At 50.5% G+C, this 60,948-nt stretch overlaps 3 protein-coding genes across 8 annotated transcripts; all 3 read left to right on the top strand.

Moving 5' to 3' along the window:
* The first annotated feature begins 504 nt into the window (after positions 1–504).
* Positions 505–6,487, top strand: ngly1 (N-glycanase 1). 2 transcript variants are annotated; one of them, XM_030121147.1, is made up of 12 exons: positions 505–692; positions 1,447–1,561; positions 1,634–1,828; positions 2,017–2,176; positions 2,254–2,473; positions 2,551–2,672; positions 2,824–2,969; positions 3,056–3,166; positions 3,277–3,462; positions 4,231–4,416; positions 4,634–4,811; positions 5,003–6,487. In XM_030121147.1, the coding sequence occupies exons 1-12, from the start codon at positions 592–594 to the stop codon at positions 5,176–5,178; spliced, it is 1,896 nt and encodes a 631-aa protein (XP_029977007.1). In that variant the 5' UTR covers positions 505–591; the 3' UTR covers positions 5,179–6,487. The 2 variants fall into 2 exon arrangements, with proteins under 2 accessions (XP_029977007.1, XP_029977006.1); XM_030121146.1 differs by having other exon boundaries at positions 2,014–2,176; positions 5,003–6,485.
* An 829-nt stretch (positions 6,488–7,316) lies between these two features.
* Positions 7,317–22,472, top strand: top2b (DNA topoisomerase II beta). 4 transcript variants are annotated; one of them, XM_030120469.1, is made up of 37 exons: positions 7,317–7,822; positions 9,600–9,764; positions 10,223–10,313; positions 10,761–10,824; positions 10,943–11,088; positions 11,169–11,266; positions 11,526–11,738; positions 11,817–11,990; positions 12,070–12,171; positions 12,247–12,384; positions 12,470–12,608; positions 12,691–12,848; positions 13,090–13,215; positions 13,304–13,414; positions 13,713–13,818; positions 13,908–14,017; positions 14,099–14,191; positions 14,268–14,382; positions 14,473–14,594; positions 14,674–14,822; positions 14,904–15,135; positions 15,274–15,408; positions 15,484–15,684; positions 15,753–15,948; positions 16,029–16,120; positions 16,447–16,602; positions 16,692–16,775; positions 17,931–18,125; positions 18,277–18,400; positions 18,474–18,632; positions 18,733–18,946; positions 19,134–19,216; positions 20,468–20,563; positions 20,666–20,791; positions 20,874–20,959; positions 21,058–21,085; positions 22,001–22,472. In XM_030120469.1, the coding sequence occupies exons 1-36, from the start codon at positions 7,781–7,783 to the stop codon at positions 21,073–21,075; spliced, it is 4,659 nt and encodes a 1,552-aa protein (XP_029976329.1). In that variant the 5' UTR covers positions 7,317–7,780; the 3' UTR covers positions 21,076–21,085; positions 22,001–22,472. The 4 variants fall into 4 exon arrangements, with proteins under 4 accessions (XP_029976329.1, XP_029976326.1, XP_029976327.1 ...); XM_030120466.1 differs by lacking the exon at positions 21,058–21,085 and having other exon boundaries at positions 9,603–9,764; XM_030120467.1 differs by lacking the exon at positions 21,058–21,085 and having other exon boundaries at positions 20,669–20,791.
* A 5,796-nt stretch (positions 22,473–28,268) lies between these two features.
* On the top strand, positions 28,269–46,182 carry sdhaf3 (succinate dehydrogenase complex assembly factor 3). 2 transcript variants are annotated; one of them, XR_003933990.1, is made up of 3 exons: positions 28,269–28,520; positions 36,502–36,778; positions 46,138–46,182. XR_003933990.1 is itself a non-coding variant. In XM_030120814.1 (2 exons), exons 1-2 carry the CDS (start codon positions 28,350–28,352, stop codon positions 36,694–36,696), a joined length of 366 nt encoding a protein of 121 aa, XP_029976674.1. In that variant the 5' UTR covers positions 28,269–28,349; the 3' UTR covers positions 36,697–37,361. The 2 variants fall into 2 exon arrangements, 1 of the variants encoding a protein (XP_029976674.1); XM_030120814.1 differs by lacking the exon at positions 46,138–46,182 and having other exon boundaries at positions 36,502–37,361.
* Positions 46,183–60,948: the final 14,766 nt, after the last annotated feature.

Here is a 60,948-nt window from a genome sequence, read left to right as displayed (position 1 = left end):
CACTTGTTGTTACTGAATGAAGTTAAGGTTTTAAAAAGATCAAGTGAGACCTCGAATTAATCTAATGAGGAACATTTCAGAGGCTTTAAATGTTACTTATTTGTAAGAGTAAAAAATGTTTTTTTTAAATATATTTTAATGAAGTGAAAGGGTAGCAGTGAGAATCAACAGTGCTTTAATAAAATGATCTGAAGTAAATTAAAAGTTTGAATTTTCCCTTAAAACGTCCATAGAGACCAATGCGAGGCGAACTTCAGCCTCATCCGTTGTATTTTGGTAGTATTAGCAACCGCCTGATCCTCGTACTTTTAAATTATCTGTTAAAACGCTGAACCAGCAACTTACGGGAAAGAAACACATCTAAAAAGACAGAAAAAATTTGGGAACAAAATAAAGAGGACAACCATATTCATGAAATCTAATTAAATTAAATATTAAAGAGGCTAAAGAACCGCATTTCTATTCAGGCAGCACACGGACAGCTTCGTGCGGGACCCCAAAGAGGAAGTCGCTGTTAGCATTAGCTTTAGCCGTCCTGTGCAAAAATAAACATTTTTCCCCTCATTTGTGCAATAAAGATAAAAACCCGACATGACTCTGTCCCCGGCGGTCTCCACGCTCTGTGAGAACCCGAACCAGGTCTTTCTGGACGTCGCCAAGCTTTTAATCACGTACGCGGACAACATTTTGAGGTAAGTTTGTGAAGCTGTCCGTGAAGGAAAGAGAAAGATCAGAAACATAAAAGTGACAGATGTGATTATAAACAGACTGCCAGCATCATTTGGGACATAAAACATATCGGAGATATTAAACAGAGTAGCGGGGGCCGCTGGAAACGATCCGCTAACGTGACTCAGGATAAAACATGAAGTTTTAGGCTGAAAGAAACTACTTTAACTCACAATCCGTGGAAACAAACTGCAGCCAGGAGTCGTTTCAACACTCAGCCTCTTAAATGTGACTTTGCTGATGGATACAAAAGACTTAAATAGACGTTCCTGTGTCAGATTTTTTTGTAGATAGATGGATTTAATCATATGCATCTTAAAAATCATGGCAGGAAGTTTGTTTTGTGCCACATCAACTTGCTTAAACACAAGCTTAATCATTGAAACCTTGCTACTTCATCAAAAGATGATGTTGGAGGCTTGGAAGGTGTAAAACTATATTTTTTGCATTTGTTCTACCCTAAAAATGTAGAGTTTTCTAAAATCTGGCTAGTTTTAAGCTGAATTTATTCCTTTCTTGATCATAATTTTGCCAGTGGAGGAGAAACAGCAGGTTGCCAGGTTTGCTCGGTGCTGTGGATGTGGAGATCTGTGACTCTGAAGGATACGCCACTGTTTTCCACCATGAAGTGCTGCGATCGGCGTCTCCTGTCTTTACATGCTGTAGATCAGTGGTCTCCAGAGTCTGGCGTTGTTCTCATATTGTTACGTTCAACAGATTCCCCAATGAGGAAAAGTACCGGTCGATCCGTATCGGTAACCCCACCTTCTCCACCAAGCTGCTGCCCATCAAAGGCGCCGTGGAGTGCCTCTTCGAGATGGGATTCCAGGAGGTAACTGATGAGGGATTCACCGGGTTGAACTCGCGTCTCGATACTCACCGGCCGGTCGTGTGACCGTTCCAGGCGGAGACTCACCTGGTCTTCCCCAAGTCTGCGTCGGTGGAGCAGCTGAAGCTCATCAGGGAATCCATCGCAGCGGAGCGAGATCAGAGGCTGGGCGGAGGACGTCCGGCCCAGCAGCCCGCCTCGGCTCCACGGCGCCCCGTCGCTACCTCAGGCACGCCCACGCCTCAGCCTGCTCAGCAGCCCTCGTCCCTGGTGAGCTGCGCCAGTTTGGACTGTGCCTGTTTCTGATATTTGTGCACCGTTAACAGCATCCGGCTGTTGTTGGAACACAGAGACTCCGGGTTGAGGTGTTGCCACATTGGGTTCAACTTAGAGTTGGAGCAAGAATTTGAGAATTCGTTGAGTTCAGTTTTGTGGGCTTTTGTTTTCTCTGCCAGGAGAGCAGCATGAGCTTCTTCGTGACTCTTCAGTCCAACTTCCAACACGTGATGCTGTACGAGAACGCCGAGCTGCAGCAGAAAGCCCGGAGCGCCATGCCCCACCAGGAGATGTCCTCGGCCGCCCAGAGCAAGCTGGAGGAGGCCAGACGGGCCGATCCAGGCGAGTGGGGATGTGAGGAAGGTTTAAAGCGGCCGGCAGCAGGCGGGTGGCTGCTGGGCTCACTGTGGTTTCCTCAGGCTGTAGAGTTGGACTGGAGGACTTCCTGGTCGTGGAGCTGCTGCGCTGGTTCAAGCAGGACTTCTTCTCCTGGGTGGACTCGCTCCCCTGCGGCCGCTGCGGAGGCCCCACCCAGAACTCCGGGTCGCTCGGTCCCACCCCCGAAGACCTCCGCTGGGGGGCCCAGCGGGTGGAGAACCACTTCTGCTCCGGCTGCCAGCTCTCCACCCGGTTCCCCAGGTATCTGAGGCCTCTTCGCACGGACGACCGCGAAAACGCAGGCCGCGTTTTCAGACTGGCCTTCCCTCTGGCTGCAGGTACAACAACCCCGAGAAGCTGCTGCAGACCAGGAGGGGGCGCTGTGGGGAGTGGGCCAACTGCTTCACCCTGTGCTGCAGAGCCGTGGGCCTGGAGGCCCGCTACGTCTGGGACAGCACGGGTAAACCGCGCTCCGGTTCCATTTCTGATTTAACATCAATTTCATTTAAAATTTGAATTGAAGTTTGACGTTCTTCCTCTGAACTGAGATAAGAGTTCCTGTTCCTGGCAGGGGCAGCAGTGTGTGTGAAGTGCGTGCGCTCTGCTTTCAGACCACGTGTGGACGGAGGTCTTCTCGCCGTCCCAGCGCCGCTGGCTGCACTGCGACTCGTGTGAGAACGCCTGCGACAAGCCGCTGCTCTACGAGCTGGGCTGGGGGAAGAAGCTGGCCTACATCCTGGCCTTCTCCAAAGACCAGGTCAGACCGGGAGCTCGCCGCCAGCTCCGCGGCTCTTTCAGCCTTCATAATAGAAGTGTGTGTGTGTGTGCGTGCGCGCGCTGCAGGTGGTGGACGTGACCTGGAGATACTCCTGCAGACACCCGGAGGTGCTGTCCAGAAGAACCAGGGTCCAGGAGGCGTGGCTGCTGGACACCATCAACAGGCTGAACGGCGTGGTGAGCCCCACACACACACACACACACACACACACACACACACACACACACACACACACACACACACACCACCGCCCCCGTCAACCCTCTGCTGTCTGTCGCTCCTGCAGAGGCAGCAGAGCCTGAGTCCCGGCAGGAGGGCGGAGCTGACGGAGCGGCTGCTGGTGGAGCTGGTGGAGTTCATCTCCCCCAAGAAGCCGCCGGCGGGGCAGCTGGGGGGGCGCAACTCCGGATCTCTGGCCTGGAGGATCGCCCGGGGGGAGGCGGGGGCGGCCGGGACGGAAGCCTCCGCTCAGGTAGCTCAGGAAGTTTCCTCTGTAGGGACCGGCCACAGCGTCAAAGTTAGAAGCTTTTATTGTGAAAATAAATGAGTCATTTCAGAGAGTCAAAGATACAAGTTGATAGATTTTATTCAGCTTTTAGCTCCTGTAGCATCTTTACAGATTTCCCTCTTTTGTTTTCATGAATTTTCTCCCTTTAGCTCTTGAATGCGTTTTAGCTTTTTTGCGTATTTTTAGTTCTGAAACAGTTTATATCCGCCCTGCTTGTCCTCATGGTTTTATCATTTAGCCAGAAAGAGAACTTCTTTCTTTTTTCTTTTAATTTTTCATTTCTCTTTTCTTTTTTGGTTTTTCTTACCTATATTTTTTTCCTGGATTAAAACTCATTTACTTCAACCATTTCACAGTTTTTTTTTTTTTTTGTTTTTTTTTTTTTTTTTTTAAGTTTTTCTATTTCAGCATTTTTAACTATCGGTGCTTTTTTTTTTGCATTCCCAGTTATTCTGTCTGTTTTTTCTCAGTGCTGAAAATCCTCCAGGAAATCAGGGAATCCAGACAGTAAAAAGCACAACTGTCCCAGTTAGAGGCATTTCATTTGTTTCCACATTATTCCAATATAATGGATTCTTTTCCCAGCATCTTAGATGATTTTTATGAATCTCTGTTAGACTTCCAGCTTGTTCAGTCCTAAAACCTGAATTGTAAAGAAACGCTGTGCAGCTGAATCGGCAGCTCTGCTGGCGGCGGCGACAGACTGTTTCTCTGCCCGCTCCTGTGTTTCAGGCGGTGGGCTTCGTCTTCTCCCCCACGGAGCAGGAGAAGCAGCAGCGGCTGCTCCACGTGCGCTACGGCGCGGCGGCCGACCAGTACTGCCGGGTGTCCAGCGGCTCGGAGCTGACGCCGGGCTGGGACCGCTGTGCGTGGAGCAAGCAGGCGGTGTTCCGCAAGCTGGAGGCCGACTGGCGGATGGTGCGTCGCTGCACGAAGCTCAGAATGTGTCCCGTTCAGTCCGTCTGCACAGTTTACCTGGGTGTTCTGAGAGACAGCCAGAGAGCCATAGGAAAGAAGGCCGAGCAGATGAAAACAATGCAACTTACAGTCCAGAAACTACTGACTTTCAAAATAAAATTGCAGAAATTGTGTCAGCCGGTCTGAAGCGGTGTCCGTCCCTCGTCTCCTCCTCCAGGTCTACCTCGCCCGGACGGAAGGCTCCGCCGTGGGGAGGCTCGGCTGGAGGTTCGACCTGGCTCCGGCCGGAATGACCATCAAGTCCGTCTCTGTGGCGGCGTCCAGCCAGACCTTCCACTCGGGGACGGTGTGCTGGACGCTGCAGTCCGACCGGCTGACCACCGAATTCTCAGGAGGTCAGGGTTCATCCCACACTGTCTTAATGTTCTGTATGTCCCAGAATGTTCCCTACGTCCCCGATTGTCCTGTATGTCCCAGAATTTCCTGTTTGTCCCCGAATGTCCTGTATGTCACAGAACGTCTCCCCTGTACCGTTTGTCCCGCCCGTCCTCTACGCCCCCCCTGTCCTCATACTTTGCGTCCGCAGACGGCAGCAGCCAGTCCTTCCCCGGCCTGAGCGGAGCCTCGGAGCTGACGGTGTGGGCGGAGCTTGGCGGGGGGGACGGCGAGGCGTCCTGGCAGCACTCCCAGCTGTTCAGACAGAGCCTGGAGGAGACGGACCTGTCCTCGTTGGAGATCATCATCCACCTGCAGGACGCCTAGCGGCGGCGGGTCGTCTCTCGTCGACACATCAGTGCAATATGGAAGCATCTGTTCCCTCCAGGACGATCAAACGTGCCTCGACCGGGCCGCCAGCGAAGCCAGACGTTACGTTTTCTGCCTGTCGTCGCATCTTAATCTTTTATTTTGAAGGGCCACCTGTGTTTTGTTGACAGTGGTACGACATGTAACGCATGAGGCTCTTCAGCCACCCGGGTGTGGTTTGTAATATGAACCAGCGGACGTTCAAAACTGGATTCCTTTTCTTATGAATTCACTTCATTAGATTCCACAACGTTATTCGCTGCTATAAATTCTGCTTTTACAAAGATGACACTACTCTGTTTTCCTTGTCATTGTTGATTCAACATCTAAGCGTCGCTAGATGTGAGAGAGAGGACGAATAAAATCACAGACCGTAAACCTCAGTTTGCGTCCAAGAAAGAAAACAAAACCCAGCAGACGTTGGAGCTGCTTCAGCTGGGATTTGTTTAGACGGTTTCTGGATTAAGAGTTTCTGGATATCAGGCATTATTTTGATCACTTTTCACTGTGAACTGCTGCTGCTGTAAAAGTCCCGAATCGTTTAAAGTCCATACCCTGTCCTGAAGGGGCAGTTTAAAGACTACCTTGTAACTGCAGTGCAGTGTCTCAGCTGTACCTCTACGCTTTCTTTCTGTGCTCATCAGTATTAACGTCAGACTCGTTTAGTTCAGTTTCACCTTCATCACTAAAATTTTAGCATCATTCCTCATAAGAACTTTTCTTCCAGCCTTTCTCCTCTTTTCTCCTGTTCAGGGCTGATTTTCAGCCGAGCGTGAACGCCACAGCCACACTGCAGACCCACGGAAACGTTGTTGGATGTAACGGAGACATTCCACACTGTGTGGGTGTGTGTGTGTGTTTTATTTGTAGTTTCCCTGAGCCTGGTGTGTAAATAACATGTTTTTTGTTAGGGAGAGGGCTGATCGTCCGAGTGTGTGTAATCAATGCATTCTGTCTGTTTTCACTGTATTTCTGGGAGAATCCAGGGCAGTTTGAAATAAATGCATTGTGTTGCAGTTTTGTGTGTTTTTGTGCTTTTCTTTGTGACTGTATATTTCTGAAGAATACAAAGCAGTGTGTAATAAATGTTTTATATGTGCTTCAATGAATGTTTGTGGGGGTTTTTTTGTGTGTTTTGGGATTATCCTGGAGAATACAGCAGTGTGAAATAAATCTATTTTCTTGTAGTTGAATGTATTTTTTTTTTGTTGTCTGTGCTTCTAGCAGAATGCTGAGTGGTGTGAAATCCATTTATTTTGTTGCAGTTTTGTATAGATTTCTGTGTGTTTTTGTGTCTGACGAGTACAGAGCGGTGTGCAATAAATGTATTTTCTTACATTTTGTGGGTTTTTTGTCAGTTTTGTGTTGTGCTTTGGGGAAATACAGAGTGTTGCAATACTCTCAGTTTTGGCTTTATTTTAGTGTTTGTGTGTCTGTTTTTGGTGTGTTTCTGGGGTATGCACAGCAGTGTGGAATTTTTTCCAGTTGTGTATGTGTTTTTGTGTTGTGTGTCTGTTTTTGGTGTATTTCTGGGGAATATACTCACAGTGATTTATTTTGGTGCTGTTTTGTGCATGTTCTAGTAATTTTTGTGTTTGTTTTTGGTGTGCTTCTGGGGAACACAGTAATAAATGTAATATTTTGTTATTTTATTTTGTGCATGTTTTTGTGAATACGTGTCTGCATTTAGTGTATTTCTGAGGCTGCGTGATTCAATTTATATTTTCATTTTAGTTATTTTGTTGCAGTTTTTGAGGTCATTTCAGTATTTGTTCTGTTTTTGGTGTTTCTGGGGAAGACAGAGCAGTGGATAATGAATGTATTATTTTTGACAGTTTTGTGTGTTTTAGTTGTTTTAGTATATTTTTGTGTGTGTTGTAGCATATTTTGTGCATGTTTTAGGATATTTTTGTGCGTGTTTGAATATATTTTTGCGTGTGTTCCGGGTCCGTTTCTGTCTCAGTGACGGTGCTCGCGCGGGTTTTTGCCGCCATCTCGTGTCGACAGAGGTGTAAATGCCCGCGTTGAGCGGAGCTCTCCCATTGGTCGAGGAGCCGGTGCCTTTGAAAAGTGGCCCCCTGATTGGTCGGTTCGTGCGCGAGGCGATTCGCCGTCTCTGTTGCAGATGGCGGAGCCGGACAGCGGGCGCTGCTGTTAGCTAGTATCTGCTCCGTGTGTCAATGAAACCTCTCTAATTCCTCTCCTCTCCGCGCGCTTCGTCCTCCGCTTCGTGGCTGTTATGCGCCTTGTCCGCGTGAGGCTGTAGGGCTGCTCTCGGCGCGCGCGTTTTGTACAGTATTTATTAGAGAGCGCGGAGCCCGGTTAGCATCTTTGTTGAAGTTTAGGCCGCTCGTCCATCTTAACAATAGCGGCCGCCGCACCGCTTCCAGCCGCTCCGCACCGAGAAGGAAGAACATGAAGCTGCCGCAGGCTGCGGCTTCCAGCGACTGAGACGTTGTGTTATGGTGACGGCCTGCTGCGGGTAGAGGAAGCGAGGACATTTTAGCGAAGCCGCATCGTTCACACACGCAGCGAGGGAGGCTCCGGACCACAAAGGAAGATGTCTAACGGGGCTGCGGGGAGCGGGGGTCTGGGCTGGCTGGTGAGTCGCTCCGCTCGTTCCCGCTTCCGTCCACGGAACCTCACTTCGGTCCGGTTATCAAACGGCGGCGGGGTGGCGCTTCTGCCGCTCGCTAGCTGTTAGCATGCACGAGCGTTTAAATCCCCCCGGTGCCCATTCATGTTGCTTTAAAGACCCGGACCGGCTCACGACCCCGGGAGAGACCCGGAACTCTTATCAGCTCTTATCTCCGCTCTGCTTCTGGGTGAACTCCTGCTGACATGAGAAGCGCTCATATAATCAGCAGAAGTTTACAAACCAGTCAGGCAGCGGTGTTTCCCCCTGATCGAAGAGACCGACAGAAAGTTCCCTGCATGCCAGCGTGTTGCTGTTTGGTCAGATGGAGTCCCTCTGACCCAGACTGTGATTAAAACAGGTCACATTTCCTCTCTTTGTTCCCACATTACATTCAATCCATGCCTGGTGGGAGCAGGACACACAACAACAACAACAACAACAACAACAAGCTTCTCTGCTTCTGTGTTATTAAAAAACACGTGTGGTGGAAGAAGAGAGAGAGAACCTAGAGGAGCAGAGACGTGATGATATAGTCCAGGGTTCTGCGACCTTCATGACCAAAAGAGACATCTCAGTGACTTTCCATCAAGTCAGCGAAGCACAAAATGAGGCCAGTGCAGCTCATGATGTTTAATATTTAGAGATTTCACCTATTTTTGTACCTGATTTAACAGTTGTGCTCCTCTTTTAAAGCATATTTTTTGACAGTTTTGAAATTTTAGTTCATTCTACCTCCTTTAAATCAGTTTTGCATCCCTTTATTCCAACCATATTCAATGTTTTTCCTTTAGAAATTCAAGACATTTCAGGTTTTTTAAGCCTTTCTATCATTTTTTTCGGTTTTATCTATTTTTCCCCAATTTTCCCTTTTTGGAATCCCTTTTGAATCAAGAGTGACCAATCATTTTGAATAGTACTATGTTGTGTTACCATAATGAAGATCATTTTAGTCATGTTTCATGTTGTGAAAGCTTGATGGAGCCACTACAGAGGTAGTGAAGAACCTCAGACCCCCGTTATAGACCTATTGATCGCTAATTATACAGTAATTAGAATATTTAGCACGCGTGGCCCACATGAGGTACAGTGTAATGTACAGACACTCCTGTGCTGAAGGCCAGACGGCTGTATGGGAGTCAGTCAGCCTCTCTCACTCCCAGGTCAACAACAGCAGATCACACACACAACACCTCATGTTACTCATTTATGTCCGTTGAAAGGGTGATGTGATGAAGTCTTGAATTTAAACTCAAGTGTGGGGTGGTTTTATTTAATCCTCATAATTTCATGGAGCAATTTTTGGCTGAAGGAGACGAGCTGAGAATAAAACAGTTAAATACCACACACAGTTTTTCGTTAGGGGAACGGGAACAGTTGGGTTTAGTGCAGATGCAGAGTGTGAGCGATGCCTCTGTTGCAGCCGGTGTGTCAGAGTGCGAGGAAACGTTTGGAAATCTGTCCGTGGACCTGCAGTTGGTATATACAGCATGTACAAGAGTTTTATAAAGCTTGTGGATCTTGGTCCGCAGAACCCGTCAGTTTCCCACATCTAATTCACTGTCTGAGTGAAATACACCGCAATGCATGCTGGGTACGTTGCATCACGCGGAGGGGGGTCTGTCTCCTGCCTCCGGAGGACCAGACTCATCCTGAAAGTCTGCGGCTCCACCTGAAGGGGGATCTTACTGTCAGTGTTTATGGAAGCAGTCGTTTGCTTCCTCACGCTTCTCCTCCGGCCCAGCAGGAGGCGGCGAACGGCAGGGGGGACGCCGGCAAGACCGAGGCGCCCAAGAAGGAGAAGGCCGGCAAGCTGTCGGTGGAGCGGGTGTACCAGAAGAAGACCCAGCTGGAGCACATCCTGCTGCGTCCCGACACCTACATCGGCTCCGTGGAGCCCATCACCCAGGTCAGCCCTCGGGATCGAACCGTCGCTCGGATCGTTAGCACACATTAGTTTAGCAAAACAAAAGAACCGTTTTCTCTCAACGGCACCATGAATGTAAATAGTACTGATTAACAGCACAGTAGTTTCAGGTGTTTCTGAAGGTATTAATACGGGATATAGTTAAAGTTTTATTTTGAAAGTGTACATTTAAATTGCCGACTTTTATGTTGGAAAACTTTTCTCTGAAGTCACCTTCTTTGCACACTTTCCGCCATGTTTCATCGGGTATAGTGGGCTCACAGCTGATCAGCCTGAGGCTCTGCGACTTTCAGAGTCCTGAGGCTGTTAACTAGTACTGGCGAGGGACAGGGAGCAGTCGCTCGTCACGTCGGACGGCGTTTTGAACCACCCTAATACTCCTGTCTCTGGACCGACTCTTGATCCGCTCTGCTGTCCGTCTTCATTTGTTCCTCTTGCAGCAAATGTGGGTGTTTGACGAGGAGGTGGGGATGAATCAGAGGGAGATCACCTACGTCCCCGGCCTCTACAAAATCTTCGACGAGATTCTGGGTGAGTGAGAGCGCTTCGTTTAAAGCTCCGTTTGTCGTCCGAGGCGCGCACGCACACACACACACACACACACACACACCCTGTGCTGCCGCTAATTGCAGACACTAGCGTGGACGGAGGGACGGTTCGGCGGGGTTTACTCTCCTCCGGTGAAGCACGGCGGCGGCGCTCTGCCAGCTGCTGCGTCTGAACGGAGGTTCATAAAGCAGAAGGTGGTTTTACTGACGGGGTTAACAGCGCCGCCGCGCCGCGGTCGACTCTGAAATGAGAGCAGTCGCTCATTTCAGCCTCAGCCTGTCTGCATATCAAGACGCTTGATTAAGGACGCCGCTGCGCCGTCTGCATGCCAGCGGAATCAGCCTGCAGGAGAACCGGGGGGGGGGGCGGCGGGGGGATCCAGATGAGCCGCCGCCGCCTCAGGTGAACTCTCCGCTCTCTTCTCGACAGTGAACGCAGCAGACAACAAGCAAAGGGACAAGAACATGACCGCCATCAAGATCACCATCGACCCGTAAGTACACCGGCCAGGGAGAGCGGCCCAGATCCCAGACCAGCCCACCGGGAGAGTCCACAGAGTCCTCAGGAGTCGAGGCTTTGAGCTGGAGCGTCTGTCAAAATGCTCTGTGCAGAGAATCCAACACCATCACCATCTGGAACAACGGCAAGGGAATCCCCGTGGTGGAGCACAAGGACGAGAAGATGTACGTCCCCGCCCTCATCTTCGGACACCTGCTGACCTCCAGCAACTACGACGACGACGAGAAGAAGGTCACAGGTGAGGGACGCCGCCCCGTCCCCCGCCCCGTCCCCGTCCCCGTCCGCCGCCGGCGTCCTGACGTCTGGCTCTGCTCTCAGGTGGACGCAACGGATACGGAGCCAAACTCTGCAACATCTTCAGCACCAAGTTCACGGTGGAGACGGCCTGCAAGGAGTACAGACACAGCTTCAAGCAGGTGAGGCAGCGTCCGGGGGCGTGGCTCCCGGCGGCGGCGTGGCCGGCGCGGCTGACCTGTGCCGGCGGTTGTGTGTTCCGTAGGGTTGTGGCTCGTGCTGGTAGCTCAGGTAAGGCTGTGTGTTCGGCGGCGGCCCGGTTTTCACACGGGGGGTGTTTGGGGCGGTGTCGGGTTTCACGGTGCTGCACCGAGTGGCGGTGAGGAGCGGCGGCGGCGGCCCGAGGCGTGCGTGTAACCGGTGTGCCGCCCTGCTCCTCAGACGTGGCAGAACAACATGACCAAGACCTCGGACCCAAAGATCAAGTTCTTCGACGGGGACGACTTCACCTGCGTGACCTTCCAGCCCGACCTGCCCAAGTTCAAGATGGACAAGCTGGACAAGGACATCGTGGCGCTTCTGACCCGCCGGGCGTACGACGTCGCCGGCTCCTGCAAGGGCGTCAAGGTCACGCTGAACGGCAAGAAGCTTCCGGTGAGTCTGTAGCTCCACCCACTGCCGTCCTGATCGACCGAGGCCAACCTGTGTGTGTGTGTGTGTCTGTGTCTGAAGGTCACCAGCTTCCGCAGCTACGTGGATCTGTACGTGAAGGACAAGCTGGACGAGACGGGCGTGGCGCTGAAGGTGGTGAACGAGACGGTGAACGAGCGCTGGGAGGTCTGCCTCACCATGAGCGAGAAGGGCTTCCAGCAGATCAGCTTCGTCAACAGCATCGCCACCACCAAGGTGAGGCGCCACCGTGCGTCTGCCGGCGCCGCGAGGGAAGAAGTGTGTGTGTCATGCCGGCAGTGTGTGTGTGTTTCAGGGAGGCAGACACATCGACTACGTGGTGGACCAGATCGTGTCCAAGCTCATCGAGGTGGTGAAGAAGAAGAACAAGGCGGGCGTGTCCGTCAAACCCTTCCAGGTAGGCGGGCGGAGACAGGGGGGGCGGTGTCGGCGTCTCCGGAAGCCGCTGACCTTCGTGTCGTCGGTTCCTCAGGTGAAGAACCACATCTGGGTGTTCGTCAACGCGCTGATCGAGAATCCCAGCTTCGACTCGCAGACCAAGGAGAACATGACGCTGCAGACCAAGAACTTCGGCTCCAAGTGCCTTCTGTCCGACAAGTTCATCCGAGCCGTAAGGACCCGCCCCCGCCCCCGTCCCCGTCCCCGTCCGGCGGGGAGGACGGACGCTGAAGGAGTTTCCTGTCTGTGCTCCGCAGGCCACCAACTGCGGCATCGTGGAGAGCATCCTGAACTGGGTCAAGTTCAAGGCCCAGACGCAGCTCAACAAGAAGTGCTCGTCCGTCAAGCACAGCAAGATCAAGGGAATCCCCAAGCTGGACGACGCCAACGACGCCGGTGCGCGAGCGAAGCGTCCCCGTCTGGACATCAGCAGGACGGAGACGGCCTCTGACTCATCTCTCCCTCGTCTCCGTCGCAGGTGGGAAACACTCGTCCGAATGCACCCTGATCCTCACCGAGGGAGACTCGGCCAAGTCCCTGGCCGTCTCCGGGCTGGGCGTCCTGGGACGGGACCGCTACGGCGTGTTTCCCCTCCGAGGAAAGATCCTCAACGTGAGGGAGGCGACGCACAAGCAGGTAGGAACCTCGATCCGGAACCGTTCTGCTCAGGAAGCCCGAAAGGCCCAGAAGGTTTTTACAGCAGCGGGTCGAGTGTCCACTTCCAGGACCAACACTTCCTGCTGTGGCGTCTGAACAACCGCTCTCCTCGTCTCGCCTCGCCGCCGCCGCTGCAGCGGCTTGGCTCACAGTTTCTTCTCAGTCTGTTGTCGTGAACCTGCTCGCCGGCGTTGCGGCCTCACTCAGTCTTTCGCCGCAGATCATGGAGAACGCCGAGATCAACAACATCATCAAGATCGTCGGGCTGCAGTACAAGAAGAGCTACGACGACGCCGAGTCGCTCAGGACGCTGCGCTACGGCAAGATCATGATCATGACCGATCAGGTGAGCTGGGCGCACCAGGGGGTGGAGTCTCTGGGGGGGAGGCGGAGTCTCAGGGGGCGGAGCCTTATCGTTTCCCATCTCCCCCCAGGATCAAGACGGCTCCCACATCAAAGGCCTGCTCATCAACTTCTTCCATCACAACTGGCCGTCCCTGCTGAAACACACATTCCTGGAGGAGTTCATCACCCCCATCGTCAAAGTACTGCAAACACGCACACACACACACACACACACACACACACACACACACACACACACACACACACACACACACACACGCACACACACACACACACACAGTCAAGGAATTCTTCTTTACGTACCTTCACCTGTTTTGTTGTTGTGACTGACGGATTATTAATGACTGTAGAAATGAAGCTGATTGATACAAAATGTAATATTTTAATTTTTCTGTGTGTGTGTGTGTGTGTGTGTGTGTGTGTGTGTGTGTGTGTGTGTGTGTGTGTGTGTGTGTGTGTGTGTGTTCGTGCGCGCAGGCGACCAAGAACAAGCAGGAGATGTCCTTCTACAGCATTCCGGAGTTTGACGAGTGGAAGAAGCAGACGGAGAATTACAAAACGTGGCACATAAAGTACTACAAAGGTTTGGTCTTCAAACGTTCCCCGTCTCCGTCAGCTCCGGCAGAACCAGCAGAACCCGCGAGGCTCAGCGTGTCGCCTCCTCTCCCGCAGGTCTGGGTACGAGTACCAGCAAAGAGGCCAAGGAGTACTTTGCGGACATGGAGAGACACCGCATCACCTTCAAGTACAGCGGCGCCGAGGACGACGCCGCCATCACTCTGGTGAGGGTTCCGCCGCCGCGGGGGGGCGGGGCCGCGGTGGGGGCGCGGAGGCTGACGGTCTGGTCTGGTCTGGCTCCGCAGGCCTTCAGCAAGAAGAAGACCGACGACAGGAAGGAGTGGCTCACCAACTTCATGGAGGACCGGCGCCAGAGGAGGATGCACGGCCTGCCGGAGGTTTGACGCTTCCTGTCGGCGGCGGCGCTCCGAGCGTCGGCGCCCCCCGGTCTCTAAACTCCGCCTCTGCTTTCAGCAATACCTGTACGGGACTCAGGCCCGCCACCTGTCCTACAACGACTTCATCAACAAGGAGCTCATCCTCTTCTCCAACTCCGACAACGAGCGGTCCATCCCCTCCCTGGTGGACGGTCGGTCGCCCCGCCGCCGCCGCCCCCGCCCCCCCTCCTGACGGCGCCGCGCGGCGTGGCGCTCCCTCTAACTCGGCCTTGTGGTTGCAGGTCTGAAGCCCGGCCAGAGGAAGGTGCTGTTCACCTGCCTGAAGAGGAACGACAAGCGGGAGGTGAAGGTGGCCCAGCTGGCGGGCTCGGTGGCGGAGATGTCGGCCTACCATCACGGAGAGGTACGCCCCGCCCGGCGCCCCCTGCTGGGAGGAAATAAGACCGTCCCTCACCCCGTCTCCCGCCCTCTGTCCGCCGCAGCAAGCCCTCATGATGACCATCGTCAACTTGGCCCAGAACTTCGTGGGCAGCAACAACCTGAACATCCTGCAGCCGCTGGGTCAGTTCGGCACCCGGATCAACGGTGGGAAGGACGCCGCCAGCCCCCGTTACATCTTCACCATGCTCAGGTGACCCCTCCGCCCCCGCCGGGCCTTCTGCGCCCGGGTGAGACGTCCTCAACCCCGCTGTCTTTTCTGTCCGTCCCGCAGCCCTCTGGCCAAGCTCCTGTTTCCCGCCGTCGACTCCAACCTGCTCAAGTTCCTGTTCGACGACAACCAGAAGGTGGAGCCGGAGTGGTACATTCCCATCATCCCCATGGTGCTGGTGAACGGCGCCGAGGGCATCGGCACGGGCTGGGCCTGCAAGATCCCCAACTACGACGTCCGCGAGATCGTCAACAACCTCATCAGGATGCTGGACCACGAGGAGCCCCTCATAATGGTACACGGTCCAATGCCCATGACACACACACACACACACACATACATACACACACACACACACACACACACCCGCAGGTGGACGCTTTAACGGCCGGGCAGCGTCGACGCTGATTCTTCTTCTTCTGTCTGCAAACAGCTTCCCAAATACAAGAACTTCAAGGGCGTGATCCACGAGCTGGGCCAGAACCAGTTCCTGGTGAGCGGAGAGGTTTCCGTCATCGACAAGAACACCGTCGAGATCACGGAGCTTCCCGTGCGGACGTGGACGCAGGTACGAGCGCAGGGCCGCCGCAGCACTGCAGCAGTTCCCACACGTGGATGTTCTGACCCGCTGTTTCTTTTCCAGGCCTATAAAGAGTCGGTCCTGGAGCCCATGCTGCAGGGCACCGACAAGACGCCGGCGCTCATCAGCGACTACAAGGAGTACCACACCGACACCACCGTCAAGTTCGTGGTGCGCATGTCGGAGGACAAGCTGGCGCAGGCCGAGGCGGTCGGCCTCCACAAAGTCTTCAAGCTGCAGTCCAGCCTCACCTGCAACTCCATGGTGCGTACCGCCGGCGCCGCGTCCGAGGCCGTCCGGCGCCGCCTTCTCAACCCGTCTCTGCTGTGCAGGTGCTGTTCGACCACATGGGCTGTCTGAAGAGGTACGACTCGGTCCAGGACATCCTCCGCGAGTTCTTCGAGCTGCGGCTGCACTACTACAAGCTGAGGAAGGACTGGCTGCTGGGCAGCCTCGGCGCCGAGGCCGCCAAGCTCTCCAACCAGGCCCGCTTCGTCCTGGAGAAGATCGAGGGGAAGATCACCATCGGTGAGAACGAGCTGCCAGCCGCCGATCCACCGGGACCCGTCCAGCGCCGCTCCAACCCGTGTTAACTTTAATTTAAACAGAGAACAAATCGAAGCGGGAGCTGATCCGCATGCTGGTCCAGAAGGGCTACGAGTCCGACCCGGTGGTGGCCTGGACCAAGGCTCAGGAGAAGGTACGGCACTCCATCTGCTTCCTGTCTTCTGACAGAAGTATCAGACTCCATACTGGCCTGTGTGTGTTTGGATCGTATTCTGAATCATGCACCCTGGGTAATTCTGATGGATATTTTATTTTTACGCTTCACAATGGTGGAGAAACTAGAATATATTGTTCTTTTTGTTTGTTCTAACTTGTGAAGAAGACACCAAGAATCATCCTGTCCTGTAAATGTACTTATTTACGCGTTGAGCCGACACTCGGGTCAGAAGCCCAGGTGCTCTGAAACCAGGAGGCAGGTCCCGGACGTCCGGGTTTTAACGTCCGCCGTTTCTCCCTCAGGCTCAGGACGAAGAGGATCGCGACGGGAACGAGAGCGACGGCTCGGTGGACTCCGGATCCTCGTCGGGGCCGAACTTCAACTACATCCTCAACATGCCGCTGTGGTGCCTGACCAAGGAGAAGGTGGAGGAGCTGCTCCGGCAGAGGGACCTCAAGGTACGCGCCTCGCCGCCGCCGCTCGCCGGGGGCCGGCGTGACGGAGGCCTTCACTGTGTGTGTGTGTGTGTGTGTGTGTGTGCGCACAGAGATCCGAGCTCAACGATCTGCAGAAGAAGTCGTCGGAGGAGCTGTGGAGGGAGGACTTGGCCGTCTTCGTGGAAGAACTGGACGTAAGTGTGCCGTGGTACCGGTCAGGGCTGTGGTCTCCTGGGGGACGTTCCTCACGCCGGGTCAGTGGAGGTCAGCGGCGCCGAGTCGGGCCGGAAATCACCCCGAACCGGCGTTTATCAGTGAACAGCCGTCGTGCACGGCGCTCTGCTTTGGAAGCGGCTCTGCCACTCCGGCCGACGGATCCGAGTCTCAGATGTGGTCCGAGATGTTCCACTGGTCGTACGGACGAAGCTGGAGAGCTCACTGGAACAAAAGGCCGTCGTAGATCTGACCTCTGACCTGTTGGGAGAAGAAGAGGAGAATATTACAGCTGACCAAGAAGTCACGCCTGTTCCCCGACCTGCCGGCGGCCGAGGCCCCTGAACATCCCGCGTGGAGTCGCTGGTCCTGCAGCGCTGACCGTCTGACCGTCGACGGGTCGCCACGGGAGCCGGAGGACGCAGGAGACCAGCTCAGTCTGGGACGTACGGCGGGCGGGAGGCGCAGGCCGACCTCTGCTTCTCATCACCTCTGAGGGGAAAGGCTTTATATTCAGGCTCTGCTGATTCCTCATGGCAATTTATTCAGGTTTTGGTTTGGTTTTTTGCTTCTTTTTTTTTTTTTTTTTTTGCATTGTTTTCACTTGAAATTGACCACTTAATTTTACATATAACACACACACACACACACACACACACACTCTATATCCTTTGCAGTTTGGCTTCATATGCTTGTACATGTTTTGCCCGTTTGTTTGCTTTAAACTGCGTTCTGTTCTGTCCGGTTTGGGTTTGCTGTCCCGGTTCTACATCCTGAGAACACGTTAGTTTGTTAATGTGAGAAGCAGCAGAGGAGGCATCAGCGAACCGAGGCAGATTTAGCTTCGGCTTCCTGCTGCTGAGCCAAATTAAGATCCGACTGTTCAACTTTCTGCCAGTTTTCCACTGATGAGCTCCTCTGGAGCTGCGGAACACGTTGAACCTTCAAATTTAGGATAAAAGCTTTTAAATTTAAAGATAAAGATAAAGACAAAGACGTTCTCTAAGCTGTTTTTAGCCCTTTCCTTTGCCCCCTGTTGTGTTGCTCTGGGTTGTGTTGAGTCAGAGGACAGTGGGCCGAAGCAGCAGTGCAAGCCGAGTGTGAGTGTGTGTGACTGGATCCTGTGTGTCCGTCAGAACGTGGAGACCATGGAGAGAGAGGAGGTGAGCTCAGGGAAGGCCATCAAGCTGGTGAAGGGCAAAGTGGGCAAGCCCAAAGTGAAGAAGCTGAACCTGGAGGAGACGCTGCCGTCCCCGTTCGGCCGCAGGGTGGAGCCGCCCAAGCAGGCCATCAAGTCCGACGCCGCCAAGAAGCTCACCAAGAAGAAGAAGGTAACCGAGGAGAACCACGGGACGCTCGCAGGACGCCTGTCCCTCCCCCGCCCGTCTCACCAGTCCGCCTTGGAGAGCTGTAGCCCCTCCGGTTCGTCCGGCTGTACTGACTGTGTGTGTGTGTGTGTGTGTGTGTGTTCTGTCCCGGCAGAGCGACTCGGACCTGGCCGTGAAGATGGAGTTCGACGAGGAGGGCGGAGGCGACGGAGCGGCGGGAGAAAACTCGGTGGTCAAAGCCAAGACTCCCCGGGTCAAGAAGGAGAAGAAGGAGCCGGGTGAGCGGCTCCGTCCTCTCTGGCGTCGTCCCCGCGGAGACCGCCGTCCGCTGACCGTCCCTCCTGCTTCCAGGCACCCCCAGAGTGAGGAAGCCCCCGGCGCCCAAGGGCAGCGCCACCAAGAAGGTGAAGAAGAGGAACCCCTGGTCCGAGGACGACTCCAAGTCCGACAGCGACGTGGAGAACAGCGAGCCCGTCATCCCCCGGGAGACCAAGTCCCAGAGGGCGTCAGGTGGGACTCTGTCTCATGTCTCTTCATCGGCTGAAGAAATCCACGCCTCCAGCAGAAGTGATTATCCAGTCGTCCAAACCTCGGTCCTGCTGTCTTCCAGCTTCCAAGCCAAAATACACCTTCGACTTCTCGGAGGAGGAGGATGAAGAGGAGGCGGAGGAGGAGGAGGAGGAGAACGGCGACGACGACGCGGCGTCCTCCCCGGTGAGGTCGCTCAAGGACGACTTCTCCTACTCCAACGCCAAGGAGCGCTTCAGCGACAAGTCGGACGAAGACGAGGACGGCTCCTTCAGCCCGGCCAAACAGAAACCCACGTAAGGCTCCGGAGCGGCGCCGGGCCAGCGAGCGCCGCCGCGGCCTGACGAGCAGAACCATGTAGCTTTCCCGCCTCCCGCTCTGTTGCACGCCGCTCACCCCCCCCAAACCATCTCTGTATCCGTCCGCCGCCTCAATAAAGAGCACCAAGCCGGCGTTGAAGGTCTTATTTCTGCTTCCCCCAAGGTCTGCACCAGCGGCTCCAAAGAAAGAGCCAGCCAGCATCTTCTCCTCTAAGTCAGCCTTCTCTGAAAAGAGCAATGACAGCGGTGAGTATCAGCTCAGCGTCTGTGTGTGTGTGTAGTCTGTAGTCTGTCAAAGAAACTAACCAGTTCCACCGCTTCACCTCCTGGATCCAAATCCTGCCTCCACAAATCTCACCTTCACCCTTTTCTCTGTCCTGAAGTGACGAGTCGGCGTTCTAACCTTCACTCCACTCTGCCTCCTCCTGCTCTTTCACTCTTCATGCTCCACACTCAACAGTTTACAGCATTTTGGAGCAAACAACAATGTAATGAGGGACCGTTTTGTAATAATCTACCAAAAGTATATGAAAAAATCAAAAATGTTATGATTGAGTTCAGATTGAAGCAGTGAAAGGAGAAGTTTTGATGTCTGCAGCCAGTAATGTAAGACATGAACAGGACGGCATGTCTGGGAAAGGAAAGGAAAAACCCTTCATCTGCAGAACAGTGGAGTGTTTCTTGATGATCCTACAAGAAGCGTGTATAATGTGAAGAGTATAGGTCCTAGGACAGAACCCTGTGGAGCTCCATGTTTAACTTCAGTCTGAGCTGAAGAGCCATCATTGACTGAAGACTCTGATTAGTGGTCTTTACATAAACGTTCTCGAAGCGGACTTCAGCAGCTTCCTGTAGGATTTTAGAAATGAAGGTTGGACGCTGGCCTGGAACTGGAGAGATCTGGTCTGAGTTTAACTGGAGCTACAAAACATGTTTAACATGTAAAATGAAACCAACTCAGCTAAAGTTTCATTGATACAGAAGTTTTGATACTTGTCCAAAAAGTGTCTCCTCTGTTGCCTTCCTGAAGTTTTAATATGGTGGTGAACATTTCATGACATTTAAATGTTGGATTTCTGACCCAGGTTCTGGCCGTCGAGAGCTTTTCACTCATTGACCATCAGACTGGATTGGATTGGATCAGCCAACATTTTCTTTCAGTTGTTGTTCTGATCAGACCTTTGTGACTCTATAAATCCAAACCTGACACTGAGAAGTATCGAAGAGTCAGATGTAACCTTTGATCCTCCTGAATCCTGGATGTTGATTGGCTGGATGAGCTCAAGCTTCGGGTTCTCAGCAGGTTCTCGCTGTCAAAAGAAGAAGAACCTCTGATGTAGAAACCACCGACAGGACCTCATTAGATCCACTCTATGTCCAGTTAAAGCCCTGGAAGCAAACAGCTGTGAAGATGTTGGGTGTAGAAACAGTCGGACTCTCATCTTGAATCTGACGAGGCTGCCGCGGGTTAACGTCTGGCTGTCCTTTCCTTTTTAGACGGGTCCAAGTCCGACAGCGACGACAACAACGGCCCGGCCTTCTCGTCCTACTCCAGCAGCTCCGCCTTCAGCAAACCCTCACCAGCAAAGAAAGGTAAGGCGTGGTAGGGCCAGCAGAGGGCGCCACAGCACCGGGCCTGGGCTGACCTGAGTCTGGAAGAGTCTCGCTGACCCGGTTCTTGTCTGTCGTGTGCAGCAGCTAAGAAGCCGTCGGACCCCAAACCCAAGAAGCCACCAGCACCAAAAGCAAAGAAACCAGACAAATCCATCTGGGACTCGGACTCCGACACCGAGGCCAAGAAGCCAGCGGCAGCTCTCAAAGGTACGGTACCCACCCAGACCCGGAGCAGTCCGGTCTGCCTGGCGACCAGCATGATGACGCCAGAGGTCACTTCCTGTTGCAGGTAAAGGCCGAGGGAGGAAGAGGAAGGGTTCGGGCTCGGAAGACGAGTACAATCCCACCAAGAAGGCCCCGAAAGCTGTCGGCAGGGTGAGTCTACTTCCTGTTTCTGAGAGAAAAGCACTGAATCCACCATGTTTGGTCACATGTCTGACGATCTGACCATTTGTCTGCTCTGTCGACACAAGGGGAAAAAACGAGCTTAAACGACTCCCGGTAAACAAATCTCCTCTTCACCCAGTTTTCTGCTCCCGCTTCCTCCTTCACTTCCTGCAGTGTTGTGGTGTTGCTCCTTACTGATGTTGGTTAGCATCTCAGCTAGCAGCTAGTATGATTCTTTGTGGCAGTGCTTCCCAACCTGTTTCCTCCGTGACCCCTGACCCCCCTCTCTTATTTTGATGACCTGAGATCCGCTAACACCTTTGACCCCTCGAACCCCAGGTTGGGAACCATTGCTCTAAGAAGCGCAGCTTAGCATAGCAGCTAAAAGGTGTGGGGATACAATAATAGTTGCTAACTAGCACTTTAGTTTAGAACCTGTGTGATAGTCAGAGACGTAGGTTAGCTATTTTGGCTAGCATCCAGTGAGTTTCAAGAACGGATGCTTGCTAGCATTATGGCTAAAAGGCGCGGGGATGCATTAGCAGATACTGTCTAGCACATTAGCTGAAAGCCTATATGAATGAGTAATGGACGTGGGTTAGCATTGAAGCTCACAGATTCAAGCTAACAGCCTTTATGTTTTCAAGAATATGGATGAGTATCAAAGCTAATGGCTTGTGTGATGTAGCATTGAATTTGGCTTAGCATCTGTGCTATACTACTGGGTGATTCAAGAAGCAGCATATATTAGCATCTTGGCTAGCAGCTGAAGTGATTTAGTATGTGCTGTGGCTAATAATGCAAATAAAACATTCATGAACATGGGCTACTATTTGTTGTGGATGTGGGTGAGTATGTTAAGCTAACAGCTTGTGTTAAGCAGCAATGTATGTATTAGCCTGTGTGGCTCAGTGAACCATGTAGGTTAGCATCTTAGCTAACAGCCTGTGTGGTTCAGTGAGCTTGTAGTTTAGCTTCAGGTGCTGCTGTGACGTTCATTCTCAGTCTCCACCTCGGCTTCTCCCCCAGAAACCTCAGAAATCTCCCTCCGATGACGACGAAGACGAAGACCTGAACAGTCGGAGCGCCAAGAGCGCCGTTTCCCACGATCGGGGGGGCCGCGCCAAGAAGGAAGTGAAATACTTCAACGAATCGGACGTGGAGGAAGACGACGACGACGACATGTTCGATTGAAGCGACTCCTCTGTGACATTCACTCACTCCACTGTATGAGACGCTCCTCCCGGTTCCCCACAAACTTTTGTACATTTCCTGTTTTTTTTTTTTCGTTACTAGTGTCGTTTAATGATTTTTATTGTGTAGGTGTTTTACACTTTTTATTGAAAACATATACAGCTTTGTTTTTTTATTCTCATTGAAATGTTCTGTATTTGTCCGAAGCGGCTTTTAGAGGTTTAGAACGCCGTGCTTTAGCACATTTTAACTGTTAAAATATGATGTAACTTTTTGAACATGAAGTTGAAAGTAAACGATGAAATGTCCCGTTTGTTTCTGCGACTCTTTACTTGCTGAACGAGGTCACCCAAAAGCAAAAATCCAAAAACACAAGAACAGTGTCTGGACGATCTGGACCAGACGGTTTCTGTCCGCTGGGGAAGGAGACGCAGAGGAAGGACAAACGGGAAGTGAGACGATGTGATGGAGACGAGTGGCAGGACACTTTTTTTTTTTTTAATTGCCTGTGGTTGGGGCTCGTAAGCGAGCGCCTGGTGGCCGGACCTTTGTCCACGGAGCCCGGCCGGGCTCAACCCGAAGGGGCGACGTGGACCTGACCTCCGGTGGCCTCACCACCCACCGAGGGAACCAAAGGGGCCAGGTGCAGTGTGGATTGGGTGGCAGCCGACGGCAGGGCGCCCGGCGACCTGATCCCCGGACACAGAGACTAGCTCAAGGGACATGGAATATGACCTCGTTGGGGGGAAGGAGCCCGAGCGTGTGAGGGAGGTTGAGAGGTACCGGCTAGATATAGTCAGACTCACCTCCACACATATTCTGGGCTCTGGAACCCAACCTCTGGAGAAGGGCTGGACTCTCCACTGCTCTGGCGTGAGAGGCGGCGGGCTGGTGTGGGTTTGCTTATAGCCCCACAGCTCAGCCGCCATATGTTGGAGTTCTCATCAGTGAACGAGAGGGTCGCATCCCTGCGCCTTCAGGTCGGAGACAGGTGCTTCACTGTGGTCTCTGAGTATGGGCCGAACAGCAGTGCAGAGCACCCGGCCTTCTTGGAGTCCCTGGGAGTGGGGCTGGACAGTGCTCCGACTGGGGACTCCATGGTTCTACTGCGGGACTTCAACGCCCACGTGGACAGAGACAGTGAGACCTGGAAGGGGATGATTGGGATGCATGGCCTCCCTGATCTGAACCTACTGGTGTTCTGTTATTGGACTTCTGTGCTAGTCACTGTTTGTCCATAACAAACACCATGTTCGAGCACAGGGGGGTCCATAAGTGCACTTGGCACCAGGACACCCTAGGTCAGAGGTCGATGATCGACTTCTGACCTCTGACCTCTGACCTTGTGTTTTGGACACTCGGGTGAAGAGAGGAGCAGAGCTGTTGACCGATCACCACCTGGTAGTGAGTTGGATTCGCTGGTGGAGGAGGAAACCGGACAGACTTGGCAGACCCAAACTTGTGAGGGTCTGCTGGGACCGTCTGGTGGAGCCCTCTGTCAGCAGGGTTTTCAACTCCCACCTCCAGGAGAGCTTTTCCCAGATCCTGAAGGAGGCTGGGGACATGGAGTCCCAGTGGACCATGTTCTCCACCTCCATTGTCGAAGCAGCTGCCCGGAGCTGTGGTCGTAAGGTCTCCGTCGCCTGTCATGTCCTTACTTCTGGTGGTGGAGACAGGAAGTAAGGGCTGCCGTCAAGCTGAAGAAGGAGTCCTATCGAGCCTTGTTGACTCATGGGACTCCAGAAGCAGCTGACAGGTACCGGCAGGCCAAGCGAACTGCAGCCCGAGTGGTTGAGGAGGCAAAAACTCGGGTCTGGAGGAGTTCGGGGAGGCCATGGAGGAGGACTATCGGTCGGCCTCGAAGAAATTCTGGCAAACCGTCCGGCGCCTCAGGAGGGGAAAGCAGGTCTCCACCAACACTGTTTACAGTGGAGGAGGAGGTGCTGACCTCAACTGAGGATACTGTTGGACGGTGGAAGGTATACTTCGAGGACCTCCTCAATCCCGTCGCCACGTCTTCTTTGGAGGAAGCAGAGGCTGAGGTCTCAGAGGTGGACTGAGGTCTCAGAGGTGGACTCGTCCATCACCCAAGCTGAAGTCACCGAGGTGGTCGGTAAGCTCGTCGGTCGCAAGGCACCTGGGGTGGACAAGATTCGCCCCGAGTACCTCAAGTCTCTGGATGTGCAGGGACTGTCTTGGTTGACACGTCTCTGCAACATCGCATGGCGGTCGGGGATAGTACCTCTGGACTGGAAGACCGGGGTGGTGGTCCCCCTGTTTAAAAAGGGGGACCGGAGGGTGTGCTCCTCCAACTACAGGGGGATCACACTCCTCAGCCTCCCCGGGAAAGTCTATTCCAGGGTACTGGAGAGGAGGATTCAACCGATAGTTGAACCTCGGATCCAGGAGGAACAATGCGGTTTTCGTCCTGGTCGCGGAACAGTGGGCCAGCTCTATACCCTCCATAGGGTGCTCGAGGGTTCGTGAGAGTTCGCCCAACCAGTCCACATGTGTTTTGTGGACTTGGAGAAGGCGTTTGACCTCGTCCCTTGTGGTGTCTTGTGGGGGGTGCTCTGGGAATACGGAGTCCGGGGCCCCTTGTTAAGGCCATCCGGTCTCTGTATGACCAAAGTAGGAGTCTGGTCCGCATTGCCGGCAGTAAGTCGGGCCTGTTCCCGGTGCATGTTGGACTCCAGCAGGGCTGCCCTTTGTCACCGGTTCTGTTTATAATCTTTATGGACAGAATTTTTCGGTGCAGCCAGGGGCAGGAGGGGGTCCGGTTTCGGGACCACAGGATTTCATCTTTGCCTTTTGCAGATGATGTTGTCCTGTTGGCTCCATCGAACCTGGACCATCATGCACTGGGGCGGTTCGCAGCCGAGTGTGAAGCGACAGGAATGAGGATCAGCACCTCCAAATCCGAGGCCATGGTCCTCGACCGGAAGAAGGTGGTCTGTCCTCTCCAGGTCGGTGGAGAGACTCTGGCCCAGGTGGAGGAGTTTCATTATCTTGGGGTCTTGTTCGCAGTGAGGGACGGATGGAGCATGAGATTGACAGGAGGATTGGTGCAGCGGCTGCAGTGATGCAGTCGTTGTATCGGTCCGTTGTGGTGAAGAAGCTGAGCCGAAAGGCGAAGCTCTCGATTTACCGGTCAATCTACGTTCCCACCCTCACCTATGGTCATGAGCTTTGGGTCATGACCGAAAGGACAAGATCTGGATACAAGCGGCTGAAATGAGCTTCCTCCGTAGGGTGGCTGGACTCCCTTAGAGATAGGGTGAGGAGCTCAGTCACCAGGGAGGAGCTGGGACTAGACTCCTCCACATCCAGAGGAGCAGCTGAGGAGGCTCGGCATCTGGTTAGGATGGCTCCTGGACGCCTCCCTGGGGAGGTGTTCCGGGCATGTCCCACTGGGAGGAGACCCCGGGGAAGACCCAGGACACGCTGGAGAGACTATGTCTCTCGGCTGGAATGGGAACGCCTTGGGATCCTCCCAGAGGAACTGGAGGAAGTGTCTGGGGACAGGGAAGTCTGGGCATCCCTGCTGAGACTGCTGCCCCCGCGACCCGGCCCCGGATAAGCGGGAGAAAATGGATGGATGGATATTTTTATTGGTAAGCAGTGCTTACTGAGCACACAAAAATTTACTGACACTTACATGGACTCAACAAAAAAATGCAATGGAAAATGTCCAAGAAAGTGTTGTATGTAGCAATAGTGACAAAATACAGTTTCACGTATTTACAATAAGCAATTGGCCAAAAATTAACCTTAAAGGAAATCAAGCCTTGTGACGTGAAAGAGAAATGGTTGCCCTTTTCGTTAGATTTATGTCTGGAGTGTCTGGTTTTTGTTTTCTACCTTTATAAATAAGATGACCTCGTCAGCCTGGGCTGGGTTGGACGGGACGTTTGGGGACTTGGGTGGAGGACAGACAGTGTCTCGCTGTCAGAGGATTGAACTCCAGAACCTCTACCTGGAGTTTTTACAGCAAACATTTCAGTCCTTGACCGTGCAATTAGATGAAAGTGGAGTCGAGTTTCTACTGTATTTGCCGCCCGATAGTAATATTGGAAGTTTGGCAGGGAAAGACAATGAAATTCACAATTCTGAAGTACTCTTAGTCTTACTCTGGGTGTTTCACCATCCCACAAAAAATGAGACATGACTGAGTGAATACTTTTGAAGAATGTTTTGGGTAGAAATACTAGCAGGCACTGAAACAAAAACAAGATTTTAGGGAGAACATTCATCTTAACCACATTTATTCTTCTGATTAAGGAGAGGGGAGAGAACTCCATCTTTGGAATTCAGCCTCAATCTCAGACAACAGGGGAGAGACATTCAGAGAGTAATGAGATTTGTAAAATGTGGCAACCTTAATTCCCAGATATTTCAATCCCGAAGAAGTCAGTTTGAACCGAATGTCAGACTGTGAAAGTTGCATTGCCTAAAAACTGACCAGAAAACATTCACTCTTCATTGACCTTATGCCCTGAAAATAAAACTGAAAGAAGGCGGGACACGCGTTAATACAATTTGTGACATAAAATAAGTCATCAGCATATTACCAAAGTTTGAACTCAGTTTGCAACCCTTTAATGCCTTTAAAAACAGAAGAAGACCTCAAATAAATGGACAAAGGCTCAACTTCCTGAGTAGTCGGTGGAGAATCGAGCCAACGAACTGTGTCCGTGTTTATAGTTGGACATTCTCAGTCCTGTAAAGATTCATACAGATCATACAGGTCAAATCTGAGGGAAGCTCAGAACTAACAGCGACTTGTGAAAGGATGAAAATACTGAATTAATGAGAGCTGGCTCTTCTACCTACACTCCTGACTTATCTTCAATCCCAGTTATTAATGGCGAAGCTCTCTGACGACGGAACAGGTGGGCCTTTAACCCTCCAGACTTTTCCCCATATTCACGATATCTAGAATCAGCTCTGTTTTTAAAGCAACACCTTCATTTAACAAGTCGGGAGAGGCGAGTCGGCCAGCCGCTGATCGACAGATTCTAGATCAGCTCCTGAATGTTTAAAAGACATAATTTTTCCTCATGTTCCGACCCTGTAAATAACCCTTTAAAGATTCCCACAGGAGCTCAGACTCAGATTGGTTCAGGGAGAGAAAAGCTTCTGTTGCGCTTTTAACAAATGTATAAACTTTACCATCAGATAGAAGTGAAATGTTGAATCTCCGCTGGGTGGAGTATTTCAGAGCTATAGGTGCATAATCTGGAACTATAACAGGGTGATATAAGATATCTGTCACTTTGGGCACCGGTCTGGGGTCAGTGAAAACATAGCCTATGGGGGAAAATGATGGAAATGTGAATAAAAAGGATGTTGCCTCCCGGTAGAATAACAGAACCTCTGGGGGTCGACATAAACATCATCTGACATAAAACTGCAGAGAACTTCAGCCATGTGTGACTGATGAAGGCCAGGTTTGGAACGGTCTAGCACAGCTCATTTCCCCACCAAAAATAAGAAACATAGAGAGGGTACATTTTCAAGTTTGTTTATGAAACTGGGATGATCAAAATTTGGTGCATAAACATTGACAATTAAAATAGGAACATGAAATATAATCTCTAAAATAGTGAAATACCCTCCATCTATATCAGACGCTGGCCGCACCAGCGGTGCCCACCATACGACCAGGTGGTCGTATTCCTGGGTTTTGGAGGCATGTCAGCGCTTATATAAGGTTAACGTAGATCAACAGTGTCCAGAAATGCTCACACAAGTTGAAAAAACACACCCTGGCATGTCTTGCTCCATTGGACACCAAACCACGCCCCCACGTATTTAAATTTTTAATTGTAATTAAATTCAAATAATGTGAACCATTTAAACACTTTTTATATTGATTTTTTTTTTAATTCAGTTATGGAGTTTTTGGTTTCAGATTATTTATAAATATGTTTAACGCCTGTCAGAGGGGCCCTTGGGGAAGTTTTCCCCTGGACCCGGAACACTAGAAACACCATTTCTCCTCAACCGCCTGTCCGCTGCAGTTCCCCTCCGGTCCGCGGGGTGGCGGTAACGCCCCCTGTGCCTCAGCCGGCTCGTGAGCCGGAAGCTGAAGAGGCTCCGGTTCCGTGGTAAACAAGGACATGTGCGGTGTTTAGTAAGTCTCCTGTCCTCCGCCAGCTCGGGGGTTTCCTCAGGTACACCGATGGCGGCTCACGTGTCCGCGGTGCGCGCGCTCTACAAGAGGATCCTGGTGCTGCACCGCTTCCTGCCCATCGACCTGAGAGCGCTGGGGGACCAGTACGTGAAGGACGAGTTCAGGAGGCACCGGGGCGCGTCCCCGGAGGAGGCGAAGGGCTTCATGACGGAGTGGCAGGTACACACACACACACACACACACACACACACACACACACACACACACACACACACACACACACACACACACACACACACACACACACACACACACACAGAGAGAGCTTTACCTGAGGAGGGGATTCAGGAGAGCAGTGCTGGTGGAATGTATTGAGGAGTTCCAGGTCAACCTCAGCTGCTCTGCCCCAGGAAGACGACATGTATAAATAAATAAATAAACAATTAACAAACAAATAAATGTGTTTCTTTGATAATCAGAGCTGAATTGCAGCGGTCGAGGCCTGACTGCTCTCTGGCCCTTCACCCATCCTCCTGAGTCAGTGCTGGGAGGAAGTAGAATTTCCCCTGTCAGCCCCTCGATCAGGGTTCTGCAACCTGTTTGACCCCAAGAACCATTTTTGCGACTTTTTTCAAGTCTGTCAAGTTTGCTTGCAGCTATCGACCTTTAAAATGCGCTGAAGCTTAGTATATAGTTTTGATTCACATATATAAAAAACTGGATCTTATAATACATTCATGAAGTTTTAACTACAGTTCAGAATACTGAACCTTTTGACACATTTAACCCATTTTTTAACCTGATTTTAACAGTTTAGCTCCTCTTTTTAAGCTTTTTTTTTGTTGACAATTTAAAAATGTTAGCTGTTTTAGGCATGCTACCTGCTTTTCATCAGGTTTGCATGTTTTTCTCTAACAATAGTAATTTTTTTCTTTTAGAAATCTAGAAATTTCCTTTTTTTAAGACACTCTATCTAGATTTTTCCCCATTTCCTGTGGTTTTAGCTATTTTTCCAAAATTTGCTTGCACCTTTTTTTGAATCTCTTAAACCAAGAGTCACGAAAACTTGTGTATACTCCTGTGGTGTGTAACCAGAATTAAAAAAAGTTCAATGTTTTTTTTCACGTTCCATGTTGTGAAGCTTCATGGAGCCGCTACAGAGGGGCTGAAGAGCCACATGTGGCTCCAGAGCCGCAGGTTGAACACCCCTGCACTACATCCTGCAGGCTGTTAGTTTCAGGAGTCCTGGTTCAATAAGCTGAACTGATTGTGTCTTTAATGTCAGATTATTCCGTGTAATTCGTCTCATTGTTAAATAATCCGCCACTGGCCGTCCCTCCTGCAGAAGAGCTGGAGTTTCTGCGTCTCCAGCCGTGATAAACGTGATGCACCTGGTGGATGAATCTCTCTCTGGGTCGACTCAGGAGCTGTCTCCTGCTGCAGTGTCCCCGTACGGCCACACGGGGGCAGAGCAGCCCCTGTTATGAGTGGCTGGAGCCTCCTGGCCTGACTGGATGGAGCTGAAGCTGATGGAGGCTGGTTTCTGTCAGACAGCGCCTCCTTCCTGCTGGCTGGGTGTGAACCTGTCGCTGCCGCCGACCTGTGAAACCTGCCCTGCCCTCCAGGACCCAGACCTGTGAAAACCAGACGCAGTGACCTCTGACCTTCCAGCCGCTAGCTCAGCTGCTGCCGTCAGTCAACCATGAGCTTAACCTCCGCCGTCGGTCAGCCGTTAGCTCAGCCGTTAGCTCAGCTCACCCCCCCCCCCCCCCCCACCATCATGGTTTTGCGGCTAACACTCGTCTGCTAGCAATGACGTAGCTAGCGTTCACGCCGCGTCGCTGATCTCTCAGGCTTCACCGTCGTCTTATTTCTCAGACTATTGTTCTTTGACCATTTTTTACATTTTGTGACCCTGACCAGAGCCCCGTGCAGTCTAGTTTTGGCCAGCGGACCTCATGTTTGGCACCCCTGATGTGCTGTTTTTAGAGGTAGCAGAGCTTTTAAACACCGGTTGGTTCTGGCTTCACGGACGCCGTGCTGGCTCGCCTGCAGTCTGAGGAAACAGAAGCGTCCGTTGTGGTTCTCGGTGAAGGTACCTGCAGCGGCGGCGCGTCTTCTCTCTGGGTTTCTCGCCACACAGGACACACCGGGCTGCTGAACGCAGATGTGTGCGTTTTGCACGCGGTTCCAAAACGCGTCCTCGCCACGAGGGAACCCGGCGGCTTTTTACGGCGCCGTGGGGGAGAGCCCATGTTTTTCCGGCGTAATTACGCCGCGGCTGGGGGAAGCTCGATCAGCCATCTGCAGGTAATTCCTCTAATGAAGTGGAGGCTGATTGCAGCGGGGATCCCCAGGGCCCTCGCCGTCAGCGCCGCCGTGCCGCCGCATCGCAGCACGTGTTGCTGCCCGGAGCGCCGGAGCTTTCCTGGTTCAGGCTCAGGCTTCTGATGGAAGGTCGATTTTAAAAACAGAATGATGGTGTTCAGCAGAGCACCGCAGTGAGGACGCGACACCGAGAGGCGTGTTGTTCTCTTCTGTAAATGAAAATCTGTCTTTTTATTCAGAATTACATCACTCTTAATGTTTACATTGAAATAGTAGTTCTGAATTAATGTTTCCAGAAAGTACACATTTTATCACTTTTATTTAGTTCCTCTTCATATCTGGGGGAGGGGAATGGTTCTGATTGGACAATTGGACAAGAGCACGAAATGATGTGTTTACATCTACAGGAAGTGAACACCCTCCACTTCCTGCTTCTTTCTGTCTTGGCTAGCTTTGACACTCCAGCTTGTTAGTCTTCCATCCGTCCTCTCTCTTCATGATGACCATTTCTTCTGAGGCGCCGTTAAACAAGTCGTTACCGAGCCTGGCAGCCATCTTGGAATATGTGCGTCGTCGCGACAGGACGAGAAAACGAACAGAATGGTTTCATCGACTCCCTCTAGTGGTGGAGTCGAGCATCACAGTTGAAGCCTTCAAACACCATCTTACAGACTGATCGACCTCCCCTCGTTTGATGCTAACGGGAAGCTCGCCAAGAACGGTCGGAGGACCCCCCCCCCACACACACACACACACACACACACACACACACACACACACACACACACACACACACACACACACACACACTCCAGACCACCATGCAGAAAGGTCACTGCTGGATGGGGTCTCTCATCAGGACCGGTGTCTCTCCAGGACGCAGATACCTATAGAAATGGTAGGATTATCATATATCAATAGATGCTGATTGCTCATTAACGGCGGCGCCCCCCGGGACTCCAGCGACTGGGGGGGGGGGTTCATCTCCTGGACCAGCACTCAGTCAATGACCCACGTCAGACCTGATGGTTCCCCAGCAACAGTCCCTGTCTCTGTCCCCGTATCTGTCCTCGTGTCCGTCCCCGTGTCCGTCCCCGTCCCCGTCCCTGTCTCTGTCCCCGTCCCCGTCCCCGTCCCTGTCCCCGTGTCCGTCCCCGCGTTGGTTTTGGACCTCCGGGCCGTCGGCCCTCGGCCACGTGTGTTTTTCTGTTCGCTCTCTGGATTGAAATGTCCTCTGGGCTTCACGAAGCGTCTGCTGAGAAGAGCTTTTGACACCGTCCTCTGCTCCCGCTGCGTCTCTGTGGAGTCCTGACATGAGGAGAACACGGCGAGCGAACAAACGTCCAGCCTCGTCCTCTCTGACGGCGGCGTGGAGATCGTCTGAAGTCCCACTGTCGGGAACAAATAGGAGATGAAAGAGCTGCGGTTCACGTTGGGTCGACACCGGAGCTGAACGGGCGACAGGCAAACATGAAACGAGTTGAAGCACAGCGGAGGTGAGGCCGTTCTTCCATGGAAACATTTATTCCTCTTCAGTCTTTATACAATCTGAAATTCAGATTGCAGAGCAGAGCTGGGCATCCTAAGGCCCGGGGACCATATGTGGCCCTGTGGTTCTGCCTGACCGGCCCTCAGAGTGTGTCTCGGGCATCCTGGGATTACTGTTATCACTGGACGTATCACTTCTGAAACAGCCTCATTTTTTAGCGTTCCTGGTCATTATGGAGTGTTTCACAGTGGAAACAAAGACGGTGTCGTTTTTATTTACTTATTTAAACTCGTCTGTCGGAGGGATCGTGTTTCACGTGTCCCTCTGGGCGAAAATGAGCTTCTTCTTTCCACCAACTGATGTAACTTAATGAGTAAATAATGACCAGACTGCTAATGCTAATGCTAGCGCCGCAATGATTCGGATTATTAAAGGATTAAAAATCCAGTGAAGCAGCTTTGAGGAAGCAGCCTTGGAGGCTGATTAAAGCCGCTCTTCTAATTAAATACTATCCTTTAGTGAGCAGTAACCCGTGAATTAGTGTTTTCATTAGTGGAAGCAGGAACGTTTCTCATGATGTTTAATCTGGAACTTTCCACACGAGTCCTGGAAATGAGAGGAGACCAGGAGGAGGGTTTACTGTGTTCGGTGATAGTCTTAGTAATTGAAGATGTCCAAGAAAAAAAAAAGTAATACTTTGGTGTGAAGAGTGTGCTGGACCTTCGTTTTTCACACGGCAGCCCCAGAAAAGACGCGGCTCTCCTCTGTTCTGTTGGAGTCGACTCTTCAGTGCTGCTGACGTTCTCCCTCCGGTCGCCGCTTGTTCCTGCTCAGAGAGAAGCTGCTCCTCAGACCAGCCTACGTGACCTGTAGTGTTTTAGGAGTTTCTCTTCTTTCTCTTCCTTTGATTGACGAGGCCATTAACGCTGTGAATAACCACATTTAGAAACAAGAAAAGATGCATGAAATAAAATCCTGTTAAAATTATAGAAAGCTCGTTACCATTTCGATGCCTGATACCAAAATCTGCAGTATCGGCCGATACTGATGATTGTCGTTCAGCGTATCGGAGATGCTGTGCCGGTGTTTTGGATTAACTGGTGACAACCGAACACAGGTTGAACACATTTATAATAAAGCTTCAGTGTGTCTCTTTATTTGCTACAGTTAGCAGGCGCAACAGATGCTAAGTTAGTCAACAGCTAACAGGGAAACCAGTGAACCGATGACACTGGTTTAGCAGCTGGTACTCCAGTGGACAGGCTGGAGATGCAGGTTTCTCTCTGATCATCTGAAGAAAACAGTCCTTTAGCAGCGGCTCGGCCGTTTACAGCATGTCAAGGTGAAGTTGTGCTGTTGCTCGATAGTCTCGAATATCAAACATTTTTGAGAATGTTTTTCTCATATCCAGTGTTTTGGCCCACGTCAGACCCGATCCAGGTCTAGATTATCGGATCAAACCATCCCTAACACCAAACCATCAGTGACATCAAAAGACACAATCCTCCAGTGTGTGAATTGTAAGATGTCTGGACGGTCTTGGGATGTTCTGTGGACAGTCTGTGGTCTGTTTGGACAGTCTTTGGACTGTATTTGACCTACGTTTGGATGGCCTTTGGACAGTCTCTGGACTGCGTTTGGAAGGTCTTTGTTCTGCCCTTGGAAGGTCTTTGGACAGTCGTCATTCTGCGTTTGGACGGTCTTTGGTCTGCGTTTGGACAGCCTTTGGACAGTCTGGACTGCGTTTGGATGGTCATTCTGCGTTTGGACGGTCATTCTGCGTTTGGACGGTCATTCTGCGTTTTGAAGGTCTGTGGACGGCCTTTGGATAGTCTTTGGTCTGCGTTTGGACGGTCTATGGGTGGTCTTTGGACTGCATTTGAACTGTGTTTAGGTGGTCTTTAAACTGCGTCTGGACGGTCTGTGTACTACATTTGGACGGCGTTAGGACAGTCTTTGGACGGCCTTTGAACTGTTTTTTGATGGCCTTTGGACGCTCTTTGGACTGCGTTTGGACGGTCCTTGGACGCCTTTTGGATGGTTGTTGTACTGCGTTTGGACGGCGTTTGGGTGGTCGTTGGACTGCGTTTGGACACTCTTTGGACTGCGTCTGGACGGCGTGTGACAGAGGCCGATGGGCCATCTGGACTCTCTGGACTCGTTTCACCCGCCAGCTGTTGACCGACTCATTGATCAGTTTTTATGTGCAGAATGACGCAGACTGTGGCGGTCAGAGCGCGCTAACATGGTCACATGTCCACTAAAACGCTTTTTTATTATTATTGCCTTTTTATTTTCAGTGATCGGCGAAAGTTGGAAGCTATTATTGGAAATGCCCCGACTCTTTCATTTAGTTTGTCATTGCTGTGAGAGAAGGAGTCCTTCAGCCTGGGCTTAAACCACCAGCTGTTCTCCTCCGTGTTGTTCTGGTTCGCTGCTGCACAAATACAGTAAATTCTGTTATTTAATGAACGCAAACCCTTCTTTACTTCCTCAGGAAGGACTCCCAGGCTTGGTTTTGAGTTTAATCCTTTTATTTCAGCAGCACTGCTGCGAGTTCTCAGTTCAGAGTCTCTCACTGACGATATAAAACCAGGAAAAGACACGAGTTGTTTCTCATGATTCCATCATGACTGCTGAAAAGCAGATGAAATTATTTGAGCTGTGTGGAACGGAAAAGGACTTACCAAGGATGACCAAGTTACCAAGAATTCAGACGGTAAAGATAAGAGAGTACGACAGGGAACAAGTAGTTCTCTCTCTGTAACCTGCTCAAAATCAGATCCACTGTTTTTTCACACCTTGGGTTCCACCGAAACAAGAGGCCAGTTTCACTTCAGGAGTTGAAACGCATTCAGAAACTCTTGTTACATTTCAAGTTTCAATTATCGTTTAAGATGGTGAGAATTTCTTGACATTTTCAGCTGTTTTTGAACCTGATTTTAGTAATTTTGTCCTTTTTACAGCATTTTACAATAGTCATACTTTACCAAAGGTAAATTCCTTGGATAAATAGGAACGTAGTTGAATATCGAATCAGACGGTATGAAATCTAATTATTTTAAATGTTAAAATGTCCAAGTCTGAACAGAGACTCGTATAAACACAGAAAGGATGAAAAGAACCAAAACTGATGGCCACAGGATGGAAGGATGTTTCAGCCATTTGATCTCTTTTCTAGGCAGTTTTGCTTGTTCTTCCCTCATTCTTAAGCTTTGTCTTTTCTAGAAATGCTCATCTTTTTAGCATGTGTTGTTACCATTTCTTTTTTTATTTTTTTTTATTTTGATTCCCCCCCCCCATTGGAGTTGTTAAATAACTGTGTAGGGGAAGAGGCCGCAGACGGAGTTGTCGTTTCCTTCCTTTTTCCAGGTAAACATTCTCCGCTTCGACGGGAAGCTCTGTCTTCGTGTAAGCTCCAACTCCATAAGAGAAATCATAACACCTCCCAGTGAAACGATGTCGGACGGCAGCATGAGGGCGTATTCACCTCCAGCAGGGGGCAGCAGTGAGAGGCGTCTGTCACAGAGGAAAACAAAACACTAAAAATTGTTCATAATTAAAAATGGACTTGGATGTGACGGAGGACACGTCTCCAGTGCTGCTACCGCATTCTTTATCGGTGTTTTTGTCTCCTGTTCCCTTCATGGCTTCCTCCGTCTGTGATTGGAAGTTTCATTTGCGTTAACGCGTTGCTGTCTGACGTTCTCCGTAGAGTCATTTAATCTCCGAGTTCTGACCGTTCGGTTATGAAAGCTCATTGAAAGTCTCGACATGTTGCTTGAAGACTCACTCAGGATGTTTCCTTCCTGGCTCCAACTCAAACTAATTCCATTACTGCAGCAGGAAAGACTCTGGGGTGGATGGAGGAGCTGCTGGTGCTGCATTAAACCCCAGAGGCTCTGAGGACCAGGATGTTTGCTGAAACCATGAATGACTCCCAGGAATTTTGAATTAAACTCAGTTTAAAGAACAGTTACAGTATGTCAACCACTGGCCTTTGAAGGCTTTAATTAGAATGAACGTCTACTACATCAGGCTAAATGCTGCTGAAGGACTAGTGTTTGGAGTCTGACGGCTCTGCTGTACCGGCTAGCGGCAGGTGACGGCTCTGCAGCGCCGACTAACTTCAGATGAAGGCCCTACAGTGCTGACTAGCGGCAGGTGATGGATAGCTGACGAGTGGCAGGCGGCAGGTGACGGCTCAGTGGCGCCGACTAGCAGCAGGTGACGGCTCTGCAGCGCCTGCTAGCAGCAGGTGGATTCATAAAGCATTTTGGTTTTTTCAAAACATAAAAAAGCAGTATTGATGGAAGCAGCAGTGAAAACTCTTCGCCGTGTTGACGTCCCGTCCCGTCTCTCCCGTCTCTCCCGTCCACGCAGAACTATAAGGAGACCCTGCAGAACCAGGTCCTGGCGTCGGCGGGGGACCGGCTGGGCCCGGCCCGCTTCGGGGCCGACCTGCCGGAGGAGAAGCTGCGGGACTTCCAGGACGAGCAGATCGGGCAGCTGTACGAACTCATGCTGGAGTCCACCAAGCCCAACCGGCAGTTCGACATCCGCGAGGACGGACAGTGAGACGCCCAGACGAGGCTTTTAAGGAGATGTGATTATGTAAACGAGCTGTTTGTTTGTGTCTTTTACTGTGACAATAAACCGGACACACACACACACCCCACTGGCGTCACTGAGGTGGCAGCAGCGGCTGTCCTCTGTCCACTCCGTGAACACATTGGCGCGCTCCGGGCCGTGAAGGGGCGAGCTCCGTGCGGAGGAGGATCCTCTGGGCGTCGCGGCGCAGCGGCTCGTTATTGGAGTTAACTCGCCGTCGTTTCTGCTCCGGCGGAGTTCAGACGCGACGCTGATAAGAATCACTCATGCACACAACAAAGAGACGATGGTGGAGATCCTGCTTCTCTTCCTCCGACCTCGACACACTGATACACACCTCTGTTCAGAGCAGAGGCTGTTAGGAATGATCACACTTTCATCATTCATTTCCCACAAACAACGGTTTTTAATTTAAATTCAAACTGATGGACACGTAAATACTGGATACCTCAAGTTGTTTCAGTGTCTGGAGAATTGCGTTTCAGTTTTATTAAATGTTTTGCTGAATGGAGCCGGAGGGTTGAAGAGTTCATTCAGGTAGTTTTTTTTTTTTTCAAATTAAATGTACCTTCGATCTTTGACGGCAGCAGTGTGAATCGCTGTTCCAGGAAATAAATGTTTTGCCTTGTTCAGAGTGGAAAATGATTAAATGTGTGAATTAAATTAGTCTTAATGTGTTGAAAACTCACCCCTATGGTTTAAAACAAACAAATCAATTAACAATGCCTTTTTTCTTTTCACTTTTACATTGAAAAAAAACCCGAACATGAAGCCGTTATCAGAAAACTCACTGATAAAGTATGAAGCAGCTGGTCTTAATGTTTTGGCTGGTTAGTCTGTAAGGAAGGTGATGGATAAACGGCTCTGCTCTGCCGTGTGGTGATTAGCGGAGCTTCCACTGATTAATATCGGCCGCCAGAGATCCGCCACTAATTAATCCAAGGACGACCAGCGAAACGCCGACGCTAACGGTTCAACATGAGCCGAGCGTCGGCGCAGTGGGGGGGTCGAACCACCGCTCCTCTGATGTGCTACAGCGGGGGGGTCGCGGAGATGGACACCTCGTCCATAAATAAAACTCATGACGACAACATCTCGGGGAGCTTCTTCCCCTTGGTTTATGACGGAAGAAGTCACGTTTCCAGAGGCGGCAGAACGATTCCGGTCGTCTCGAGCAGATCCAAATGATTAAATATTTATTGTGAAGTCTAAAGACCCCTGCGCTAACATTTGATTTTATTATACTCTGCCCTCGGAGGAAGGCGGCGCCTCCCTCCACCCCGAGCAAATCAGTTCGACTGACTGCAGCCGGTAAAATATTTATAATTGATTTTTAAATGAGACGTGTGGAACTATTGGTGTGATGAATGTAAAGGAGACAAAACAGGACTAATCCTCTGGAACGGATAAAGTCGGCTGTTTCCACCCTGGTTCTTCCTTCAAAATTGCTTCTTTTCCTGGAAGGATTTAATCATCGCATTTCCCCCCGGACCAGGAAGTGATCAAATGCAGTGGCCTGGATTCACCGCCTCCATCAGCGGGAGCCACCGGGAGCAGCCAGCTCCAGACCCGGGTCCTGTAGTCCAGACCCGGCTCCGGACGACTGGAGCCGGGCTAACCCAGGCAAGCCCTGGGCCAAACCGCTGCACAACCAGATTAAACCAGGACAAAACTCGAGTAAAACCAGAGTAAAACAGGGTCAAGCACCAACAAAACCAGGCTAACCTTGGGCCAACACCACCAAAACCAGATTAACCCAGGACAAAACTTCAGTAAAACCAGACTAAACCAGGACCAAAAAAAGGATAAGCCTGGGCTGAACTGTGTAAACTGGTTTTTGAAGTGATCTGAATGACAGAAAATAGTCCAAACACACAGTCACAGTATAAACCAGGTCTAAATGACATCAAAACCAGGCTGAACCCGGTCCAGTACTCAACCCAACCAAACTAAAGTAAACCGCTTTAAGCCCGACTTAAACTAAAATAGAAGCACAGTAGATCCACGTGATGAAATCCAGACGTCGTTTCCACTTTCAGGCCACTTCTTATGGAACTCATGACCGCGGTGAAGCTGTGCACACAAGAACCGACCGCACATTAAACACACACACACACACACACAGACCTGTTCACGTGTGGTCAGAGCTTCAGGATTTTAATACTTTTGTATTTTTTAAGACAAAAGTTCAACTGAAAATTGTAGCTTCGTTTGAGAAAAGCCAGGTTGTGACGGCGCGGGTTCAGAGTTTCCTCAAATTGAAATGACGTGAAGTGTTTGTGTTTCTGCGTGGGTGTCATTAGATTTCACACTCGTCTGGGAACGCTCTTCCCGGCTCTCGGTCTGCGTCACGAGAGCGGCTCTGGCCGTACGGCGGCCCGCAGGACCCAGCAGGTTATCTGTAGAGGACCAGATCCACGTCTGGGACTCGCCGGCGAATCCATTATCGGCGGCGCCGCGCCGCTGATGATGAGTGTGAAATGAGAGCTGGAGGAGAAACGCCTGTGAGGGCGGCCGATAGCGCGACGGGACAAAGAGAGCAGATTCAATTATGTGCATCGGAGCGGAGGTGTGACGACGACGGCTAATTCAAAAACCTCCTCAAACACTCCGAGGTGGTGGAGTGACGGCGGCTCCGCCGATAAAGATCAAACTGTTGAGCAGAAGCACATCAGATCCACAGGTTTACAGCCATAAAACCGTTTTCCTGAAGGACGATTTTCAATAAAGAGGCTTCAGTCAGCAGCGAGAAGACGACTGAACAACATCACTGTTTTTCTTTATTGAACAAGCAAACAGAACAGAGGAGAGAAGGAGGAGAGCGACGACACGACAGTCTTTCAGGTGATATGGACACTCCAGACGAGCGGCTATGACCCTGATGGAGGTATGACAGAGAACGTTTTGTTGGAGAACACAGCTGGTAGTGATGTGGGATCTGGGATCCAGGTATCAAATTACAGCAGGGTATCAGGAGAGACCTATTAGTCTAACAGCCCGCAAGAAAACGAGGTAACCGAGTCCACATGCAGAATATGAAGAGTGATTAAAGATGAGTGGGATCATGCAAATGTGACAGTGATCATGCATATGACCTCTGACCCCTGAGAAGACCAGAAGCAGGCCAGACAACCGGTGGCCATCCCAGAGCCCAGATCCCAGAACCCCCCCTCCCCCCAGGAAGAAGTCCGCCACCCTGAGATCCAGGGTACCACCCCCCTCCCATGAATCCCTGCTCTGGTGAATCTATACCCCGTCCTGCCAGTCAGCCCAGAAATAAACTGGTTTAAAACCCGGTCCGTGGTGCAGAATAAGAAAAGAGCCGTGTTACTGCTTCCTCTGGGGGTGTTATTCTGTTTTACTGCCTGTTTTCACCTTTTTCTGATATTTCTTTACAAATGAATTGACACAAAACGTGGTGATTATGTAATACGAGGGGGAAATAACCACATTTCCCCCTGTGAAACACCTTGTTACAAAATATGATGAATATGAGGAAATGAATGTTTTCATGCACTGAAATGAGACGAAGCTTCTTGTGTTTTCCTGGAGGCTCTCGGAACATTTAACTAAATATCTAATGCAGTCCAATTTAAGCCGGAGCGAGCACCTTGAACACCTGATGAATATTTATGTGATCAAATAATCTTTTGGGTTTTCACTGATCAATCATGTATGACCGTATTGGTGCTTGGGGACTCCCATTTACTGCCGTTCGCTGCTTTAAGTCTTGGACGCAGCCCATTGCTATAATGACCACCTTGGAGGACGATTCTTTTTAAAACACATCATTTTTATTTCAAATGTTAATTTCCATTGTAAAGTAGAGTCATTTCCAGCCTGTAATCCTGCTCGAGGAAAGCAGGCGGAGTCTGAACCACTCAGTGTTCATTTACAAATCAACAGCGCTCAGTTACACTGGCCGGCCAGAACAATAAGACCACCGAGCGACGCCAGCAGCAGGTTTTCAATGGTTTACAAAAAAATGGAGTTCTTTTAAGGAGCTGTAACCCAGGACTTCAGGCTGGCGTCTCGTCTCTCCTCAGGCGTCTGTCTCTTTGGAGGGTTTCATGAAGACGTGTCTCTGTCACCTGTTAGTCTGTGAAAACCGAGCAGCGCTCACGTCCATCACAGGTCCGCAGTGATTCACCCAGAGGAACAGGGACGGTGTGTGTGTGTGTGTGTGTGTGTGTGTGTGTGTGTGTGTGTGTCACCTCCTCCTCAACAGCCCTACGTCCTGAGTGCTGCTGTTTGCTACATGATGCTTCTCTCACACCGAAGCTGAACACCGTGAACTCAGAGCAGCCTGCTGTCCAGAGACCAGACCAGACCGGACCAGACCGGACCAGACCGGACCAGATCAGATCAGACCAGACCAGACCGGACCGGACCGGACCGGACCGGACCGGACCGGACCGGACCGGACCGGACCAGATCAGACCAGACTAGACGGGACGAGACCAGACGAGACAGGATGAGACCAGACCAGATGAGACAGGGTTGGGGTGAGACCAGACCAGACCAGACAGAACGGGACAAGATGAGACGGGATGGAACCGGATTCGACAAGACGAGATGGGACAAGACAAGGAGAGATAGGACGGGATGGAACGGGACGAGACGGAACAGGATGAGACCAGACGAGATGGGACAGGGTTGGGGTGAGACGAGATCACAGAGGATGGGACAAGATGAGAAGGGACAGGATGGGACGGGATTCAACAGGACGAGACGGGACAGGGTGAGATGAGACAGGACGGGACTTGATGGATTAAGACCGAACGAGAAGGACGAGACGAAACAGGACGGGATGGGATGAGACGAGATGGGACAGGACAGGACAAAACCGAACGATTCAGGACAGGACAGGACGGGACAAGACCAGGCAAGACAGGATGGGACTCAGCGGGACAAGACCAAATGATTCAGGACGGGACGAGATGCGACGGGACAGGATGGGACAAGACCAGACGAGACGTGGCATGACGTAACTGAACGGGACAAGAGACGAGACGTCCACATGTGACACGTCCATATGAAGAGTGTCTCCTGGCAGCAGCGTCTTCCTGAGCTGAAGGTCTGGCATCAGCTCCAACACATCTGAAGGAAACTTTCTGCTGGAGGTGAAAACTTCAGGGGAGACGTGAAAACGGCAGAAGTTCAGAGAAATTCCTCTGACGTTTGAACACAAATGAACCTGGTGGAGAAGAAAGGTGAGAGGGAGCAGGTCGACAGAGCACTGGTACACATTAACATCCCAATAATATCAATAAAACTAATGAAAAATAAATTCATGACTAACTGGACTCTGTTTGAAGGTCTTTGCTGGTTTTATTCTGGAAAATCCCCCGCAGGCTGGAGGAGACTTTCTGTTTCCACAACAAGCTGACAAGTGGCGTGAATCAAGCTCCGCCCACGACAGCAGCCGACCGACCGCCGGAGTGTTGGTGGAGGACGCCTTGATGGAGACGCCCGTCTTCTCCATCAGACGCCGTTTCCCGACGGCTAATTACCTCCAAGTATGAAAGAGACGAGCTTCACAGGGAGGATTTCCAGAAGCCACCTCCGCTCTGCGCCTCTGACGTGAAAACACAATCGGCTGCGGCGGCGGTCCCGGCGGTTCCTCCGCGGCGGATTACCGAGATGGATTAATGCTGCAGTCAGGATTAGCAGCAGACGCCGACTCTCACTCCTGTCAGAGAAGAAGAAGAAACAAACAAGAAACTTCTGCTGAAGCTGTGGTCAGTACCAAACCCAGGACCTGATGGAGCTAAGACCAGGACCCGATGGAGCAAAGACCAGGACCCGATGGAGCAAAGATCAGGACCCGATGGAGCAAAGACCAGGACCCGATGGAGCAAAGACCAGGACCCGATGGAGCAAAGACCAGGACCCGACGGAGCAAAGACCAGGACCTGATGGAGCAAAGACCAGAACCTGATGGAGCTAAGACCAGGACCCGATGGAGCAAAGACCAGGACCTGATGGAGCAAAGACCAGGACCTGATGGAGCAAAGACCAGGACCTGATGGAGCAAAGACCAGGACCCGATGGAGCAAAGACCAGGACCCGATGGAGCAAAGACCAGGACCTGATGGAGCTAAGACCAGAACCTGATGGAGCAAAGACCAGGACCCGACGGAGCAAAGACCAGGACCCGATGGAGCAAAGACCAGGACCCTATGGAGCAAAGACCAGGACCTGATGGAGCGAAGACCAGGACTTGATGGGGGGCAGACCACAGACAGCTGAATCTGAATTCCCACACAGTTTGCTGTTGCGGGTTCAAATCCGGACTGGTCCTCCTGCAGGTAGACCTGGAGAGGTGCCAGGGGGCCAGCTGAAGAGAGGCCACACAGACCAGCCAGGCCAGAGCCTGGACCGAGGAGGACTACAGTCAGAGACTCAGGAGCCGCCGGAGGGGGAAGACCCTGGATGTCAGGAGACCAAAGGGTCCATTCAACCTGTCTGAGGACACCGGGGTTTAGTGCTGGGACTGGAGTCTGCACGTTCTCCCTGTGCTGTTTAATGAATGGATGATGACAAACCATCTGTCACTCTATTAGTCTAAAATCTGCTATAACGTCACTTTTTGGATATAAAGCTTCTCTTTAGATGTTTATTCCTTCATTTCCAGGATCCACTTGTTTGCTGCTTCCAGAACAACTCTGGAGGAAAACTGTGAAGACGGCTCTTTGGGTCACGTCGGGTTGCACGTTTATACTTAACATCAGGATCAATATTTCTTCACTGACAACATTATGATTCCTGCAGTGTCTGAGGATTTCTGAGGGTTTTTAATTTCCCAGCAGGCGTCCAGATAGAGATGAGAGCTGACAGTCCTCTGAGGAAACTCCGTTAAAGGCTTCCTTCAGTAACGACAGGGCTCCATGTTTTCTCTCCCTGCTTCAGTCAGAACAGTTAAAATGGTTGAAAAGGTGAGAATCAGGGCTTCATCACTTCACATGACAATTCAGAGTACCTGTTGAAAACCTCCAGGCACAGGGAGAACATGCAAACCAAACGCAGACAAATGCTCCTGAAAGCCTGAAATTTAATCTGGGTCTTGAGGTGAGATTTTTAGTCATTCCACGATTGAGTAATCCCGTTCAACGCCTCACAGTAGCCTCACTCTGCAACTGAAGTTAAGCTGATCAATCTCTGTTGCATGAAGCATCTGTAGGTGCTGCTGAGGCGACGACTTTATCGTCTCAACCTGATCTCCACGGTGATGAGAGATGGTCTGCAATCTGGTGTTAGAGGAGAAAGATGCTCTTTAATCTGACGTTAGAGGAGGAAGATGCTCTATAATCTGACGTTAGAAGAGGAAGATGCTCTATAATCTGACGTTAGAAGAGGAAGATGCTCTATAATCTGATGTTAGAGGAGGAAGATGCTCTATAATCTGATGTTAGAAGAGGAAGATGCTCTATAATCTGACGTTAGGGGAGGAAGATGCTCTACAATCTGACGTTAGAGGAGGAAGATGCTCTATAATGTGACGTTAGAAGAGGAAGATGCTCTATAATCTGACGTTAGAAGAGGAAGATGCTCTATAATCTGACGTTAGAAGAGGAAGATGCTCTATAATCTGATGTTAGAGGAGGAAGATGCTCTATAATCTGACGTTAGAAGAGGAAGATGCTCTATAATCTGACGTTAGAAGAGGAAGATGCTCTATAATCTGACGTTAGAAGAGGAAAATGCTCTATAATCTGACGTTAGAAGAGGAAGATGCTCTATAATCTGACGTTAGAAGAGGAAGATGCTCTATAATCTGATGTTAGAGGAGGAAGATGCTCTATAATCTGACGTTAGAAGAGGAAGATGCTCTATAATCTGACGTTAGAAGAGGAAGATGCTCTATAATCTGACGTTAGGGAAGGAAGATGCTCTACAATCTGATGTTAGAGGAGGAAGATGCTCTATAATGTGACGTTAGAAGAGGAAGATGCTCTATAATCTGACGTTAGAAGAGGAAGATGCTCTATAATCTGACGTTAGGGGAGGAAGATGCTCTATAATCTGACGTTAGAAGAGGAAGATGCACTATAATCTGACGTTAGAAGAGGAAGATGCTCTATAATCTGACGTTAGAAGAGGAAGATGCTCTATAATCTGACGTTAGAAGAGGAAGATGCTCTATAATCTGATTTTAGAGGAGGAAGATGCTCTATAATCTGACGTTAGAAGAGGAAGATACTCTATAATCTGATTTTAGAGGAGGAAGATGCTCTATAATCTGACGTTAGAGGAGGTGCAGATGTAAAAAATGTTTCTAAATCTCTGAAGCTGATTTATGAAAACCTGGGAAAGGGTCCAGCAGAGAGGACTCTGGTCCTGATCTGCTGAACTCTGCAGATCAAGACAGGCTGAGACGTGGTGTGTGTGTGTGTGTGTGTGTGTGTGTGTGTGTGTGTGTGTGTGTGTGTAAGCTGATGAATCTGACAGTGTGCAGTATAACACACACCTCCCATGTCGCCCGTTCAGTTCATGAACATTTCCATTGTGTTTATGCTGATAGAGGAAGTGACTGTTGTTGTTCAGCAGCTGCTGCAGCTCGGCTGTTGTTTCTGTCTTTACTGCTTTGTAAAGAAGCTGCGACGCCACAGACTGAAGCGCCGTTCGATGGCCTCCTCCACCAACACGTCCTCTTCTCCAGGCCCTCGCCCTCGTCTGCTGCTGGACCGCCACTCCGATGTGGCGAAGCGACGCCGTCTGGAGCTGATCGCTGAACACTGGCTGAAAAACACCCGTGGTGCCTTTAGCTGATAGTCCGTTCAGCGTGGCGCACTTCATGGCTGCATGAATGTGAGCGTTAGCACAGGGCTGAGGCTAAAGCTAACGGACGCTAGCTTTAGCAGCGCAGAGCGAGGTGAGCCCTGACCTGCAGTGAAACACGATCGTGAAGTTTTCACTCGGCTCTGCTGCTGGAAGGGAGAGAATTCTCCAAATCTGCAGTTAAATCATGATTATCGGCGTCATAATCCCTCCCCGGCGGCGCGCTGATAAAGCCGTCCTCTTCCTTCCTGAGCGTCCCGGCCTTCATGAAAATGAATAGCGCGCTGAGGGGAGCATCAATTATTCACAGTCAATTACCGAGCGCGTTTTTTTCCGCCTCCTGTTCCACACGGGGGACGGCGCCTGCAGCCCGCTGCTCAGGTATTTTTAGGGTTTTATTATCAGGCGGCGGCTCGGCTCCTCTGGACGGCGGCGTGCGACGCCTCAGCCGCCGAGCCGCTCTCTGCTCCCCGTCGGAGGCGGACCTGGCCGCCGCCGGCGCCCGGCATGCTCTGACACACGGCATCTGCTCCCCATTTCAAAATGACACTTTTTTATTATTCTGACACTTTCTGAACATTTCTCCTGCGTGTCCCCTCGAACACACACACACACACACACACACACACACACACACACACACAAACACACACACACACACACCACTGGGGTTCAGCAGGACCGTGCTGAAACCCGGCAGGACCTTCCGGGCTGCAGAGTCCGCCTCTTCAGGACACCAAACACCACGAAGATCAGACAAACTCACTTTCACACACGAGACGATCTGAGACGATGTCTGAGAGCCGCTCAGTCACTCGTTCTTCACACGGAATTGAGGCTCGCATCAGAAGCTTCAGGACGTCTGGCGTTCAGGTGACATTTAAGGAAAAGGTCAAAGCCGCTGCTGCCGTGATTCTTAATCTTGAAGTTCGAACATTTCAGTGACGATTCTCTCAGCTCGGTTGGTTGAAGCAGAAGTCATGAACAGTCCGTCGCAGACCACAAACACAGACAACCGGTTAGTTTTTTTTCCAATTTATATCAATAGTAAATCTCAAAATATGTGTGATGCTTGGAGACGATCAGAGAACAGATGTTTTCCTGATTCGCCTCTGGACCGTCCCACCGTTGTCCCAGGTTCTTCAGACCACAGAGGGGGTGTGCCTAATCCCGTTCATGATCCCCATGTAAACGCTTCAGTCTGATTATTTCAAACAGCAAATGTCACAGTGCAAAGCATTATGGGATTGATCCACTGTAAATGAACTGGGTCACATCTTGAGTCGTATGAATGGAAACATTCACCACAGCTGTGTCATCAGTGAATGATCAGTAAATGTTCCGGATCAATTAGGCCTGGTGTTGAAACAGTCCTCAAGAGACCAAGACCACCTAACGATCCAGTCCCGTCAGACCAGGAACTGTTTCCGTCAGCGTAGTCTGAGAACTAGACCAGCTGAAAGGTCCCTGAACACACCAGCAGGCACAGGCCTCAGGGTCTTCATGGACCAGGGACCAGGGGGCCTCAGGGTCTTGATGGACCATGGACCAGGGGGCCTCAGGGTCTTGATGGACCATGGACCAGGGGGCCTCAGGGTCTTCATGGACCAGGGACCATCCAGCTGGACCTGATCCCGCATCACTGATTTCAGTGTGCAGTACAACTATTTTGAATCTAATCCAGTCTGATCTAATCTAGTCTAATCCAGTCCAGTCTATCCATCCATCAATTTTCTAGAACGCTTATTCCTTTTCGGGGTGGCGGGTGGCTGGAGGCGATCCCAGCTGCTGCGGGCGAGGGCGGGGCGGACAGCCATTCACTCTCACAGTCACACCAGGGTGACCAATTAACCTGACAGGCATGTTTTTGGACCGTGGGAGGAGAACCGGGAGGGAACCCACGCACACACGGGGAGAACATGCAAACTCCTCACAGAAAGGGCCCAGCCCCGGCCGGTACTTGAACCCAGGACCTTCTTGCTGTGAGGTAAGAGCGCTAACCACTGCGCCACTAGTTCAGTCTAATCTAATCCAGTCTAGTCTAGTCTAGTCTCGTCTAGTCTAGTCTAGTCTAGTCTAATCTAATCTAGTCTAATCTCATCTAATCTACTCTAATCTAATGTACCGGTTGGTAGTCTAATCCAGTTTAGTCCAGTCTAATCTAATCTAATCTAATCTAATCTAATCTAATCTAATGTAATCTAATCCAGCCTAGTCTAGTCTAATGTAATCTAATCTGGTGTAGTCTGGTTTAGTCTAGTCTAGTCTAGTCTGGTCTGGTCAGGTCTGGTCAGGTCTGGTCAGGTCTGGTCTGGTCCGGTCTGGTTCAGTCTGGTCTGGTCTGGTCTGGTCTGGTCCGGCCTGGTGTGGTCCAGTCTGGTCTGGTTCGGTCTGGTCTGGTCTGGTCCGGTCTGGTCTGGTCCGGTCCGGTCTGGTCTGGTCTGGTCTGGTCTGGTCTGGTCCGGTCTGGTCCAGTCTGGTCTGGTCTGGTCTGGTCTGGTCTGGTCTGGTCTGGGCCAGTCTGGTCTGGTCCAGTCTGGTCTGGTCTGGTCCGGCCTGGTGTGGTCCAGTCTGGTCTGGTCCAGTCTGGTCTGGTCTGGTCTGGTCTGGTCTGGTCCGGTCCGGTCTGGTCTGGTCAGATCTGGTCTGGTCTGGTCTGGTCTGGTCTGGTCTGGTCTGGTCTGGTCTGGTCCAGTCTGGTCTGGTCTGGTCTGGTCCGGTCTGGTCTGGTCTGGTCTGGTCCGGTCTGGTCTGGTCCAGTCTGGTCTGGTCTGGTCTGGTCCGGTCTGGTCTGGTCCAGTCTGGTCTGGTCTGGTCTGGTCCGGTCTGGTCTGGTCCGGTCCGGTCCAGTCTGGTCTGGTCTCGCCCCCTGTGTGTGTCTTCAGGTGAAGATGTTTGAATGTGAAGACAGAGGACTACAGGAGGACGTTCCCCCACCTGGGCCTGGCTGGTGCGCCGGTTTGAGTCCCGGCTGATCAGCTGAGATTGACGGATGCTGACGTGAGCCGCGTGCTTCGGTCCGCCGGCCGTCAGGAGGCTAATGCGAAGCGGCAGCAGCAGGATGGAGTCGGTCCGGTGAGTGACACCTCCGCGGAAAGGCGCGACATTTCATCTGGGCATGTTTCTGGTTCCCGGCGCACGGCGCCCGGCAGTGACACACACACTCTGCACACACACCCCAATGTGACACAACATGTTAGCTTGAAAGGCTTCCTCTTCCTGTCAGAAAAAAGAGTGTTATCTCACACTGAGAGTGAGTTTCCTCTCAAATAATCAGCCAGCCGTCCAGAACGGTGAAATCCAGGTGAAGAACGGTAGTTTCTGACTAAACAGCACCGCTGGAGCGTCTGAGCTGTCTGGAACCAAACCCAGGACCGGTTCTCACCTCAAATGTTTTCAGAAATATTTAAATACTGAATCCTGAAATATTTAACCAGTAAAAGAGAAGGTTTGTGACTGAGCCGCCATGCTGGTCTGGACCTCCAGGAGCTGACTCAGAGGGGAGCGTCTGATCTTCCAGGTGCCGCTACATGCTACATGCTACATGCTACATGCTACATGCTACATGCTAAACACTTTCGGGGCTCACACACCAGCAGTGCAACAGGCTAAAGTCTGACTGATACACTCATCAGCAGTGAGCTGACTGTACCAGCCGCTCATCACGTCATGACGCCTCTCTTGTTTTTCACCCTGATCTAATGGCGTGCTCATGGTGTGTTCACGGCGTGCTAGCATGCTCGTGGTGTGTTCATGGCGTGCTAGCATGCTCGTGGTGTGTTCATGGCGTGCTAGCATGCTCGTGGTGTGTTCATGGTGTGCTCACACTGGTTGAGCTGGAAAAAAAATCGGCATAACTGATGTTGACGTCATTTTTTAGTGGGTTTTTAGTGACGTGACGATCATCCCGACTTCACACATGCGATGATTTCGTTTATAAGTGTTCACTGTGATTTTAGGGGTTCAAACATATTTTAGAGGTTCTCACTAAAGTGAAATAGCTGAAAACCTGTCTGATACAGGACGTTAAATAACGAGGTGCTGGAGGACGGGGCGGCGCCGCGTGACGTCCCGCTGAAGCCAAGGATCCCCAGACGTCCCCAGAATAGAGTGAGTGACGTGACGAGCCGGGAAGCCATGTGGAAAAGCTCAGAGTGGCACCTCTGCTGTGCCATGTGGGAGGTGGGAGGTGGGGGTGGGGGGGGGGGGGGGGGGGGGGGACGGGGGCTAGTGGGGGGCAGTGCCCCCTGCAGTCTGTTGGGAGTATGAAGCCCTGCTTCGCTCTGAAGCCACAAAATAAACCAGAACAAAGAAGAAACTGCAGCTGGTGATTAGTGTGTGTGTGTGTGTGTGTGTGTGTGTGTGTGTGTGTGTGTGTGTGTGTGTGTGTGTGTGTGTGTGTCTGAGAGCTCTTTTATTCTAATCTCCTGAAGCCAGGGGTTCATCTTCTGGCAGCAGCCGCTGAGCGATGCAGGGCGGAACATGGAAACAAACGTCTGGGTGAGTGGATGAGTCTGTCAGGAGAGCATTTTCAGTTAAAGTCGTTTGTAATGAGTCTTTTTTATGGATGACAGGATGAGTCTTCAGACCACAGCAGCTCCTCTGCTGGTCTTTTCGCCCTCTCTTCAAACTTTTCACACATTTCCAGACTGCTGTGACCTGCTGACGGGTGCCTGTGATTCTGACATCAAAACGAAATAAAAGATACGTCTCCTCTCCCACGCTGCTGATTCTCAGGTTTGTGTGAGAAAAGCTTCACCATCCGTCAGTTTAAGAGGTGAAGAATGAGCAGATGAAAGTTTTTCAAAAGCTCAGAAAAGTTGAAATACATTCGAGGAGCTTCATGTGACCTGAAGAGTGAAGCTTCACAGTGAAAGATGTCGACTGTCACACAAGCTTTTATGATGAGTGACTGCTTTTTTATATATATGTGTAAATTAGTGAGTAAAGACAGAAAAGCGTCCGTGTCAAAGCTCTCGCCCCTGTGAAGCCAGATTTAATTACCTCCCGATGAGACACTCAGACTGATTCACAGCTTCTGCCCTTGACAACTCGCACCTCAACAGGAAGAGCAGAATGAAATGAAAAGTCATGACTCAGTCGGGAGGAGTGGGGATCTGTTGTTTTCTCGCTGAAAGGTTTTCATCCTCCACTTTGCATCGATGTGGGCAAAGAGTCACGGAGCAGAACGCATTTCAGCCGTTTGAAGAGCGCCTCGATGCTGGTTCCACACAGCCGAAATGTAAAATGCAGAAACAGAAGAAGAGCTTCATGTCGACTCACCGGGAAAAGTTTTATGTTTTGTGAAAGTTGTGAAAACGACTCTTTTGGTCATAGAAGCTGCAGATTTGTGTTCCATACTTTCACAATAAAAGAATCAATGAGGTTTCCTGGTGTCACTGAGAGAACGTGGTGTTTTTCTTTATCGTATGAGGAGTTCAGATCAGAAGAGTAAATGTCAAAGTGTCTCTTCTGTCACTGTTTAAACCAGGAAGAAACGATTATTATTTTTATTATTTTTTGATTAGTTATTTTTCATCAGAGCCAGATTGTTGCTATTTTTCATCACTGTGTGGTGAAAAATAATCTCCTTCATCAAATGTTGTTTGAATTATTCAGTGGGAAGTGTCACGTGTGCTTTTATTGTGACAAAAGCCAGCAGAAGAAACCATTCATCACCTCAAACAAAGCCTGAAATAAAAAGGGGTGGGGGGAGGAGGACACAGAAGACTGCAGGGCTTCACAAACTGAGTTTCCTCCAGCCGTCTGCGGAGCAGACTTTCTGTTTTCAGACGAGATTGTTCCTCTGTGAGCTGCTGTCTGCTGTCATCCAGTCAGGGTGTGACTGATGTGGTCCTCCTCCTGCTTCCATCCTTCAGCATGTCCACCTCCCCGGAGCTTCTCAGGGGTCCTGACCGGGGCCACCAGCAGACCAGAGCCGGGCCAGCTGTGGGGCAAATCTCTGGGCCCTTTAAATCTCATGACAGCATTAATGCACGCGGGGTTTCCAAACTTCAGCACCACGGACAGCGACTGTGTCATTTTGAAGTCCATCAAACGTACATGAAGGATCAGCATCAGCACCACAGACAGCGGCGCCGCCATCAGCATCAGCACCACGGACAGTGGCACCGCCGTCAGCATCAGCACCACGGACAGCAGCGCCGCCGTCAGCATCAGCACCACGGACAGTGGCACCGCCGTCAACATCAGCATCACGGACAGCAGCGCTGCCATCAGCATCAGCACCACGTACAGCAGCGCCGCCATCAGCATCAGCACCACGGACAGCGGCACCGCCGTCAGCATCAGCACCACAGACAGTGGCTCCACCATCAGCATCAGCACCACGGACAGCGGCGCTGCCATCAGCATCAGCACCACGTACAGCAGCGCTGCCATCAGCATCAGCACCACGTACAGCAGCGCCGCCATCAGCATCAGCACCACGGACAGCAGCGCTGCCATCAGCATCAGCACCACGAACAGCAGCGCCGCCATCAGCATCAGCACCACGGACAGCGGCGCCGCCATCAGCATCAGCACCACGTACAGCAGCGCCGCCATCAGCATCAGCACCATGGACAGCGGCGCCGCCATCAGCATCAGCACCACGTACAGCAGCGCCGCCATCAGCATCAGCACCACGGACAGCGGCGCCGCCATCAGCATCAGCACCATGGACAGCAGTGCCGCTCTGACAGCTCTCAGCCAGTACTCTGGTCAGAGATATTCTGACCAGGGCTTTCTTACTGTCTCCATATCTGTGAGACAGAGGCGTTTTAAAGTGGCAGCTCTGCTCTCTGACCTCATTAATTCATCCTTTCATACTGGGACCAAAAAGCTGTTCAGCTTCTCCACAGTGTCACAGAACCGCTTCACTCCGTCATGAACATCACGGCCAGCGGCTCCCTCTCTGTTATTCTCTCCTGTTTGTCTGAATACACACTCTTTATACTCGCCGCCCCATCATCGCCCTGTCCGTGGGATTTTGACAGATCAATTCCATTTTTCTCCACAGAGCCCAGGATGTGGTTTTCCTGCCCTCACGCTGATGGGCCCACAGTCACTTCAAAACTCAACAAGGCTCCATTGATCTGTGTATCTGCAGCAGTGTCCAGCGCCGCACCTGGTTCAGCTGGTCTGCCTTTGACTCATCTGGTGTTTTGTCCAGGATAATGGAAAAAATGGGGCTTTGTTTATTCCATTAACTCTGACAGCTTTAACACGTTGAGACGGGATGTCAATAATCTGACTCCAGGTTTGGCGTTCCTGAATCGAAAGGAAAAGGTATTGTCTTTCTCCCTGAAGACACCTCAGTTCCACATCCAGAGCCTTCAGGACCAAACAGATGGTGTTGATCTCGTTCTGCCAACCAAATGAAACCAGCACACTGTTAAACTTGAAATCATGAGCTAAACCTTCTCTCATTGGTCTTGTGATGGTTTCTAAAGCTAATAATTCAAGTATTACTCCTATTTCCAGTGAATGTGGTGACTAATTAATTTCCTCTGCTGTGCCATTCATTGTCATGAACAATACTCTGAAAACACCTGACAATTAAATGAACAGGAATGAAACAATAACAACCATTCTCCCCCTCATTTCAGAACAATGGCAGGGAGCAGCGTGCGGCGGCTCTGAGCTCTATAATTGTAGATAAACGGCGTCGTGTCTGCCGAGGCTGAGTCAAAGGTCAGGTCTCTGCTGGAGCTCAGCCCTTCAAAGAGGCCGGTCCTGCTGCACCGAGCCGCCGCCGCAGACCCGCCAGGACTAATTAACGCACAGGCGCCCGGCGGCTTTCTGATCCCTCTGTAGTTTTACAAATGCCAGGGGAGTCTCCGGCTCGAGGGCAGCGGCGCCTCGCGTCATCACCGCTGCCGGAACAGGAACATCCCTGCGCCGCGGGGAAAGACCCGTTCACTCGTTCACCCGTTCACCCACTCATCAGTCCTGAGCCGAAAATAAACCCGGAGCAGCCTCACTGTGACGACACTCCGATTGTCTTTTCCTTCACTGCTTTGTTTGTTCGTGACAGGCGGAGACAAAGGGACGAGACGGAGGGACGGGACGGAGGGACGAGACGGAGGGACGAGACGGAGGGACGAGACGGAGGGACGGGACGGCTCCGCCCAGACCGGCCCGGACGCCCACCGGGGGCGCCGCCGTGAAGGCTCCAGTCAGGATGACAGCAGCATGACGGGAACACCGGGCGCCGTCCGGGATGGGATGGACAGGAGACAGGAGGGGACTGGTTAGGAGACAGCAGTGGACTGGTTAGGAGACAGGAGGGGACTGGTTAGGAGACAGGAGGGGACTGGTTAGGAGACAGGAGGGGACTGGTTAGGAGACAGGAGCTCTAGTTTTCAAACAGTTTGGCAGCTGAAGGTTCCTCCTCATCCTCACCTGGTTCTCCTGCCGACAGGTGGCGAGGCAGGACTGTCAGGAGGAGGAGGCCCAGTACCGACCCCAGAGGAACCCCAGAGGAACCCCAGAGGAACCCCAGAGGAACCCCAGAGGAACCCCAGAGGAACCCCAGAGGAACCCCACAACACGCTGCACTGCAGGTTCTCACGTCTGAATCTGGTTGTTTCCACCAACCGCCTCTGAACTTGCTTCCAGACAGTGTCGCTGCTGTGACCGGCGGCTCTCTGTGGAGTGTTTCACCACACAGGAACAGCGTGTGTGTGTGTGTGTGTGTGTGTGTGTGTGTGTGTGTGTGTGTGTGTGTGTGTGTGTGTGTGTGGATGAATGGATGTTTATCTGTGTTGCATCTCGGGTGTTGAGCGCTGTGCAAGCTGCTCTGCAGGCAGCCGGCCGTCAGGGAAGCAGCATGAAGACTGGCTGGAGCCAAGGCTGGGGAAATACCGTCTTCAATGCGCCCCGCCAGAGCCCCAGCAATTAGATCTTCAAACTGCATCAAAGACTCTTTTCTTCATTTGATCTGTAGTGAAATCCTGTGGAGGACTGAAAGCAGCGGGCCCTGGTCGATCTATCGATCTGCTGTGTGTTCCCGCAGAGCCGACACGTCGCGGCGGCGGCGGGCGGAAACCTCCGCTGCCGCCGCGCCGTCAGGGTTTCCCAGCTCAGGATGAGACAAAGCAAAGGTCACCTTCGATCCTCCGTCCCTCGTCACCCCATTAACCGATCCTCACCACTGTCAGATCTGAGCCGGCGCCGCGTCGATGCAGCAGCAGGAGCTGGAACTCTGTCACCGGTGTGAAAATCACCCCGAAGCGCCGGATAATTACTGGAGATGACAGACTAACGTTCAGCTGCCAAACCCAGCACTCACTGAGATAACCCTCATTTCATCCCCATCAGGAATGCTTGGAAAGGAAAATAATAATCTACAAATAAAGACGAACTCAATCACAGGTAAAATAGTTGTTTTTAAAATGTGTAGACGTAAACAGTTCACTGAAAAAGAAAAAGAAAAACTCAAAGAATGAGTTAGTTTGAATCCGCTGGCCTGTAGTGAAAAGTATAAACTCTCACTTTTCCAGATTTCATTGTCTTTAATCATCTCTGATCACATTGCTTCACCTCAGTCTGACTGAGTTTGCATGTTCTGCATGTGTTCCGTGGTTTAATCCCACAGTCCAGGGATGTGTTGAAGGTTGACCGATCCGTCCAGGATGTTCCTGCTTGAACATCCAGACCCCAGAACCCCGTTAACGGCGGCCAATCAGCTGAGGAGCAACTGTTTCCCACCGCATGGCCTCCGACCGCTTCTGGCATTACTGCAAGCGACCAATCAATGAGCCGGTTTTCTTCTTCCAACAAAATACTCCAAGAAGAAAGGCCGGAAATCTGACGTCTGAAAAGATTTTGATTCTGATGTTCAAAAAACTGAAGACAAGCGACGATAAATAGAAGTTTCATTCTAATGTTAGGTCTGGCTTCTTCTTGTGCTGCTGGTCCTTGGAGCAGTGACTCATCTCTGCCACCTAGTGGTGGGAAGCTGCATCACCACGATGCTGTAGAGCAGGGGTGTTCAACCTGTGGCTCTGGAACCACACGTGGCTCTTCAGTCCCCCTGTAGCGGCTCCTCGAAGCTTTCACAGCATGAAACATGAATGGAGATTAAACTTATTTTTATTATAGTGACACACCACAGTACTGCTCGGAATGATTCGCCACTCTCGGTTCAAAAGGGATTCAAAAAAAGGCACAAGTAAAACTGGGAAAAACAGCTGAAACCATAAGAAGTGGGGAAAAAAGTGATAGAATGCCTTTAAAAAAAGGAAATGTTGAGATTTTCTAAAAGAAGAACATAAATATGGTTGCTAAAAAGCATGTAGAACTGCTCACAAGGAGGTAAAATGGTTAGAACTGTTAAAATTTCAAAATTGTCAAAAAATGCTTAAAAATAGGAGCAAAACTGTTAAAATCAGGTACAAAAATAGGTTAAATTTGATCAAATCTTCACTATTCTGAAGCTTAACTTCATAAATGCATCAGAAGATATATTTTTGTTTGTGAATAAAAATGATATATGAAGCTTTCTGAGCTGCATTCGCCTCATTTTAAAGGTTAAATGTTCTTTATGGCTCCAGAACAGCTGGACTGGGCTGAAAGTCACTGAAGTGGCTCTTCTGGTCATGAAGGTTGCAGAACCTGCTGTGGAGAGTCTCTGAGGAGGCTCTGCCTCAAACGTCTGCTGGAATAAAGAGGGTCTGAGTCTCCATCAGTCAGTACTGTAGAATTCGCTTCATCAGAGTCCAGCGTTCCTCCCTGGACTGTGTCAGCTTCGTCCTGGATGAGGAGTTTGACTTCTTCATATTTTTGGAGAATAACAGTAAATCGCTGGGTTGATGAGCTGCTTCGCAGAGCAGGTCTGGGTGAATCCGCCCAGGAAACCGAGAAATCTGTGAAGTGTCATTATCACACTTCATGTTATACATTTTGTCTGGTTTACAGTTTAAGTAATTCCACTCACAACAGAAAGTACTGAAGGACCTGACCTTGTTTGATCAGTGTGAATCCACCACAAGTGGAAACTCTGCAAACTTCTCATCAAGTAAACAAATAAATCAGCGTTTCAATAAAAAATGTGACGGATATGGAACCAGCAGAATTTAAAACTTTAACCGAGGCAACAGTTGCAGGTCATAAATAATCATTTGCAGATCTTTCAAAGCGGCGTCGTCCGTCTATCACAGATTAAAGAAATCTTCTCCTGCTGTCTGTTAATGGGACTCAGAGGACGTCCAGCACTTTCACTCCTCACATAAAACTAAAATCTATTGCAGAGTTTCAGTCTGATGAATAAAAGAACGCTGCTCAGACACTTTCAGTCACACTGAGGCCATTCGTCTGAAGAAGATGTTGTTATTATTAACAAGTGAACACAAACCACCTGATATTTATTTTACTGTTGAGTTTTTCCCCATTGACTGACCCATGACTGACTCTGTTTTTTCTCTATGTTTCATTATTATTATTTTTATGTGTTCTATCTATTGTGTTTTCATGCTTGATTTAGTAATCATCACGGTGCTCAGTGGTTTCATCTGGGTGTGTAATAGGGTTCAATAGAAATAATAGTTTTGGACCTGCTGATTGAAAATATGAGCACAATATAGAAACCAGTCAATCAGTCTTTAGCGTTAAACATTTCTATAGTGTAATCATTATGAGCCCTGATGGCATGAGCATCAAAGTAAAGCAGGAAACAGACAAGATGAGCATTTTCACCCTCAAAACAAAAATAATGAATGCTATAAAAGCTCATGATTCTAACGGAGCAACAATAAAACACAGCAGCCATGAAATAAACTGTGTTTTACAGTCGATCCTGAAGGCACCATGAAGAGGAAAATACAAGCCCTCCACTGTGTTTCCAGCTATGGCTCATCTGCAGCTGCTCTGCTCTGCTCTGCACAAACATGACGCACACATTCAACAGGTCTATCTATCTGTCCGTCTATCTATCTATCTATCTATCTATCTATCTATCTATCTATCTATCTATCTATCTATCTATCTATCCATTTGAGTGAGTGGGAGTGAAGGGGTGAATGTGAGCGATCATGTTTGATTGAGCTGATCAAATATGATGAAAAACAGAGCAAAGAAGATTTTCTACCTAACTATGAGCTGCCTGCAGGTGTGGATGAGTCAACATAGATGGATGGATGGATGGATGGATGGATGGATGATGGATGATGGATGATGGATGATGGATGGATGGATGGATAGATGGATGGATGGATGGATGGATGGATGATTGATGATAGATGGATGATGGATGGATGGATGATGGATGGATGGATGATGGATGTTTGGATGGATGGATGGATGGATGGATGGATGGATGGATGATGGATGATGGATGGATGGATGGATGGATGATGGATGATGGATGATGGATGGATGATGGATGATGGATGGATGGATGGATGACGGATGATGGATGATGGATGGATGATGGATGATAGATGGACGATGGATGGATGATTGATGGATGGATGGATGGATGGATGGATGGATGGATGGATGATGGATGGATGGATGGATGGATGATGGATGATAGATGGATGATAGATGGATGGATGGATGGATGGATGGATGGTTGATGGATGGATGGATGGATGGATGGATGATGGATGATAGATGGATGATGGATGATGGATGGATGGATGATGGATGGATGGATGAAGGATGCTTGGATGGATGGATGGATGGATGGATGGATGATGGATGATGGATGATGGATGATGGATGGATGGATGGATAGATGGATGGATGGATGGATGGATGGATGATTGATGATAGATGGATGATGGATGGATGGATGATGGATGGATGGATGATGGATGTTTGGATGGATGGATGGATGGATGGATGGATGGATGGATGATGGATGATGGATGGATGGATGGATGGATGATGGATGATGGATGATGGATGGATGATGGATGATGGATGGATGGATGGATGACGGATGATGGATGATGGATGGATGATGGATGATAGATGGACGATGGATGGATGATTGATGGATGGATGGATGGATGGATGGATGGATGGATGGATGATGGATGGATGGATGGATGGATGATGGATGATAGATGGATGATAGATGGATGGATGGATGGATGGATGGATGGTTGATGGATGGATGGATGGATGGATGGATGATGGATGATAGATGGATGATGGATGATGGATGGATGGATGATGGATGGATGGATGAAGGATGTTTGGATGGATGGATGGATGGATGGATGATGGATGGATGGATGGATGATGGATGATGGATGATGGATGGATGGATGGATGGATGATGGAAGGATGATGGATGATAGATGGATGATGGATGATGGATGGATGGATGATGGATGATGGATGATGGATGTTTGGATGGATGGATGGATGGATGGATGGATGGATGGTTGATGGATGGATGATGGATGGATGGATGGATGATGGATGATGGATGATGGATGGATGGATGGATGGATGGATGGATGATGGATGATAGATGGATGATGGATGGATGGATGATGGATGATGGATGATGGATGATAGATGGATGGATGGATGATGGATGATGGATGGATGGATGATGGATGGATGGATGGATGGATGATGGATGGATGATGGATGATGGATGATAGATGGATGATGGATGATGGATGATGGATGCATGGATGATGGATGGATGGATGATGGATGTTTGGATGGATGGATGGATGGATGGATGATGGATGGATGGATGGATGATGGATGATGGATGATGGATGATGGATGGATGGATGGATGGATGGATGGATGATGGATGGATGGATGATGGATGATAGATGGATGGATGGATGGATGGATGATTGATGGATGGATGGATGGATGGATGATGGATGGATGGATGGATGGATGATGGATGATGGATGATAGATGGATGATGGATGATGGATGATGGATGCATGGATGATGGATGGATGGATGATGGATGTTTGGATGGATGGATGGATGGATGGATGATGGATGGATGGATGGATGATGGATGATGGATGATGGATGATGGATGGATGGATGGATAGATGGATGGATGGATGGATGGATGGATGATTGATGATAGATGGATGATGGATGGATGGATGATGGATGGATGGATGATGGATGTTTGGATGGATGGATGGATGGATGGATGGATGGATGGATGATGGATGATGGATGGATGGATGGATGGATGATGGATGATGGATGATGGATGGATGATGGATGATGGATGGATGGATGGATGGATGACGGATGATGGATGATGGATGGATGATGGATGATAGATGGACGATGGATGGATGATTGATGGATGGATGGATGGATGGATGGATGGATGGATGGATGATGGATGGATGGATGGATGGATGATGGATGATAGATGGATGATAGATGGATGGATGGATGGATGGATGGATGGTTGATGGATGGATGGATGGATGGATGGATGATGGATGATAGATGGATGATGGATGATGGATGGATGGATGATGGATGGATGGATGAAGGATGTTTGGATGGATGGATGGATGGATGGATGGATGGATGATGGATGGATGGATGGATGATGGATGATGGATGATGGATGGATGGATGGATGGATGATGGAAGGATGATGGATGATAGATGGATGATGGATGATGGATGGATGGATGATGGATGATGGATGATGGATGTTTGGATGGATGGATGGATGGATGGATGGATGGATGGTTGATGGATGGATGATGGATGGATGGATGGATGATGGATGATGGATGATGGATGGATGGATGGATGGATGGATGGATGATGGATGATAGATGGATGATGGATGGATGGATGATGGATGATGGATGATGGATGATAGATGGATGGATGGATGATGGATGATGGATGGATGGATGATGGATGGATGGATGGATGGATGATGGATGGATGATGGATGATGGATGATAGATGGACGATGGATGGATGATTGATGGATGGATGGATGGATGGATGGATGATGGATGGATGGATGATGGATGATAGATGGATGGATGGATGGATGGATGATTGATGGATGGATGGATGGATGGATGATGGATGGATGGATGGATGGATGATGGATGATGGATGATAGATGGATGATGGATGATGGATGATGGATGCATGGATGATGGGATGGATGGATGATGGATGTTTGGATGGATGGATGGATGGATGGATGATGGATGGATGGATGGATGATGGATGATGGATGATGGATGATGGATGGATGGATGATGGAAGGATGATGGTTGATAGATGGATGATGGATGATGGATGGATGGATGATGGATGATGGATGTTTGGATGGATGGATGGATGGATGGATGGATGGATGGTTGATGGATGGATGGATGGATGGATGGATGGATGGTTGATGGATGGATGATGGAGGGATGGATGGATGATGGATGATGGATGATGGAT

Source organism: Salarias fasciatus, chromosome 22 (assembly GCF_902148845.1).
Source record: "Salarias fasciatus chromosome 22, fSalaFa1.1, whole genome shotgun sequence".
NCBI lineage: Eukaryota > Metazoa > Chordata > Actinopteri > Blenniiformes > Blenniidae > Salarias > Salarias fasciatus.
This window is presented reverse-complemented; position numbering and strand designations above follow the sequence as displayed.

Coding starts and splice junctions, on each gene's coding strand:
- ngly1 (XM_030121146.1), top strand. CDS start 592: ATGACTCTGTCCCCGGCGGTCTCCACGCTCTGTGAGAACCCGAACCAG. Junction 693..1,446: donor TACGCGGACAACATTTTGAG/GTAAGTTTGTGA, acceptor TACGTTCAACAG/ATTCCCCAATGAGGAAAAGT. Junction 2,177..2,253: donor GGCCAGACGGGCCGATCCAG/GCGAGTGGGGAT, acceptor TGGTTTCCTCAG/GCTGTAGAGTTGGACTGGAG.
- top2b (XM_030120465.1), top strand. CDS start 7,781: ATGTCTAACGGGGCTGCGGGGAGCGGGGGTCTGGGCTGGCTG. Junction 14,823..14,903: donor TACATCTTCACCATGCTCAG/GTGACCCCTCCG, acceptor TCCGTCCCGCAG/CCCTCTGGCCAAGCTCCTGT. Junction 19,217..20,467: donor TGAAAAGAGCAATGACAGCG/GTGAGTATCAGC, acceptor TTTCCTTTTTAG/ACGGGTCCAAGTCCGACAGC.
- sdhaf3 (XM_030120814.1), top strand. CDS start 28,350: ATGGCGGCTCACGTGTCCGCGGTGCGCGCGCTCTACAAGAGGATCCTG. Junction 28,521..36,501: donor GCTTCATGACGGAGTGGCAG/GTACACACACAC, acceptor CCGTCCACGCAG/AACTATAAGGAGACCCTGCA.